We start from the raw sequence: 72,089 nt of genomic DNA, 5'->3' as shown, positions 1-72,089 counted from the left end.
GACACCTGTGACCTGAGCCTTCCCTGCTGCCCTTGTTCTAGAAATGTCCTCTCCTGACAGTGGCAACAACAAAACAAAAGCCCATCCAGCAAGAAGCTGGGAAAAACATAAAACTTAGCTTAAGGATGAGGCTCCAGATCCTCACTGGAAACCAGGAGTTATTTTGGTAACAGTTTTGCCAGGGGAAAAACATGCAAAGATTGTTGTTTTCCCCATAAACACATGCACTATTATCCTGACAACGGTATAAGCCACAAGCAGCCTCCACTGGACTCCCAGAGCTCTGTGGCAAATATAGGCATAGCAACGGCCGATTGTGGAGTAATTCAGCTTCTTCCTTTATTTAAACTCTTTATGTTCCACACATTCATTAACATTTCCCTGCATGTCTCATTATTATCTCATCAAACATTTATTATTACTTGAAGATAGATAATTAAAATTTTATACAGTTATTTCTCTGTCTGACAATCCAATAGATTTGCAATCTCCCAGCTCTTCCCACCCCTCATCGGCACCCTCACTAGCGGGTCGTAAAACTCATGAACTTTCAATTCAATGTGCAGAAAGCATAGGAACAAAATCTAAAATTCATTTTGAATGGGAGTTTAGTTTCCTGAATAATGACAGTTATTGCTATTGTTAAAAAAGCAGAGAAAGGTCTCAGAGGACAATCCTTATTCTTCACCAGATAAATAACCAGACTCATCGATAGCATTCTGTGATAGATAGACAAACAATGTACATGGGTGGTTTTAAAGTCCAAATGGATTTGTTAGAATGAGCACTCCCAGACAGAAAATGCAATAACCTCAGAAAGATTAGCAAAGAATTGCTTTCTTTCCAGGATGCATATTCCATTTAGGATTATAAGTCTTGATATGGATTACATATCACACATATTGCACAGGGCTCAGAAGTATCAAATTTATTGCAACCAGGGTCAAATATTTTTCTTCTGGAACTTAAGAATGTAGGTTGCTTTCTGACTACTCACAGCTTGGAGGAATTTTGGGGTGGGAAGAACATGGAACCCTAAGGAGACCATGCTTTCTTGTTTTTTCCTGTGCTTTTTCTGGACTTTCAGTGCTTGTAGGGGAAAAAAATCACTGATGACTAAATCCAGCCCCGAGGAGCCTGATATGCAATTTCTTAAATTGCTTGAAATGGTTTTGGAGATGTAAATCTTACAATTTTACCAGAAAGTAATCAGTGCCAACCACCAGGGCATTTAGAGTTGCACATTTCTTCTGTAAATAGGCAAACCAGAAAGATGCCCATTCAGTCTAATTAATTAGTCAGATTGATGCCACTTAATTTGGGTAAATTTTAATGTGATCCTTTAATTTGTAGAATCCAGTTTCTTACCCTGATCCAGAGGAGAAAGAGGCTACATATTTTGGATTTACATTTCTTTCAATATTTTTTTTTAAACATGGTTTGAAAACCATCACTTGGCAAGCAATCATTTCCCTTTCTTTGGGGCTTTGAACACATAGCTGGTTCAGATTTCAACCTTATTCACTAGGAGAATGTTTGCTCTGACACTTTTGGCTAGGCAGTCAGGGACTCAGCAGATGGGGTAGACACAGCCTTGCTGAATCTGAGATGTCAAAGGAGCCAGAGGGCTCATCTTTCTCCTAAGCACTCAGGCTTTTTAGCCATGGTGGGTAAATCCTGGGCCCACTGGGACCCTGTAGCCCATGCCACTTCTGACCTTGGCTGTCAATTTACTGAGATTAAGTGTCCACCTCCCAGGCTGTCCACATACTCTTAGACCAGGGCACCCACTCTCCTTGGTGACAAGAATTTATTAATGTGTAAAATGGGTCTGGCACTCTATAAAAGACATAGTTCTTGCCCTCTAGAAACTTCAGTTCATTAGTTTTTATTGTGATCCTTCTATATGCCAAACAAACAAAACATGGAGCGACTGATATAGAGTATCTTTTTTTTTTTTTTCGTGTTTGGTGATTATAGGAAATATAGAATGTTTAGGGAAATATTCAGGGATAGCTTCATCTTTTCATGGCTTATCTTTCTAATTTTCACTTGGCTGCCTAGTGCATTGGAAACACTCAAAAATTTTATGTGTAGACAAAAGGGACCTTACCCCAGGGGGGTAAGGGTGGAGGTACAGGATCCATGCTGGGAATAGGAGCGGAGGTAGGTAAACACTGGTGGTGGGAATTGCCCTAATTCACTGTTACTATGTACATTAAATATAACTGTGAAAGACTTGTAATGCACATTGGTCTCAATAAAAATGGTAAAAAATATTCTATGTGTAGAGACTAGAGAGATAGCTCCATGGGTTGAGTGCATGCTTTGCATACAGAAGGGTGGGGTTTCATTACCAGCACCTTATGATCGATCTCAAGCACAATCAGAAGTGACCCCTGAGCAAAGGCATGGCTCCAAAATCCAAAAACAGAAACTCCCCCAATTTATGTGCCATTGTATTAAAATTCATAATGTTCCTCTGGATATTCTTTGTAAAAGTCCATGGACTCCTCCCTCCTATATTCATTCCCTTCTGCTTTTAGTTAATTTTAGGACCTTTCTCTTTTGTTCTAAGGACTTTATAGTCTTTGTTTTAAGATGCTCAGATCTAGGGGCCGGGCGGTGGCGCTAAAGGTAAGGTGCCTGCCTTGCCTGCGCTAGCCTTGGACGGACCACGGTTCGATCCCCCGGTGTCCCATATGGTCCCCCAAGCCAGGAGCAACTTCTGAGCACATAGCCAGGAGTAACCCCTGAGCGTTACCGGGTGTGGCCCAAAAACCAAAAAAAAAAAAAAAAAAAAAAAAAAAGATGCTCAGATCTAGGGCTGGAGCAATAGTATAGTGAGTAGGGTGTTTGCCTTGCATGTGCTTACCAGATTCATTCCCAGGAATCATATGATTCCTTGAGCACTGCCATAAATAATCCCAAGTATAGAGCCATGAGAAACCCCTGAGCATCCTTAGGTATTGTCTTCAAACAAAACAATCAAGCAAACAAACAAAGAAGATGCCCGATCTTAGATCTTAATGCCCTTCTTTATAGCCTAAAACATGACTATTTTTGGAGTTCTATCAACATTCTGAGTTTCATTGAAATGCGGTGGCAGACAGGAAAGTATCATATACTCAAAATTTCACTTTGGATGAAGAAAACAAGAATAAAAAAATTAGGTGTCTCATGAGGTAATTCTTGCAATGACTGTGTGGTAGGTAGTGTGTTGTCACCATTGTGGAGAGAGGAAAATGCAGTCCCAGTTTGTTATTTTCTTGGGTGGGGAGAGAGGACTCCAAGTAGTTCCTAGACTCAGAGACCATGCCCATTGATACTTGACCAAGATATTATAGTCTGATGGCACAGGTTCCCCAAGATGCAGTGCTATTTATGTTCTGTGGAGCAAAGGACCATGTGGTACTAGGGATTTAGCTGAGAGCTGGTCTCAGACCTTGCAGTTCTTGAGCTTTGTTCCCAGAGTCATACAACAGTGGCCAATGATTCACTTCTCTTATTCAGACTTTTAGAGGCGCACTCAGAACATACCATCTATCTGCCTGCCTGCGAGTCTAATTTTGGGTAAGGAGAAAGTTCAATTTATCTGCTGTATATACCTGAAACAATGTGAAAAATGATCAGATCCAAGAATGGTTTTCTGAGGGAATTTGGGTCTTGGGAGAGTAGATTCCAGATGGCCACTTGTTACAACAACAGACCAGCAAACTGCAGGCTGTTTTCACACAAGGGATATATGCACTTTTCAGTTTGCTTTTATTTTTAAGTCTTCCTCTCTGGGGTGGTATTGACCAGTCAGTTAGAAATGCATTACTTTGCAAGCTCAGACACAGCCCAACATTGAGCAAATCTGAGCTCACCCTCACCCCTAGCCCCGTTAAATTGGTTTGATCAGCCTGGTGGCCTGGAATGTCTGAAGTCTTGCAAAAGACACAGGCACATTTGTTGGTGGGTCTCACATATATTCCCAAATTCGACATGGCTCCACAGTTGCAAGGTTTTCTCCGTCTGTCTGCTTTAACCTCTCTCTTATCCCCTGCCCAGCCCCCTGCCATTCTTGCAACCAAAACAACAGAATAAATATATCTGGTTGATCCCTTTAAACATTAGCTAATTTACAAATTAGCTAATTTACAAAAAACTAATATTTCATTTGGGGTAGTAGTGCCCTATGGTGGGTAATTATTTTAAATTTTATTCCTGGTTGTTACTTTTATTTAATATACATTCACTATAGTTTTCTTGACTAAGAATGTTTTAGTACATCCCTTATTTGCTAGGTCTTGAAATACTTTAACATTGTTTTCCAGGTCTGGAATGGTGGTCAGGGATCAGACAAGTATTTCCAATAAGCGAAGAAGCCTGATCAGGATGCAACAAAAACTGGTAAGGTCTGAGGAAAATGAGTGATTATGCCTTGTCTCATGGAGCTCAGTGCTAGTCAATGCCTGATTGAAATGTGGGTCTAAAGTGGGCTCAGCTATTTGGAAGAAATCCAGACATTTAGTATTGAGTTTTCTAGTGTGAAACGAGTTGGTTGCTATTTATTCACTTTGAAAAGATACTGGTTAAGTCAACTTTGTGTGGGCCTTATCTGTGAGCCAGGTATCAATCTCCAGTGTGTAACCTCTTGCCCAGAGGCATTTTCTTTTTATGGACAGGTAGGAGGCAAGGTGGAGTCAGAAAGGTGCTAAAAGAGCCTGGTGGAAGCTTCTTATAGAAAGGAACAACAACAACAACAACAACAACAACAAAAACAAACAAAAAAACAAACAAAAAGAAAACTGGAGGTCTCTGCTAGTTCTTACAAAAATATAGGCATGCTTAGGTGACTATCTAGAACAGTGCCTGGTACTCAATGTTATTATTTATTTATTTAGTTTTTGGGCCACACCCAGCAGTGCTCAGGGGTTACTCCTGGCTGTCTGCTCAAAAATAGCTCCTGGCAGGCATGGGGGACCATATGGGACACCGGGATTTGAACCAACCACCTTTGGTCCTGGATCGGCTGGGTGCAAGGCAAACACCGCTGTGCTATCTCTCCGGACCCATGCTCAATGTTATTGATCTATATACTATTGTGAATATTTTGAATATAGTGACAATACTGACAATATCTACAGTAGCAATATCTTCATGTGAGGACTATTGTAGAAACCAACACATAAAGAGTTGCTATGGTAGAACTTCCATCCCACTGGGAAGAGAGAAACAATAAAGATAATACATCATCAAACAGCATGGAATGCTAGGGAGTGGAGAAAAATAAAGTGCCAGAGAGACAGGGACTAAAAGCCATTCTTCTCATATCCATTTTATTTTTAGTTCCATTAGGGAATTAAGATCATTTAGGGGCATCATTACCATATTGGGCACAATACACTTCACTAAATTTTTTGCATTATTATTAATATAATTATGCTTCAGAAATTTCAAGATGCTTCTTTAGAATTTAAATTACTAAATGTGTCTTTAGAAAGAACCCACTGATTTCCCTATTTCCTAAAAAGTAGGACTGATGTATTAGAAAAGTGAAATGACTTCCTCAAGGTCCTACAACTAAGCTGCATGGATTTCTGCTTTAGTGTGGTTGAACTTGAGCTTGTTATTCTGTCTTTGATTAATCCAGGGCCAGGATCAATGTTTGTCTGACAGGGGCCAGCTGGGAATTCTCACACTCTCTGAGTCTAGAGACTGGTGGGTCATTCATGATGCTAACGTGAATAACAAAAACTGTCATGGAGAAGAGATTAGGAACTGAGGCCAAAGGTGAGGATCAAAGGTAGGGGTACTGATTGGGAGCCTGGCAGAAGGGAACTACTATCCTGGGAAGAATAGCTCCTAGTCCTTCCTTGTCTCTCTGGCACTCTTATTATTATTATTATTATTATTATTATTATTATTATTATTATTATTATTATTATTTTATTTTTTAAAATTACTTTGTTTGGGGCCAGAGAGATAGCACAGCAGTAGGGCATTTACCTTGCAAGCAGCCGACCCAGGACCAACGGTGGTTCGATTCCTGGCATCCCATATGGTCCCCCATGTCCGCCAGGGGCGATTTCTGAGAGCAGAGCCAGGAGTAACCCCTGAGCGCCACCAGGTATGGCCCAAAAAACCAAAAAAAAAATTACTTTGTTTACAAGGTTGTTCATAATTGTTTTTTCATAATTACTAATTTGTTCATTTCAGTAATATAGTGCACAACACCCTTTATTAGAACACATTTTCTGCCACTAATGTTCCCAGTTTTCCTCTTGTTCTTCTCCTCCAACTCCCTGCTTGTTTTTATGGCAGGCATCTCTCTCTCTCTCTCTCTCTCTCTCTCTCTTACTTTTGTCCTCTTAGGCATTGTGGTTTGCAATATGATGCTAAAGTGGTATCATGCATATCACTTTATCTCCTTTCAGCACCCAGTTTTTGTCCACAGTGATCATTTCCAACTATCATTGTCATAATGCTTTGGTCTCTTTTCTTCCCTAACTACACTCTCCTATTATTTGTGGCAAGCTTCCTACCATGGCCTAGTCTTCCTGGACCTCATCTCCAATTTTCTCAATATTATTTCCATACTATTTTTTAATATTCCACAAATAATTCTCTGGCTTTTCATTTTTTTCTGCAGGAGTGGGGTCACACCTGGCAGTGCTCTAGGTTACTCCTAGTTCTATACTCAAAAATCACTCCTTGGAGGACCATATGATATGCCAGGAATCAAACTTGGGTCAGCTATATACAAGGCAAATGCCCTACTAGCTGTGTATCACTCCTGCCTCTCTGGCGTTCTTTTATTTCTTTTTACCCCCTAGCATCCTACACTGTTTCATGATGCATTATCTTCATTGTTTTTCTTTCCCCAGTGGGATGGAAATTCCACCATGGCAGTGTTTTGTTTGTTGATTTGTAACAGTCTTCATGCTCAACACAGTGCCAGGGCAGGGCAGGCCACCCAACGTCTTTTGTGTGACGTAGAAGTTGTATGAATACATGAAAGAATGGTTACATTTGTCTCCATCCTTCTGGCATGGCATGGAAGGGGCCAATCCTAGTACCATGCTCTAGATGCTTTTGTTAACTTGCCCAGATGACACTGTTTAGGTTACTGGTGAGCTTGACCCAGAAAGCAGTCTTTTTATTCTTACCATGGGGCTCCATCTCCTCATGACTTCCCATACAAATCCTGCAATCTATAATGATTGTAGCTTTAGTGTGTGGCTGAAAAAAATAAGCTTTGCACTCAAAGTTTGCAGTTTTAAAAAAAAAGCTAACAGTTTCGTGGATAGAATATCATATAGCTGTGGGTTGGAATGGTTTGCACCATGGCAGAGCTTGTTGTCTGAAATGTTTGTTGAAATGAAAATGATCCCACTTTTATCCCTCCAAATCTTGTTTGAGGTCACACTCCAGATGGAAAGCAGGAAGTGTTTCTGGAGTTGAGGATATAAGGTGAAAGTCTCAATCTGAGCTGGCCACCAGACTTGGAGAGTTTTTAGGGAGGGGAAAGTCAAATTATGCAAAGAATCATACAAACCATAGCACACAGAGCTGGATGGACCTTAAAAATGCCATCTGGCTCTCTGTTTTCCAAAGAATGGTACAGATACTTCCGCTAACAAGAAGATTAAACATGTTATGTTTTGTTAGTTACATATTTTTTATAATGGGGTAGAAAATAAAAACAACTATTGCAACCATCCTGTGATTTTAGACCATTATTAGATAGGCTGACTTGTTAAAAAAAAAACGTAAGTTATTTAAGAGAAATTTTAGATTTATTAGAAGATAAGAATGCAAAAGTGATAAAAACTCTATTGACATAGAAATAACTGAAATTACAGAGATAATTATCTTAAGGAAGAAAAAAAGACCAAGGTCACTAAAAATGTTTGTGCAAATCTATGAGTTGAGCCTTCAGCTCCTTGGCAAGCAGGATCCCAAGGAGAGAGCTGTATTTGTCCAGCCTCCCTAAACTGTGTTCACCCTTTCCAGTCTACAAATTCAACAAATAGTTGTGGAGCAGCAAAGGCAAAATGTTAACTGGGATAGAGAATTCTGTCATTTTTGTTGGCACCATTGTTCCTCCAATCTATTGGTGATAGTGGTTCTACACATGTAAACATTCTCCTATGTAAAAAACTGTCAAACTGCTCATTTCATTTTATTATTTTTAAAGAAACATTATTATAAATAATTATACACATAACTGAACATAAATAATATAAATAACTAACACATAATTATAATTATAAATAATTACAAACATTTTATAAGTTTCAGGTGTGTGTCAACATAGATCAGTGTTTGTATATTAAGTGTATTATGTGCCATTCTTCATCATATTATTGATTCTTATTGCCTAAGTGGTCCATCTTCTTTCCTCTGATAACCACTTAGTCATATATTCTGGAAGCTTAGGTTTGATTTATTTAGATAATTTATTTGTTTTTGTTTTTGGGTTACACCTGGTGATGCTCAGGGGTTACTTCTGGCTATGTACTCAGAAATCACTCCTGGCTTGGGGGGCCATGTGGGATGCCAGGGGATTGAATTGTGGTCTGTCCTAGGTTAGTGTGTGAAAGGCAAATACCCTACCACTTGTGCCACCACTCTGGCCCCTGTTTTGGTTTTTAATTAGAAATTTTTAACCACACCTGGTGACACTCAGGGCTTACTCCTGGATCTATGCTCAGGAGTTACTTTGGGTGGTGCTTTGCAGATTGTAAGTGGTGCACAGAATTGAATCAGGGTCAACCACATGTAAGGCAAGAGCCAATACCTGTACCGTTTATCCATGGCCCTATTTTGGTTTTTTACCTTTTACATAAGATCAGGAACATATGTGGTTTTTCTTTCTTCATCTGACTTATACCATTAAAATCATATTCTTTAGGTTCAACTGTATTGCTGCAATTGGCAGGATTTCATAAAGTTGGGCAATATTTCATTGCTTGTACATAGCACATCACCTTTATTTATTTATATCTCTTTGGGCCCTTAGGTTATTCCAGATTTTGGCTACTGTGATAACTTGCAGTTTTGAGCCTATATTGCCATAATTCTCCACTAACATCTGTATTTCTTTCTGTGCTAGTGCTATACTTAATGTAAAACATATATAGATTAATAAATAAATATACATTTGTTATATTTTAAATGCCTATATATTTTATTTATCAATAGGCCAAAAGGGACTAAATATGAAAATAAAAATAAAATACTATATAGATAAAAGAATTGATCAAGGCATATTATGTAATATTTTTATCAAAACTATTTGTTTTGTTTTTGTTATACACTCAGGTCAATGCTCAGGGCATACTTGATGCTTCTGGGTCAGACCTTTGCTATGGTGTTGTGACTTGAACCCAGATTTCTTGTACATAAAGTATGTACTACAGTCTGTCAAGCTATCTCTTCAGCTTTTTTTTTTTTTTTTGGTGTTTGGGTCACACCCAGCAGCGCTCAGGGGGTTACTCATGGCTCCACGCTCAGAAATAGCTCCTGGCAGGCTCGGGGGACCATATGGGATGCCAGGATTCGAACAAATGACCTTCTGCATGAAAGACAAATGCCTTGCCTCCATGCTATCTCTCCAGCCCCTCTCTCCAGCTTTTTAAAACTACTTAGATTTGTTAGAGGCAAAGATGATTTTTTTCACTCAAACATTATCATTGGTTTTAGAAAAAATTATTTAAAAAATTAAAAAATATTAAAAGAATGTTCATTACAGTGAATACAGAATTTCATAATTATTCATTATTAAGTTTCAGGCAGATAATGTTCCAACCCCAATTTCCACCAATGTCCACTTCCCTCAATTAATGTTCTTTTTTTTCCCCCCCTCCATTAATGTTCTCAGTTTTCCACCTGCATCTAGAGCAAATGCTTTATCCCTCCACTATTGTCCTAGTGTTCCCTTCCCTCACCTCTAATCCAATATGAACCTTCCTCTTGACAATAGGTTTTGTTATTCCCTTTGAAATTTCTTTACATCTCACATGTAAGAGGGAAAATTCTGTGTTTGTCCCTCTCCCTCTGAACTTTGTAAAAAGTGCTGCAATGGACACAGGAGTGCGGATGCATTTTCTGAATTGTGCTTTTGGACATTTGAGATAAATTCTTAGGAGTGAGATTGTTTGGAAGCTTACTTGCTACTGTTTTCAGTAATGATCATATTGACTCCCAAAAAATTGTTGACATTTCTACCAATAAAAATGAGGGTCCATCATTTTTGTGATGAGTGACAGTCTCACTGGTATGGGGTGGTATCTCATTGTTGTTTTGATTTGTATTTCTCTAATTTATAATGTTGTTTTTATTTGCATTTCTCTAATTTATTAATGATATAAGACTTTTTGATATGTCCTTTGGCCATTTTTATTTTTTGAAGAAATTTTTGCTAATATTTTGTTGGGGTTTAATTTTTTCTTGTAGATTTCTACCAGTGCTTTATATATTTTAAGTATTAAACATTTTTTAGTGGCCAAAACGTTTTTCTCAGTTTGCAGGCTGTCTCTGTACTCTGGTAATCATTTCTTTTGAGGTGCAGAAACTTCTTTATTTAATGTAATACCATTTGTTTATTATTGCTTACATTTGCTTGATCATGATGTTTCATCCTTAAAGATGCCTCTAGTTTCAATATCTTGGAGAGTTCTGCCAATATGTGTAATGGATTTTATGTGCTTAATAGATTCTAATATAATAATGAGATCTTTAGTCCATTCTGATTTGTCAGGGTTGGAGAGATAGCATGGAGGTAAGGCGTTTGCCTTTCATGCAGAAGGACAGTGGTTCGAATCCCGGCATCCCATATGGTCCCCTATGCCTGCCAGGGTCAATTTCTGAGCATAGAGCCAGGAGGAATCCCTGAGTGCTGTTGGGTGTGACCCAAAAACCAAACAAACCATTCTGATTTATCTTTGTGTATATTATTAGAAAAAGGTCTGTTTATAGTTTTTCTTTTTTCATGTGGCAGACCAGTTTTCCATTTGTTGAAGAGAGAAATTTATTTAAATTGCAGTCCTGGGAATTGAAGCCAGGTCTTCATGAAGAGCATGAAGGTCAGTGCTTAAGTGTGTTAAGTTTTACTTTTTCAGGAGGAAATTATTTTTGTGGGGGGCTCCCAGGGCTATTCTTAGATCTGTGCTCAGGGGCCAGGCCTGGTGGTGCTTGGGTTACTATATGAGGTGTTGGGATTTGAACCAGCATTACAGTCACAGCCAAATGATAAGCAAGCACCTTCACCAAGCACTTTACTATTCTCCCAGTCTTTAAATATGTTTTAATATTGGTTTAATACTTTGTAATGGGCCAATGAATTCAAAATTATGGTTGTAAGTTTATTTAAAAATACTTAGTTTTAATAGCTGTCAGTGCTGAAAAAAGAACCTTTAGTACGACACAGGGATCCAAATAATAGAAATGCAATGCTGGCTGTGCTTACTAAATCAAGATGCTCATTAAAAAAAATACCATCCAGCAATTACGCAAAGGTTTTTATTGAAATTCATCTAGTCAGCCAGTCAGTTTCTATCTTCCTTAATGTCATTTCTTGTAAACTAATCAAAAGTTGTATTTTTTAACAAATGGCTTCAAGACTTACTAAAGCTCTTACTTTGGAAAAAAGTTAAATAGGTTAGAAATTGTTTCCAAGTTCTTAAAGTGTGCAAATATTAGATCTTTTAAAGGAAAAGATATTACATATATCATCTCAGAGAATAAAATCACCCAATGATGGAAAGAGTTCCAAATATCCATGCTAAAATAATTTTCATTTGTTTATAGCATCTGTTAATGTTAGCAAAAGTTTTTTTCTCACTCATTATTTAAATATTACTTTACTTGGAAAAAATTTAATTCTTAAAATGAATTAAAATATTTGTGGCCAGGGATATGGTTCAGTGGTAGAACGCATACTTCACATGTAAACTCTTGATTTTGTTCCCTGGCACTGCAAACAAAAAGACAGAGAAAAAATTTGATCTGTTAGACTTATAACCATTTTTATTACATATATTATATATGAATATATCATATATTAATATATATTTGATACACACATATGTGGGTTTGTGCGTTAGGGCATACTCGGTGGTACTCAGGGCCTATTCCTGGCTCTGTGCTCACCCTGGTGGTGCTCAGGAGAACATATGTGGTTCTGCAGATAGAATCAGGGTTTGCTAAAGTAGCACCATGCAAGGAAAGTGTCCTATTTTGTAAAACAAAATATTACTCATCTAAGAATTTTTTTTATCATTTATAAAGTATTTTGCCAGGGACACTATGACTTGTCACACCATCCTATAAAGGTGCTATTAACATTTATGGATATGTTATGTCTCACTACAAAGTACTCTTCAGGTGATATCATACATAGTCCCCTCCATGTCACAAGATTCTGAAATCATTGAGAAGATTTTGATCATTCCCTCTTGTGTATCCATCACTGTCCCTTTTGAACTTTTTATCTATCAAGTATCTCAAGAGATTATGACTTAATGACCCAATGAATGTCCTGAATTAGATATTTGTAATTTTTGTATTACTATTTTCCAGGCTGTTAATAAGCACAAGTAAAATTTATTTATTTTTCTATACATCTGACTCTGGAGGCTATTGATCAAGTGAAAGAACTGGAGTGACTGGCATTGCAGAATTATTATGTAAAGAATTTAAGAAAAGTGGGCTAGGGTGCCAAGAAGACTTCATGGAAGAGGTAGGTATAGAAGGGCCAATGGATGAATAAATTGTTTGGAGAGTGAGAGGACCCATCTACATAGAAGCTGATCAGAAAAGTTGCAGGACTCCTGCATGGTCTCTGGGAAAGCATTGATTTCTCTGTGATCTTTCTTCTATGACAAAGTTGAAGCTTCTGAGGGTGCCTCCCCTGAAAATGGTTCAGATGCAGTAGACGATGAGAGAGAGGTGGAATAGGGGGTTGATATATCTGTGAGTCCTGGCAGAGACATATCTAACCCTACCTGGTGTGTTCTGTTTCCATCATCATCCTCCTCTATTTTAGTTTGGCTATTGCTGTGTCTTGCTTCCCTGGTTACTTGTCAGCTACCCTGACCAAACCAGTGCATGCTTCCCTCAGTGGTCATTGAGCCAAGATATATATATATTCTCTCTCTCTCTCTCTCTCTCTCTCTCTCTCTCTCTCTCTCTCTCTCTCTCTCTCTTTTGTCTCTTTGGTGTTTGGCAGTTACTCCTGGCTATGCGCTCCTGGCTTGGGGACCATATGGAATGCCGGGGATTAAACCGCGGTTCATCCTAGGGTAGCACGAGCAAGGCATATGCCTTAACACTTATGCCACCACTCTGGCCTGAGCCAAGATTCTTGTATGTCTTCAGACTAGTCAACCCTGAATGCAGCAGCCATAATGAGTCTTCAACCTTCAAAGTGAAGACCAGAAACTGTACATATAGTACAGGTATTCCCTGCCATTCTTCACCAAAACCAAGGACAAATCCTCCAATATTAGAGAAACCCTTGCTAGGGTCTCTGCATATGGGTGGCTGTGCTGGACTACAGAGTCCTATATCTTGTCCTGTATCCTGAGATCTGCATCCTCTTGAGTTCTACTGATACTTTCCACTACTACCACATAGGAGTAACTAGAAGGAAATATTGTCTTTTTTTAAAATTAAATTCTTTCCCAAGACTTGATGGAAAATCCCTTTTGTTTCCCTCCTGATTTTATATTAAGGTTGAAAGTTTGGGGTTTAACACTCCCAACTTTCCATTTGGCTAAGTTAAATGCACCCACTCTTGACAAGCCTGAATTTGGGTCAAAACTAATTCTTTTGCTTGCTTGTTTTGGGCATGCAAGACAAAAACTGTTGTACCATCTCTCTAGCCCCCAAATCTAAGCATTTTTAATATGACATTTTATAGCTGTTTCAGAGTTTATGTAACAGGGTAGTTACTGACAGAGTGACCTGTGTGAGTAGAGACAACCTATGTGGCTAAAGACTGACAGGAGGAGCCTTCCAGAGGAAAAGTGCTTATATGGATGCCATTAACCAAGGAGTGGAAGTCTCTTCCAAGAACCCTTGACACATAAGCCCTTCTTCAAAGGCTGATTTAGAACACCCTCACCCACAGAAGACAGGCAAGGCAAAGGAAAATATAATGAGAAGCCTTTCAATCAAAGATAAAGTGAAATAAGCTGAGTTTCTTTGAGTTTATCCATTTTTTATTTCTAATTTAACAACTGGTAAATGAAAGTACATATAGTGAAACTATGTCCTCAAATTGTGGGTTTGATCACTATAATCAAGAGTTTTTTCTTCATCAACATTATAATGAAATGATCTTGAACAAAATATTACATAAGAAACTGCTACACTAAAGCTGATTATTGGTAGCTACAAGTGAAGCATAACATTTATCCTAAACAAATTTTAATTCATTGCTATAATATTTTAAAAAATCTTGGGGATAAACCGGCATCAAGAAAGCTTTAATGATAAGTTTGAACCAGTTATTAATATTACCTCCCTAAAGCCCATGCCCAGAATATATATCTAGAATTATTAATTTCTCAAAGTGCAAATTCAAGCCAGGGAAGCCTCAGATGTGGAGAAGGTGGCATGGTCAGCCTTTAGAGTTATATATTTCTTTCTCAGTTCAATTTTCTCTTCAAAATTTCTCTTCTTTGCTAATTGGAAATCTATAAAGAGCTTATTTCTCTCTTTGAACACTAACCAACTAATTCAATATAGAAATGTTCATCTGTTTTTTTTTATTTGAGCTTGATTCTATGCTGAACATTGAATACTCAATGGTTTGCAAGATTGTTATGGCCTTTAGTCTCCATGAGTTTACAGTTCAATAGGGGAAGACCACATTAAACAAAGGACTATAGAAATGCACGTATATTACAGATTTTACATTGTAAGCTAAAAATCTAGGTTATATTAGGTAATAATAGTAGTGAAGGGTGGCCACTAGAGGGTCTCTAACAAATACGCTTTTGGGCTGAGGCCTGATGAATGAAGTCTCATAAGATGACATTGAAGAAGAGCATGACAGATAGAAGGGAAAGCAGGTATAAGACAAGACAAGGGTGTTTCTCATAAAGGCACAAAAGCTGGTAATGTGGCTAAGTGAGTGGTCCCAATGACAACTGGCCTTGTGAGCAGTGGGAAGGAGTTTGAACTACATCAATATAAAAATAAAAAACCCACTAAAAATATTAAACCCTGGGAATAAATGGACTACATTGTGTATTAAGAATATTTCTTTGGTTGGTTGAAGATACCAGAGAAAGATTTTTGAAGAGCAGATGAGAGGCCTTTGAAACAGCTGACACCATTCATAATAGGTGGCCAAGGGTAAGAGAACAGAAGCTCTCAAGGTAATTTGAATAATATAAGACAAAGAGGGAGCTAAAAGCTAAAAATACTACTCAGGGCTTGACCAGAAAGACACCTAAATTCTTGATGCATAGAGGTATGAGGGAGCTAGATTTTACCTGCTCACAAAAAGTTTATTAACATTTCCTCAGTTTTCAGTACAGTCATTGAGTATCTTGAAATCAGTTAAAACAAATATGTTTCATTCCAAAGTCTGAATAAAATTAACAAATGCTAGAGAATAATATTTTTCCTCTGGAAAGCTGGTCTTTGAACCTTGAACTACAGTTTACTTAGGACTTCTTCTTTGGATGGTTTAGAACTCTATTCTAGAGTAAGTCAAAATATGGCTAGGAACCTACTCAGCAGGTACTCCTTGGCCATGGTTCAACCCTAAGTTCTCATCAAATCTAAACTTGTCTGGTTAGGCAGAGAGCATACATTATGATTCAAGTTCAGCAACACAAATTATCTGTCATTATTTGCCTGAAAGAATACTTGGGATAATGGCAGAAGGGTGGTGGAAGCACAGAGATGAACGTTTCCACATCTTCTCTTCCTCAACCGGGGAAGATGAATCTGTTCACAAAGGAATAGAGTACCTTATCCACATGGTAAATTATGAGGAGGGTTTTCTGAAAGGATTGAGGGAAGAATGATCTATTCCCAATGAGTAGATCAAGCAATGTTCCCTAAAAGAGAGGTATCAAGGATGGAAGATGTACTAAGGAAGGAGAAGATTGCAAAAGAAAAAAAAAATAAGGAAGTGAATCCTACCTGGGGAAAAAGCACAAGCAAAACCTCAGAAGCAGGCAATCAGTAAGTATATTTACGAACCTGAAAACGAACCAAAGAAGCAAACATGGGGCCATTACATGTATAGAGGCAGCAGAGAAGGTTCTGGGCATGATTCTGGGGAACAAAAACATGACTGGAAGATGGACTTCTATCAGGGCGACTGTTCAGTAATGCCATTTGGTCTCTGCATTTCCACCTGTGCTCCAGTATCATAGTTATCTCTAAGCCGAGGGGACACTCAAGCCTAGGAGACTTGCTGGTCAGTCTCATACCATTCTGCCTTCTTGAATGGCAGTGGCATACATACCTCTCACTCAGACGCACCTTGGTGACCTCAGTCAACGCTGCACTATCCAAGTTGTGCACATCTGACCTTTGGTCCTTAGCCGAGGGCTCTTTCTAGGGTCACAATCTTAGGACTCCCAGAAGGTGGCGCTGTGCAAACCTGCTGGTGCCTGGGAAAATCAAGACACAGTGCGAAGACTTGGAGCCTGAGTGTTCTTTTTTTTTTTCTCGGAATGTTGATAACTGAATGTCTCTTCTTCCCTGATTATAGGCCATCAGAGGGCTCATGTTAATAAGTTTCAGGGGGAAAAGCAAGCTTATGCTATGGAATATTGGTTCTGTCTGCTCAGAAATTCTTTCAGCTCAATGAGCCTCAGTGTGGTCGTTAATGAAAAGAAGAATGGAAAGCCTCATGGTAGAGTATCTGCTTTGCAGTATGAAGTTATGAGACAGTAAGTTTGATCTTTGGCACCAACCCTCATGTTATAATGCCATCCTAGCAACGCTGTTTTTCAGGATCTCTGGCACCACAACAACATTGTGCAATCTCACAACTTCAATAAGAGCATGTAGGTACTACAACCACAGGCTCTAAAACCCCAGAGTGCATACAATCCAGATTGCTGTGTATGTAAACATTTCCATGGGATTATTATGTTACTGATCCTACCCTGATCAGTGATTGTGCCCTACCCTAGGTTGTGACCTGACATTCTGCTCCCACCGTAGGGTGGTACCTGATTCTGATGTATAAAAGCAAGGGTCTGTGGAAGGCAAGGGCTTTTTTGGGGAGGACTTATTCTGGGGCTTTTGACTTCAGCCATGTCCACGGATATCTTCTGAAGCTGTCTGACTCCTGTTAGCTTTATACCTGCCACATTCACCTAAGAACCACTGGCTGAACGGGGTGACAAACGAGTGCTCCGAGCTGGAGGAGAAAGACCTCATCCTCCATTCCTCCATCAGTCCACCCCATCAAGGGCTGATTTGAAACACCAGATCATTGCAAAAACAACAACAAACGCTAAGGGAAAGGAAAATTAATTAATTGATTAAAAAAGGAAATAATATAAAGGTTTTTTTTTTTAAAGGCAGTAATACCACCTTGGAGGTTTGATGATCAAGGATTTGCCATTGGTAAAAGAGGCTGAAGATTTAGAGTTGGACTGACTTGGGGTTGAATCCAGTGAGTGATTAGGCTTACCTATAAATCCCAGCATTCTCAAATAACAAGGAATCTGTATCTTATCAGGCATTTGTCAAGATCCAAAGTGATATGATTGTCAAGTGCTGGACACACAGTCAGTAGTTGGTCCTGGGTGCTTCTCAGGAAGTGGGAGTATTCAATAAATGGGGTTTACCAGTATGCTCTAACCTGGCTGATATCTTTTGACTCAATAATTGGACAAGTCACTGCACTTAGTCTCAGTGGGTTATATGGGTTTGGATGGCATGATCTCAAAGACTCTTCTGATGCCTTTTCATATCAGTTCTCCAGGACCCACACCCCTTACTTAATGCTCAACCACTTCCTGCTCCAGCTCCTCTATAGCTCATGACCTGGAGAAATGGCAGCAGACTTAAGGACATGCTATGTTGCAGGTGTTGCTTCCAAGTTATTTAGTTCCTCTGAGGCATTCAGAAGGCTTGAGAAGGGGATGTGAAGGCTGGCTTGGTTCTTCTGAGGCTGGATGGAACTTTGATAGCACTGATACTCATTGCAAAATAAAGAGCAGTGCTTGGCATGGAGAAGCCCCAATTATTCTGGACTAAGCATTGATTGAAAAATGCTTTTTGGGATTTTGGCCAAACCTCACAAAACCTCCATATCCTGGCTGGGTCATGCAGATTGCCAATGAAACCCTACTATAAGCAGCTTCTTGGCCTCTTGTAACCAGCACTGACATATGGAACCAGTCTTCTAATGCTGCAACTCCAGATATTCAAAGATCCAGCCTCTGCTCACCACTTATCTCTCATCAAGTCACAGCTCCATAGCCTCATTGGCCCGTCCTTGATGAAATACCCTGTGTAACCCTCTATGCTGGGTTATCATTTCTTCCAATTTCTTGAATTGTTCATCCTTCTCTTTGCTCGATTAAACTTTACTTGCTTTAAAAAGCCTTTAACTGGGCATTTCCTCTCTTAAGTCTTCATGTTCTTTTTGCCTGCTTAGGCTGACACAGGGGCACATTTACATATCTCCAGACTCAGGTATCTCTATTGAGGTGTTCATATGCTCCTCTATACTCACTTTTATCTCTCATACTTGCTGTTCTGCTATATTATGGAGCCCCAGGTCCACCCACAAATGCTTCAGAGTGACTCATCCTGACTTAGCAGTAAAGATGGAGGTGGGGGGGGGGAGCAAGTCTCACTTCTTGGTTCTTTAGCGGCTATGTCCAGGCTTATTTGGCAGATTCTATCCTTTATTTATTTATTTATTTATTTATTTATTTATTTATTTATTTATTTATTTATTTATTTATTTATTTATTTATTTATGTTTTTTGGGCCACAGGGGTTACTCCTAGCAATGTGCTCAGAAATCACTCCTGGCTTGGGGACCATATGGGACACCAGGGGATCGAACCGAGGTCTGTCCTAGGTTAGCACTTGCAAGGCAGATGCCTTACCTCTAGAGCCACCACTCTAGCCCTTCTATTCTTCTTTTAAATAAGGATGATGACTTCTCATTATCTTCTTGAAATAGTCACTTGAACATAAATTCAAACAACTCTTGTCTTCCTCAATCCTTCTAGTAAATCTATTTTCTCTAATGCCAAACTCCTTACCAACTCTCCCAGGACCTGCCAATCTGTCTTCACATATCTCTCTCAATCATTGCTCATATCCTATAAGATTGTAACTTTATTTTCATGTTTTTTGGGGTTGGGCATATAGTATCCCATTCATAAGAAAGTTCCTCCTCCACTTACTTTCCTGAACGACCTTTCTGCCCAGCTACCACCTCTAGACCCCATGCAATAAGCCTTCCCATTCTTTGGTTTGCCACAGAACCTCAGAACTTGAAGTTATGACCCTGTTTATTGAATTTTTCTTTAGCTGCTTCACCAATTTTATTCTCACTAGGGAAGATGATGATGTCCAAGAACCATGAATTTCCTTTTACTCTTCCAACCTTGCTGACTGTTGAGGAGTGTCTAGTATGTGGTGGGTCCTTAAGAAACATGTGGTCTAAGCACATCTTCTTTCAGGCATTTTATCACCTTAATGCCTTGCTCTACCACTTTTAGAAGGTAGACCAACAACCTTAGCAGCATATCTGGATCCAAGTTTGCATTTAGTAAGATTCTCTGTGAAGTCATGCACACACTAAACGTGAAGCACTGGCTTAACAGTCAAAGGGTTCCTATGTTTGAACAAACTCAAGCCTGCTTTTAGCTTAGTGCTGGAATAAAATGCCACTGCACTGGCTCTTCATCTCCCCAGCAGCTTGGGAATGTTTCATAGCACCTTTGCATGTCCTCAGCCAGAATAAATGAGCGCAGTATTCTTAATGTGCCAACCAGCAGGTTCTCCTCTTCTAATTAAATCCATATGCTTTCTTTGACTCCCTTTCTAAAATGTAAAAATAACCCTATTACCAACTCCTCCTCCTAGTAGCCCTTTCTCTGTAGCTAAGTTAATTCCAAATAGAACATCTGGAAATTCTATTTTGTTGCCTAATTTAAACCAGACTAAAACCAATCTGCATAAAAGTTTATGAACTTTCAGGGGCCTCACACCTTATATTTTCCCATCTGCAGAAGCCTGTAACTTGGATGCCAGGAATAAGAAGGACTTGGTCATCTCTTTTAAGATTCGGGAGTATGTCTGTGGCTTTGAGTCTTAGGATATGAAACCTCAGACCTGGGTGGAGGATAGGAAAATAGAAAAATGGTTAGAGCTTCCTTGTGCAAAAATAAATCAGCCTGTTGATTTAGAGGATTTTTGATTTGATATTAAGGTGGTTGGTGGCAAAAGGGGCTTGAGAAATGGGAAGGGATCCCAGGTGAGTGAAGAAAAATGGAGCGTCAGGCAGTAGGGGGACTGAGGAATGCATTAGCAAGAATAAACTGAGATGTATATTTCAGCTGCTCATTGCCTTCCGTGGCTCAGGACTTGGGCCAAGGTGACATTTTTGTTTTTTGGCAACACCTGGTGGTGCTCAGAGCTGAGTCCTGACTCTGCATTCAGGATCACTCCTAGTGAGCTCAGGGGACCATATAGGGTCTTGGGGAATTGAACCTTGTTTGGTCATGTGTGCAAGTCAAGTGCCCTACCCATTGTGCTATCACTCTGGCCCATAGACTAGAAATTTTGTCTTTATAAATGATTTGCCTGGGAAGCACAGGGTAACTGGATGGAGGAGAGAACCCAGACATGATGGCCATGAAGGAATTTTTTGATTTGGATATAAAGCAAGGACAGAGAGTCAACTAAAGAATGTTTAAGAAAGTATCAAACAAAATTTCAGCGAGAACCCTCTGCAGATTGTTTTGGGGGTGGAAGTTGACAATTTGATTTTTAGATCTAAGTATAATAGGGTAACTCCTATACTTGACAATTATTAGCAAAACTTGAATTATATTTTTCATTGGTTGATTACTAGTTTGTAATATCCTGAAATTCAAGGACTTAACTTTTCATCATTATGCATTTTGCAATTGTTAAAATTCCCATCACAAAAGTGCAAGTGATTTCCCACTACCACTGAGCCCTCTACTTCTCATACCCCTATCCTCTTTGCTTTCAGAAATATCCATACTTTCCATGGCATATAGGAGGCAGTTTTGTTACTTTAACAGTTCTTTTATTTTGGTTCATGTTCACTTATGAATGAAGTTTTACACATCATTACTTATTTACTTATTTTATTTATCAAAATCATTTCAATATTCATCCATTTTGTCTCAAATGGCATAGTTTTACCTTTTAAAATAGAAAAATAAAATAAAATTTCATTAAATATGTATTTCATAGGTTTTTAACACAGAATCTGTCAATGAGTATTAAAATTTATCTAGAAGTTAAGATTTTGTGAATACAGCTGCTAGAAATTGGGAAGCTAAAAAGTGTATTTTTGAATTAGTGTTCTCATATCCTATAGTTATATGTCTTGGAAAGGCATTGCTGAATCATATAAAAACATTTCAGTAATCTTTGAAGGGACTGAATCGGTAATATATCTGAGTTCTTTCTCTTACATCCTCTCACCAAGGCATGTCATTTTCATCATTGTGAGGTAATGTCTTATTGTGGCTTAGAGTTATAATCTTCTAATAATAAGTAATGCTAAGCAATTCTTCATGTCTTGATGTTCTTTTTGTCATTGGAGAAGTGTCTTTTCAGGCCCTTTATTCACTTTGTTATTGGGTTGCTTATTTTTTTTTGTTTTGTTTTTTTGGGCCACACCGGGTGACACTAGGGGTTACTCCTTGCTGTGTGCTCAGAAATTGCTTCTGGTTTCAGGGACCATATGGGATGCTGGGGGATCAAACCACAGTTTGTCCTAGGTCAATGCCTTACTGCTTGTGCCACCACTCTGATCCTAAGAGTTGCTCATTGTTTTTTTCAGTCTATTAAATAGTGCCTCTTGCTAGCAATATGTTGTGTAAATATATTTTTCAAATTTCTGGATTACATTTATATTTTGTGGTAATTTCTTTTCATAAGTAAGAGCTTTTTAATTTGATTTCATTTTATCTCATTATTCTTATTCTTGTTTCCCTTACTAATAGAATTGATTCTTTAAAATATATCTCTAATGCTAAGATCCTGGAGTATGTTTTTTTTTGTATATATTGTGTCATTTGAACTCACAAAAATGGCCTATTTTTGAAAGGAGGAATGAAGCTAGAGGATGCATAGAACAAATATTAAGGTTACTTTTATAAAGCTACAAATAAGCTAGTTGGTGGGATATTAGTGGAAGAATAAACATATTGATAATTTGAGCTGAAATTGAAATGAAGTTAGATTTTTACAAAAATATTGAAGAAGGAAGTGTAGGGTCCATGAAGGGCCTCTAAAGTTTGTCCCAGAACATTGCACTACAAAAGCCATCTAGGAATTACCAGTAGTCAATGAATACAGATTTTTAGATTCTGCCTACAGAACTGAGTCTGCTAAAGTAGGAGAGGGTGGGGACAGAAAGAACAAAGGGACAATGTTTAAGAGATACAGGCATTCTGATGGTGCTGTGGTGCAAAACATCATATGACTAAAACATTAATGTTAATACTATTGTAAATTGTGATACCTCAATTTTAAAAAAAGAACCAGACCAAAACCAAAATGAAAATACTTATGCTAAGCATCCTGTCTCAAACTGACATTTAATTAGTTTCAGCTCTCCCAGAAATGGAATCTTAGCTCAGTCAATCTCAATAACGTGATCTGCATTAGTGAGGTAATCTGACTGATAGACCCTTTCTATACCCCAAAATGTGATCTTCTAAGAACAATTCATATTTTGGATAATGTCAGTACTGTGTTTCTCTTTCTTTCTTCCCATAAAAATCATTCTTTCAGAGCCGAATATTTTGCACGTGGCTGACCTAAATTTAATACCTGGCATTCCATATGGCCCACTGTGCTCAGAGATTCCTGAATTTAGAGCCAGGTTATGCTTTGAGCATATGTCCCCTCCAGCAAAAACAAAAAGTCTTTCTTTTCATGTAGCTACTTGGAGTCTATATGCTAGAAGTGATGCTATTAAATTTACAAATTATTGAATCAAGTCAATAAAATCCTCAGTTATTTGTGCAGTAGAGAAACAAAACAAGAAGATAGACAGTATTGAACAATGACAACCCTTGGCCTTGGATTAAAAATGTGAGATTACAAACAATGTGGGAATGAGAGAAGGATGTGGACTAGAGCTGACATATGAACAATAATGGTACGTTGGTGGTGGTGAATGTACAATTAACCATAAATACCTTGAACACTATTGTAAGTATGTTACCTAAACTACAATGATTAAAAACTGTATTAAACCAAATAAAAAGTATTAGTTCAATTTTGTTCTTTTCAACAGTATTGAAGTTAGTAAGTGGCTGAGACTGTGATGAGGTAAAATATACTTCCAATTTGCTTCCTTACTGGCTTTATGAAGAGACGGTTATGTGCTAAAAACCAGGATGTCATAATTTAGTCAACAGAGTATGTTTAAATGAAAAGAAATTTTGTGTTCATAAATTAAAACCAATTAACTAATTTTTAAATTAAAATTCTTTACTTTAGACCAGTGGTCTTCAAACTATGGCCCGCGGGCCACATATTGTATTTGTATCTGTTTTATTTCTTCATTGCAAAATAAGATATATGCAGTGTGCATAAGAATTCATTCATAAGTTTTGTTTTTACTATAGTCAGACCTTCCAATGGTCTGAGGGACAGTGAACTGGCTCCCTATTTAAAAAGTTTGAGGACCCCTGCTTAGACACTGGTTTGTACAGTTGTTCAAAGTAATTTCTAGTATTAAATATTCTAACGTCAGTCCCACCACCAATGTAACATTCCTCCACCCTGCTCATCAAATTCTCAGCCTCTCTGAAGCCTGCCCCTTGGCAGGTATGAATAATTTACTTAATATTGCTTGGTACAACCTAATGGTAATGAGATTATGGAAAATAATAAAACTGCATTAAAAGAATATTTGTGACAATTTTCATATCTCACAGTGGGGTCTTATGTTAATGTCTGAAGGTCTACCAAGCTGTATATTGTCAACTGAGCATTTTGTGTTGATTTTGTTGTTGAAGTTATGTGGCTTCTGTGACAATTTCACATCTAGTCTAGTGTATTCCTACTTGGAAATCAGTATTCAAATTACGGGGTCCTGATGTGGCTCTTGTAAGCAGCTGAGTAGTCCAAGAATTTGAAGATCTGAGTCTGTAGTGCTGGACTGATGAGCTTGTATGGAGACATCAGTGGTTCGTTGAAGCCCTCAAAAGAGCCCCAATACTATCAGATGTGGAGTCAGTATGTCCATGAGTTATTGTTATGAGTTTTTCCTGTTAGTTACACCTCTCTTTTTAGAGTTAGATGAACCTAGGGTCATTTGCCACTTGCCCAGACATTGCGGAAGGCTCTGGGTTGTGGGAGTGGCTATTAGGACTTCTTGAAGTACAGAGGCACAGCAGGAGGCATTCTGACTTATTCTGTAGGTCCATGTAAGATGTCAGCCACAAACTAGCATACTTGGAATATTTGGAGGTTAAGTGTCTCTGCTGAGATGAGTAGAGAAGTGTTCGTGAAGCTGGGCTACTGCAATAGTGACAGTTGTAGAATGGATTTGTATGTGCAGATGCCAGAGCTTCTGCAGGGCCATGTGAGTGTGTGTGTGGGGGAGTGAGACAGAAAGCAGTGTTATAAGGTGTGAGTTGAAGCTGGTATACCCATAAGTTATGCCCGCTAGTTGGCCTTCTCTTTTGAGAATGACATGAGACTATGACATTGGTCAAAACAATTAATTTATTTTATTTTTATTAAAATCTGTTATTTTATTAAAACATTGTGATTTACAAAGTTATTCCTAGTTGAGTTTTAGACTCACAAAGTTCTAGCACCAATCTCACTATCATTGTCAATTTTTTCCTACTAATATTCCCAAGCTCCTTCCCAAACACTCCCCACCAGCGCCCCCATCATGTTAGGCACTCTTTTAAGATTTGGATCTAGTGATTTCAGTGATTCGGTGGTTTGTATATTTAGGTCTATCATTCCTTGATACTACTAATATACCTGTCTCCCTTTGATACCTAATCCCTGCTCTTTCACACCTATCTCTTTCCTTTTCTCCTCCACTATATTTCTTTCCTCATCCCTATATTTTGGAGCCAAGGGTGATCTAGCTATAATCCACTATAAACCATTGTATTCCTTCATCCAGTTATTTTAAATACAACATATAAGAGATACCATCTCATTTTATCTTTCTGGCTTAACTTCATTCAACATGATAACTTTCAGTTCCATCCATGTTGCAGTAAAGTAGATGATTTTCTTATTCCTTAGAGTTTTCCTTTGTGTATATATACCATATTTTCACGATCGACTTATCTGTCATTGGGCATCTAGGTTGAAAGAAAATTTGTGTTCACAATTCAGGAATAATTAACTGAGTTTTAAAACATCAGTGGATGCAAAGTTTATAAAAAGTAGAAACATATAAATTGCATTAAAATAGAAAACAACTAAAATTCATTAAATTTTAAAAGCATTCCTACTACATCCTGGAATAAATTCCACTTGAGTATAGCATGTGATGTTTTAAAATATTGAATTTAGTTCTCTAAGATTTTGTCTATGCTCTATGAATCTAGGTTCATCAGAGATTAGGTCTGTAATTTTCTTTTTTTAGCATAATTTGGCTTTTGGGGGGGTCACGGTAATGTTGGCATCATAGAAAATGAAATAATTCTTATTTCCTTGACCTTCCAGGGAAACTTAAGGAGGACAGGAAGTAGGGCCTATTTTAGGTTTGAACAACATTTTTTGGTATAAAAAACCTTTCAGATTCAGTTGATTTATTCTTCTTAAACTTAGGGTTCATTTTGGGTATTGTGACCTTAATTTAAAAATATTGAGCTTTCATCTTTCATTAAAAAATTTTCCCTACGGGTGGGGTGGGGAGGAGGGAGAATTGGGACATTGATGATGGGAATGCTGTACTGGTGATGGGAGGGATGGTGTTCTTTACATGACAGAAACCCAACTGCAATCATGTTTGTAATCAAGGTGTTTAAATAAAATTTATTTAAAAAAATTTTCCCTCTATCTGTGAACTTTCCCCCAAATTTCTCTTTCTAATACAAGTCCTATATTTTTTAGGAACCATGAAGAAGAGAGGAAAACATTAGTTTTGGAGTTAAAACAATTGTGGTTTTAAATTCTAACTCTACTGTGAGACCTTGGGGGTAAGTTGTTTTAACTTCTCTGATTTTTGTTTTCCTCCTTTATAAAACTAAGAACCAAATAGTATAGGTAGGTAAGCTTGTATGTCTTTCATCATTTCCAGTAAATAGTTTTTCTCATCCCTTTTATGTATCCTTCAAGACAAAAGTCAAACTCTTTTCTCAGAAACTTTCTGAAAGAATAGTAGCTTTTTGAGGAAAAGTAAACTGAATTCCTCTCCTTGCATACATTATAGTTATTCTCACCAGTTAAATAACTAATGATGCCTGACTAAAGATCTCACTTAACATCACCACTGTAGTTTCTTAAAAAACTGCTATGTTAAATAAATGTTCTAGCCAGTTTTTACCACAGATTAATTAATATAAATGAGCACTAAGTTCCTACAGCGCATTTTCTGATCATAAAATTTCTAAGAAAAAGCCTCAACATTCTTCTAATGTTTAACGGTCCTTTTCATTACTTTATTTATTTTTGCCCCACTAATTCCAGTTCAAGACAGAGCTGGAGTCTATTTCTGCTGCATGGGGCACAAGACAGGACCTTACATTGCATAACAGCCACATCCATCCATCCAGTTCAGACACACCAGTTGTAGCAGTGAATCAGGCTTGTCTGGACTTATAATTTTAGGTGTAGGGACTAAGCTGGTAGTCATATATTTCACTCATAGTTGGTGATGGGATAAGTTTTAGTGAGTTAGTGGTTTAAAAAAAAATTAGGGAGATAATACAGTTTAGCCCATTTAAACATCTGATTTCTAACCACCTGCATCTTTGTCTTAGTCATTTTCTTTATAATTTAAATGTGTTTTGTTGTCTTTCATAGTTAATATTTTCAATTGCAAAATGTTTTACTGTGTGTTTTAATGTACTTAGCCTGTTTTTAAAATGTATGTTAAGCATTTATGCTGTAGTACTTGTGTATAGGAAAGGTATAGGAACAAAACGTTCCCCCAATATAGTTTAAAAGTATAGGAACATGAAAGTTCCGGAATAGTGCTTGGTAAAAAAGCATTAATAAAATTTTAGGTTACAGGTGTATAGTATATTTTGCAAAAATATTATGTTTTTAAAAAGGGCTGGTATATTTATTATGTTGGTGCATGAAAATATTAAGAAAAGGGGGAAATGTAGTGTACCTGAGACCCACCCATTTCTGGGAGGGGTCTTGGGAACTGAATATTAGGTGTAACCTTACCTGCAAGACCCTTCCATTCCTGGGAGGGGTCTTGGAAAAGTTAGATAAGGCTGGGACTGAGGGAATTCGGCACTTTTGGCCGTTTCCTTTGGCCCTGAAGATGGCTGAAGTGAGTTAAGGCGCAGGGCTAGCCTAGAATGGCTGAATGCTTAAAAGGTTATGCGATAGGCCACACACATGTGGTGAATAGGGCATGAAAAAAGTTAATGCTTCCTGAAGCCTGCCTGTGAGTGAGTCTTGATTATGCCGATCACCTGGGCTTGGGACCCGCAGGCTGCATGGGGGATGAAGCCACGTGGCTGGGGCCTAAGCACAAAGGCCTCCATCCATCGCCATCCAGCCCCATCGTTATTTATTTGACACAACAAGGCTAACTTCAGGTTCTTATGGAGAGTAAAAAACATACTATGATCATCAGGCTTCTTCAGTGTTGCAGTTCTTTATTTATAGTGCATATAGGACATAGGTACATCTTTACAAGCAAACACTTCAATTGACCTTCAGCAGCAACAGTAATAGATTCAAATGGAGTCCAATACTAGTAACCCCTTCACCAAGGTAGCACATTCACTCTAGTGACTTGAGTTTATATAGATTCTTCATTTCCTTAGGATTTTTGCTACCTGATTGGTTATACCCTATGAAAATTAGGGTTTGTGGGATGACCAAACAGATCATGCATATAAATAAGGGGTGAATCTAAATTCTTGCTTATCAGTTCTTTCCCCTCATTTTCTTTGTAACAACGAACCTCAAGTATGCACTGTAGGAATGTGGGAAGAAATTGGAGAACCAGGAAACACCTATGCAGAAATCAGAAGAATGTGTACTTGGATCATGGACCCAGCCACAAAACGTTTTTCTTATTAACATTTTAATTAAATGATGGTGAAGAAAATGACTTTACTCAAGACTTTATTTGAGTAGCTCATGTATTCAGGTCCACAAACCTACCCTGTACTTCATTCCCTGGGGTGAGAAATGTGCAGTTTTCTGTCTTCTCTCTGTGTGGGTTTCATTGGCACTTAGCTTGGGTTAATCACATAGAAGGGAACACATGGAACTGTCACCCTGAATAGATAATGGGGACCCTCTATAGTCATGAGGAAGGTGTATATTTACTACCTTGAGCCCCTTTCCTGAAAGTGACCATGTCAGCTTTTGGGAGGGATGCCTTAGAGAAACAGAAAATATTGCCTCTAAATGAAGTAGAAGCTCATTAGTTCTTACTTCTCTTGCTTGCAAACACAATAATTTTTTTTTAAGGAAAAAGAAAAACCTGTCACTTTTGCCCCATTTCTTAGTGGTTTCTGCACAGCCTTACTGAAGGGGAGTCTCATTACGAAGACTTTATTAAGCTTGCAAAACAGATGAGGAAGTGCAGCGAGAAGCATACAGAGCTAAACTTGCCAAAATAAATGAACAAAGCACATCCTGATGCCTGGGCCCTTCGGGAAGGGAGGCCCAGGAGACCTCGCAGATGATTAGGATGCAACTTTATTAACTTCATTCGGGAAGGCTGTTAGCCTGCGGCAGCGCCAACAGTTCCTGACCACAGTGCTGACACCAAGTGCCTTTTCTCCTTCTGACCCATTGGCTGCCTTTTTAGAAAGTGGACAATTGCCCACTGTTGCTCCATTTGCTGCCAAGTCCAGGGTCAGAGGCTCTGCTTGGGAATGACCTTTACAAAGATAAACTCTAGTTCCTATAGAATATTAAAGAGAAGAAATCAGGGAGTGGGATAAAGAGGATATAAATCTGTTGGGTTGGAACTTTTGGCTTACATAGGGTTAGAGTATTCTAGTCCTCATCCTTGCAAATAGATGATCAGACTTTATTACTCTGAAACCCATTTTTCCTGACTTTGGGGGGAATTCTTAGGGAAGGTACTTTACTTTTTTTTTTTTTTGTTTTGTTTTTTGTTTTTTGTTTTTGGGCCACACCCGGTGACGCTCAGGGGTTACTCCTGGCTATGCGCTCAGAAGTCGCTCCTGGCTTGGGGGACCATATGGGACGCCGGGGGATCGAACCGCGGTCCGTCCTAGGCTAGCGCAGGTAAGGCAGGCACCTTACCTTTAGCGCCACCGCCCGGCCCCGAAGGTACTTTACTTTGAAGCCTCAGTGTTTTCATCTGCAAAATGGGCTTGAACAAGAGAAGTTCCTGACTTTGTGGGTCTTTATTTGAAGGATTTTGTGAACTGCTACCACACACCTGGTGTATAGTAGGCACCTGAGTGGCATTGCTTCTGCTGTGCGAACAACAAAATGCTCTTCAGGGTGCTAGTCTGGGTAATGGGGAGACTTTTCCTCTGCTAGCAGCCCAGCCAGTCTTAAATTTGTCAGATCTATTCTTAAAGTATCTGCGTTTTGTTTCTTGAGGAGGCTGCATCATCTGGGTTGACCAGGGTCTTGCTAATTTTCATCAACACCTCCTTTGTTTGTGGAAGATGCACAAAGAAGTGCTTGAAAGTTCCAATCTCTGGAAATTTTCCTGTGCTTCTTACTTGTGTGGGCTTCAACGGGCTATAGGCAATTCTACAAGAACCCTGATTCCTCTCAACATTCATCAGGCTACATAGGTCTGGGAAGAGAGAGAAGACGGAGAAGGCAACACAATCATCTATCTGTTCAGAGGCCACACTTAAGTATATTGAGCAGTGGTAGCTTGTAGAATGACACCCACCTATTAGCCCAAGACAAAGTCATTCCCCCAACTTTTTCCTTAAACCTCTTCCTTTGTTATATAAAAGTTCAGTGGATGGCTACTTTTGTCTCTTGACCTTTCCCCTCCTGGTATTGGGAATTGTTTGTTTGTTTGTTTGTTTGTTTATTTTTGGGTCACACCCAGCAACCCTCAGGGGTTATTCCTGGCTCTACGCTCAGAAATCGCCCCGGCAGGCTCAGGGGACCATATGGGATGCTGGGATTTGAACCAACGTCCTTCCGCATACAAGGCAAACACCTTGCCGCTGTGCTATCTCTCCAGCCCCAGGAATTGTTTATTTATTTGTTTATTTATTTATTTATTTTGGTTTTTGGGCCACACCTGGCGGTGCTCAGGGGTTACTCCTGGCTGTCTGCTCAGAAATAGCTCCTGGCAGGCACAGGGGACCATATGGGACACCGGGATTTGAACCAACCACCTTTGGTCCTGGATCGGCTGCTTGCAAGGCAAACGCTGCTGTGCTATCTCTCCGGGCCCGGAATTGTTTATTTTTAATAAAGAAAGAGTTCTGGCCTTGTGTCTCAGGCAGAGAACATGAGGCAAAGGGCCATGGATGCCATGATCATCCTTTCCTAACTGGCTTGGTTTATTATTTCTTCCTCACTACCCTGCTTCTTCAGGCCTGGGTTTAGAAATCTGCATGTGGAGTGTTCTCACAAACTCATGTGTTTCATTTTACAGTTGTTGTTCTACTAGTATCGAGAACTTCTGGTCTCACTGTTAGGATCAGTGGCCTGTTGGAATACTTCTTTGTTAGGAGACATTTGGCAAGATGCTGATCTCTCTGCGTTGCTCCATTTTACAAATGGAAATACAGTCATGAGCAGTCATTGGGATAGTGCCTAGCAATCTCTCTGGACAACTATTTATCTTTCACCTCATTTTGAATTTGGGTTGATTTTTATTATATTTTAAAATTAAAAAATGTTACTTGATTAAACACTGTGATTTACAAAGTTATTCATAATAGAGTTGTTTCTGGCATTCAATGTTTCAACACCCATTCCACCACCAGAGCAGCATTTTCTCCACCATTGTTCCTGGTTTCTCACTCTTCCTTAAGCTTTCCCCCTTGACAGGCACAAAATACTTCAATTTATATTGCTATTACAACTAAAAATGTTAAATTATCAAAAAATACTTTACTAAAAGAAAATTTGTAAAAAATACTATATCACTTAATAGGGTCATTAAATCATTATCTGAAGATTTACTAAGCTTTTTATTGCTAGTTGAGCATTTTATGTTATTGGATTTATTTGTTGAGCTTAGTGTCTTCTATACTACTTTGGTTTGTTCTTACTGGAGTGTACTCAATTGAACACTCCAGGAATTCCAGTATCTGTGGAGGTGGGCCGATGAGGTAACATGGGTGTAACTGTTGTAAATTCTAAACATACAGAGGGTCATAGAGAGGCTGCCTTCCCTTACTCCAAGAAGAATCCAGAGTTTTCAGCCCACATACCTAGAGATTTTGTTAGTTTTGTGTCTCTGCTGAAATTTAGTCATGAAGTGGTGAAGTTGGACCTTTGGCATGATGGTGATTGTAAGGTATGGATGTAGGGCAGAGACTTAGCACTCTCTTCTCCCAAATATGCCCCAGAGTTTTTAGCTTCAAGATATATGAACCCATAAATTTTTTCAGCTTGCATCTCTTTAAGAATAAAATAACTATATAGAGGGGCTGGAAAGATAGCATGGAGTTAAGGTGTTTGCCTTTCATGCAGAAGGTCGGTGGTTCGAATCCCGGCATCCCACCTGGTCCCCTGAGCCTGCCAGGAGCGATTTCTGAGCATAGAGCCAGGAATAACCCCTGAGCACTGCAGGGTGTGACCTAAAAACCAAAAGAAGAAAAATAACTATATAGAACTAGCCAATGAGCTGACATGTGGTAGCTGTGGGTCATGGGTCTAGTTGCTGTGCTCTTTTGGTTGATTTTTAGTCTTATGTGAAAACTGAGGTTTGAAGATGTCACAGTGGCACTGGGGACAGTGGACAGTAAACACAAATAAGAAATGTTTCTGAAAATGCAGACTTATAGGACTGGAGAAATAGTACTGGGTTTGAGGCACTTTCTTGAGTGTGTTGGACACTGTTATATTTCAGAACCTCATGGTTCCCCATGCATTGTTGGTACATCCCTGGAGGGATGCTGAGCACTTCTAGGTGTGTCAACAAAATATTGTTTCATAGCATGAGCAAGTGAGGCAGCATCAATGTATCTTTAGTGTTGTTGGCTGGTGATCACTGGAACAGTCCTCTAGGCCTCCTAAGTAGCACTGGGGAGCCCTCCATTCACAATTTCCCCAACTCTACCAACAAAAAAATATAGACTAGTTGGGAAGTGAACTAGGTATAACAGTGTTATGTATAAGTGCAGGTGAGAGTGTACACCTTTGCAGATGAGGATTTATAGATGACTTGCTGGAGGGGATGGTGGATGCTCTGATGAAGAACCCCGTGTCTACATGCTTTTCATATCAGCTTGTTGCAGTTTATAACTCATAGCACCATCATTCAGGTTGGAAAAGCAACCCTTCTCTAAGAAGAAGAAGGCAAGGCAGGGCTGGAGTTGGGACATCATGGAGGTGCAAAGCTTCTGGCCTCAGCTGGTATCTAATAACCTGATTCTAGTCCTAGAATCTGGAAACGGCTTTTGTTTACTTAGTGTAGAAGAACTTAAGATCTATTCAGTTTTGTGGTTTAAAATATAGGACATTTGGGGCTGGAGAGATAGCACAGCGGTAAGGCATTTGCCTTTCATGCAGAAGGGCGGTGATACGAATCCCGGCATCTCATATGGTCCCCTGAGCCTGCCAGGGGCGATTTCTGAGCATGGAGCCAGGAGTAAGCCCTGAGCGCTGCCGGGTGTGACCCAAAAACAAAAACAAAACAAAACAAAACAAAAAGATATAGGGCATTTATTTCCTGGAAAAAGTTCTGGGGACTGTTTATCATCTCAGAACAGTAACCGCTAGTGAGCAGGCAAGGACATCATCCACCATGGACAGAAAAGTGATGATTTGTATGTCTTCAGTGAGACAAACTGAAGCCAGTGAGACTTTAGGATACTGGAAAGCCTGGGACTACAGCCCCAAACTCCTGATTCAACGGCTCATTTCTTTATAGGCACACATTCATTCCCTTTAGTCACATGGCAGAGCTTTATAAACTCAGTAGTCAGTTATGAAAAAAATTGAACTCTAATTGTTCTTTTTGGTGAGTGTCATCTCATACTATGGCTATAAATAGGGTGAGATTACAACTGAGGGGGGGGAAGTGTGTTAATCAGGGAAGTACTGAGGAAGACATTTTAGAGTATTCAATTTAGAGGGGGTTGCTGTCAGTCAAAGTTAGAATGACTGGATTGGTTTAGAAAAAAAAGATTAGGAGAATTCAGAGATTCCTCTCTGGGCTCTGATGAGTCTATCAAGGCTTCACAGAACCCCACTACAGGGAATGGAATCCCAGGAGACTCTAAACCATCATGATCATCTCAAGAATAGATAATCCAATCATGGAGTAACTATTTGTACCCATGGCAGGCATTACTAATCAATCACAGCATTATTTTTTTATTGAGCCAGAGTGCTGCCTCAGAATTCCTATAAGTGTAGCAACCAAGCAGCCACTGTCAATCAACTGGAGGGTTCATTCAAGGAAAACTCTGTCCTCATTGGTCTAGTCCAATTTTCCTTCTTTGAACTTTAAGAATTTAAGCCGAAGGAAGAATTGCTGTATTAAGTCAGTTGATGACCTGGTATGAGAACTTCTTCTCCTAGCACAGAATCCCTTGCTTTGCATACAAAATCATGCTGCTTTGTCTACTTCACCCCATAAACAGAAGTGCAAAGAGATGCAATAGTATCTCATCACCTGCCAGCTGTCATCTGGCAGAGAGCCCGTGCTTTGTATTCTTGCCCGTGTCGATGGATCTTGTTGTGCCTAATGGAAAGTTGGCTTCACTGATAACTTCCCAAGTCCCCTTAAGTCCAACTTCAGTGAATCTACTTTTATTCTCATAATTTCTGTTCCTACATCTGTGGGAGAAAGGAGGGCTCAAAAAGGCTTTTTAGGACTGATAGGAGAAGGGGAAGGGCATTTCCTAGTTCTACTTCCACCATCTGGAGATCAAAAACTAGAAATGGTTCTGTGGGGAAATTTTCATAAACATTCATCATAATAAATAATATTAACCTCCAACACAGCTGCACATCCTTATGAGAAAGTGATTTTTCTGACTCCCTGGAAGTTGGGTCATACTTCTGCTTGTTGTTACTTCTGTCCCAGATCCCTCCACAAATCATTTTCTGTGAAAAGGGATCAACTGATAGCTAAACAGGATGGTCTTTAAATACATCTTTGCCTAATACAACATGTGTCAGAATGTGAATATGTGTGTATGAAAGAGAAGTTAGAAAATTCAAGGACTAACCCTGGCCTTTGCTTGAGCTGTGACCAAAAGCTGCTTTCAGGAACCACTGACTTAGTCCAGTTCAGCTCCAATCATCAGCTTCTTTTCAAGCAGAAGGTTCCTTTGGGAAAACTCACTTTAACAATAATGACTGCATATATTGCTGTAGGGCTCTGTTATTTTTCATATCCCAGCCCAACTTACAACAGTTCTGATTGGCAGTTCATTTCAAAAAGAGTAATATTTGCTGTGTCAGAGGAATTGTGAGGTATGTCTGGGTCAAATACAGACTAGGATATGAGTCCCTTGCCAGGGAGTAGAATATATCCCACCATTTAAGATTGTCCATGACACAGGTATAAGCAGATTCACATCAAGTTGGACAACTCCTGCTGCTTCTTGGTTTACCTGTTCTATTTAGTGAGAGAACATCAGGGTAGTATATACTAACCTTGATTTTCTGAAGCTTGTTCCTAAAGAGACTTATTTTGACGGTGGCAGTTATTGATAATTCTAGACCCATTTCATCCTCAAGCACCATTGAAGGGAAAAGCATGCTCCGAGGCATGAGCAGTAATTTGCTAAATGTGTGATAGGTTTTCGTGAACAGTTTACCTCTCCATGATATGTATAAAATAAGGACATGAGATTTCAAAGGTGATCTGCCTGCACCCTGGGCTATGAGCCACCTTCCCCTAAGTTGTTCATGACAGAAGTGTCTTTTTCATTCATTTTGCTTTTCACATTTTGCTTCTCAAGGAGTGTCAACAAAGGAGAGTCTAACATCTGTGGGTCAGCCACTTTAGCATAAAGCTGACCTCCTGGTCAGGAAATGAATGCTGACATTTAACCTAAATTCTTCATGTTACCTATTTTGTCTATTTGGGTACTCAGCAGAGAATAGCTGCTCACCACTCTTTCTCTTCCCTACCTGCTCATAGATAAAAATTTCCATATCACTCTTTATCCCTTCCTTAAGATTCAAGAGTAACAATTCATTCGATGGTTTTTCCTTCTTCACATGTCCTATTTGCAAACTTATTAAAATCTTTTTCATATTTCCTACATTATTCTTAAATTGTGATAGTTCAAAGCATGTTTTAAAAATTAAGAGGATCTGTTGTATCCCAGATAATGCACACTGTACACCTTTCTCTCTATTTCTATGCATTTCCTTCTACCATAAACAGTCACTAGTCAATAATCCCAGTTCTATCTAAGTGACCCCTGTTCTCTAGTTTAAGCTTTTGGTCCTTATAGTACTCTTTCTTTCTCTTTGGTTTCGCTTAGTGTATGTTTTATATTTTTTCTATTTCTTAATCTAAGTATGAATAATTTTGTTTATTTCAAAGAATCCTGCTTTACTAATTTTCTTGTTAATTCTAATATTGATTATGTCTGGCATATGGCCCACTATGATTGAAATGACAGGATTCTCCCATATTTTCTGATATTTGTAGATGACTTGCTTTTGAAATTATTAAAAAAAATAAAGCCAGTTAAGTAGCTAAGTCTTTACCCATAGAGGTAAGGATCTAAGTATTTCTTTATACATTAAGATTTATAATAATAAAAATGTTTATACATGACATTTTTAGAGTATAATTTAAGATAGAATATAAATGTATGAAAACTACATGCCCATATCTATGACTATTGTGATACCACTAGTAATGATATTTGCTGGAGCCACTTTTATATCAAGCATATTCTAAAAACATAGTTGAAATTATTTGACAACAGTCATATATAAAATAAAAATGATAAAAAATTACAGATTAGGGAGAAAATCAGAAGAATGTTCTGGGAGAATAGAGTTTGAGTTATTTGTAGTCTTGTGTAGATTAGCTGGCTCCTACCACATTGTCTTTGCAGAGTTTTTGATGCTGATATAATATTATTAGTAGTATTAGTATTATTGCAATGTAACATTGTCAGAGACAGAAAAATTGATAGGCTTGTTTATTTTCTTCTCTGTTTTATTTTGGGGGGTATGCCTGGCAGAGTTCAGGGGTTACTCCTGGCTCTATGCTTAGAAATTGCTCCTGGCAGGCTAGAGAGACCATATAGATGCCGGGTTTCGAACCACAGTCCTTCTACATGCAAAGAAAATTTCCTTAACTCCATGCTATCTCTCCGGCCCTCTTCTCTGGTTTTTGGGCCACACCTTACTGTGTTCAGAACTTATTTTTGATTCTTTGCTCAGAAAACACCTCTGGTGGTGCTTGGAATACCATATGGAATTCTATGGATTGAGCCCAGATCACCTCATGCAGGGCAAATTCCTATTGCTGTACTACCACTCCAATGCAAATTGTTTCCATTAATACTGTAGTTTTGGGGCAATGTATGGTTTAATAAGGGTGTTTGCTAGGTTTAACAAAATCATTTGCCATTTATTAGAAGTTAACAGGCAGGATCAAGTAGATAAAAGTCTCTGTTCAAGAACTTAAATTCCTGATCATTCATTGTGCACTCCCAGGCAACTTAAAAACAAGAATGTCTGCATTTTGCTACAAATTAGAAAACAGCATTTGAGGAAATCAAATGCCAGCCTTTCAACTTTAACTTCTGAGAAGAATTGGAGCAAAACCCTTCTGTCTAATTCACTGGAAAATGAAGACTAAATATGGCTTTGGGGGCCATACGGAATGCTGGGGGATAGAACCACTGTCCGTCCTAGGCTAGTGCTTGCAAGGCAGATGCCCTACCTCTAGCGCCACCTCTCTGGCCACTGTTGTTGTTATTTTTGTGTTCAGAGATTACTCCTGAAGTGTTTGGGACACCATATGCAGTGCCACAGATACAACCAGTCCTGGCTGTGTGCAAGGCAAGTGCTTCAACTTTTGTATTATCCCTCCAGTCCATTATTTAACTATCTTAAGTGATCCATGCAATGTTTGATATCCTAAGTCATTGGGGGAAATATAAATTAAAATAACCCTGGAATACTGCTGCACATCTATGAGGATGATTCAAAACCCAAACATTGCCAACCAGTGTTGGTGAGGATATGGAACAATAGAAATTCTTACTCATAGCTAGTAAAAATAAAAAACATTTTAAAAATAATATAGATATTGTTATTGTATATTTTCTTGTTTTTAGGCCACATCCGGTGATGCTCATAGGTTATTCTTGATTCTGAACTCAGAAATCACTCTTACTAGTGCTCATGGGAACATATGGAATGACAGAGATCATATACAGGTGAGCTGTGTGCAAAGAAAGTATGCTATTTACTATTCTTTTGCTTTGACCCTTGACTGTCTAGAAGTTTTCTAAAAATTTAAATATATGATTACCATAGGACTCATTAAGTTTGTTATTTTGTATTTACCCAAGTGAATTGAAAACATAACTTTTATAATAAAACTTGCCCATAAATGTTTTTCTGTTAGTCTCTATGGATGTTTATAATTTATTAAAATCATCACTCAAAAAAACTAAAATGTTCTGCAGTAGAGGAAGGGACACTGAATTTCATAATTTAAATAGATACTTGAAGATTAGTGGGCAGTAGAGAAGAAATAGCTTTCCTTTCAAATGACAATAAGACATGAAGGACCTTACATGGTTAAATTATACAAAAGAGTGAAAGAAGCAATAAAGAAAAAGCTACTTACTATATGGTGCTGGATATATTTCATTCTGGAAAAGTTATGAATTTAGATAAAAGTGCAATGACAACCTGAAGGATTGGTGGACCAAAGGGAATTTGGAGTCAGGATTATTTCTGTGTGATACTTAGATGGCAGATTCTTGTCACATATTTATTACAGCCCACAGAATAAACAGTACAAATAAAGAGCTCTACTGAAGATGATAAATTTTAATTAATTATTTTCTTTTAATGTGAGGTCATCAATTATGGCACATGTACTACATAATACCAGATACTAAAGATAGGGGAAATTTATAAGAAAACATGTACTTTTCATTCAATATTTTGCCTATAAACCTAAAGCTGTTCAAGAAAAGGCCCATCAAAAAAGATGCTTGTGTTGGTGCTACTAAATGAAAGACACACAGGCATGGATCTGCGGCCACAAGTGGTACCCAAATTTTCAGAGAGCCAAGAATCTTTCAGAGAGCCAGAGAAAAGCCTTCCTGTTCTACTTGCATGCAAAGTCAATTTTGGGAGCTCCTCTGTACTTTAGCTCCTCCCACACAATCATGATCTCAGCAGCTTCCTCAACAGCTTTTTCTCTTGGCTTAGACATTGCTCAGTCAACACATTTCCTGAAAAGTGTTGCAAAGAATCCCCTTGAGAGAACTACTTATGGCAAATTCCTCTTATACTATCTCAGTATTTGTTATAAGTTCCAATTTTGTAGCATAGTGGGATAAGAAATAGACACCATCTCCTACCAAATGACAGGGGAGGGGTCAGCCAAGTGCTCAGAATATGCCCTCAACATCACCCTGTTCTGCTACTGAAATTTAGAGGGATTGCCCTCTACCTTCTTTCTGTGTCCTAGCTCCAGGATACAGAAAATCCTCAGCCATCAGCCCTAACTGTATACCTGGCCCTATCCTGGCTCCTCCCTGGACTTTCTTACCTTCCTATGCTAAGCTCCAAGCTCAAGTAATGTAAGTTCACTGTTAAGAACATTAAAAAATTTTTTTCTTCCTAGATGTTAAGAAAACAAATTTAAAGACCCACCTCCAGGGAAAGAGAGATAGAGAGATCATACAGGGATTAAAGCCCTTGTCTGGCATATAACTAACCTGAGTTTAATCCCTGGGACCACTTTTGATCACTCTGTGAGTGATCCTTGATCACAAAGCCAGGAGTAAGCTCTGAACACTGCTGGGTGTGGCCTCAATCACCCTTCCCCACAAATAAAATTAAGATCCAACTCCAAAAGTGTATATACAACAATAGCAGATGTTAACAGGCTTGTAGGACATTGCCATAAAGTTATAAACATATCTTTCAGAGATTACTTAAGAGAAACATACAATTCACATATTTTTTGGTACAAGAGACAACTTGTTGTTTGGAAGCCAAATAAAGATTACTGAACATCAGATACACCTGAAAAAGATTAGGAGATCATGTCAAGGATACCAAACTTGGGCCAAACCAAACATGTTTTCCTTGGGCTTGTCTATGTCTCAGCAAAATAGGCTCCTTATTAACGTAAGGGGATTGGGGCATCACATGTGTCTGCTCCAAGGCCAAGCACTCGTTCACCCACTTTGGCTGAGTGTTTTCTCAGTGTTTGTTGGCCTCTGACCAAGCCTATAGAACTGAGATGATGAACACTGCCTAACACAATGTGTAATTGTGTGGGCTCATGGAATCAGCCCACCACAGTTCATGATCTAGCTCCGACACTAGCTCTGTATCCTTGGGCAAGTTGGCTGAACTCTCTGTGCTTGAGTTTTACCACCTATAAAATGGTGGTGATAAGAATACCTACCTGTCCATCTAATTTTTGATAAAGGAGCAGGAAATCCTAAATGGAGCAGGGAAAGCCTCTTCAACAAGTGGTGTTGGCACAATTGGATAGCCACTTGCAAAAAATTAAACTTAGACCCCCAGCTAACATCATGTACAAAGGTAAAATCCAAATGGATTAAAGACCTCGATATCAGCCCCAAAACCATAAGATATATAGAACAGCACATAGGCAAAACACTACAGGACATTACAGGCATCTTCAAGGAGGAAACTGCACTCTCCAAGCAAGTGAAAGCAGAGATTAACAGATGGGAATATATTAAGCTGAGAAGCTTCTGCACCTCAAAGGAAATAGTGCCCAGGATACAAGAGCCACCCACTGAGTGGGAGAAACTATTCACCCAATACCCATCAGATAAGGGGCTAATCTCCAAAATATACAAGGCACTGACAGAACTTTACAAGAAAAAAACATCTAACCCCATCAAAAAATGGGGAGAAGAAATGAACAGACACTTTGACAAAGAAGAAATACGCATGGCCAAAAGACACATGAAAAAATGTTCCACATCACTAATCATCAGGGAGATGCAAATCAAAACAACGATGAGATACCACCTCACACCCCAGAGAATGGCACACATCACAAAGAATGAGAATAAACAGTGTTGGCGGGGATGTGGAGAGAAAGGAACTCTTATCCACTGCTGGTGGGAATGCTGTCTAGTTCAACCTTTATGGAAAGCGATATGGAGATTCCTCCAAAAACTGGAAATCGAGCTCCCATACGATCCAGCTATACCACTCCTAGGAATATACCCTAGGAACACAAAAATACAATACAAAAACCCCTTCCTTACACCTATATTCATTGCAGCTCTATTTACCATAGCAAGACTCTGGAAACAACCAAGATGCCCTTCAACAGATGAATGGCTAAAGAAACTGTGGTACATATACACAATGGAATATTATGCAGCTGTCAGGAGAGATGAAGTCATGAAATTTTCCTATACATGGATGTACATGGAATCTATTATGCTGAGTGAAATAAGTCAGAGAGAGAGAGAAAAACGCAGAATGGTCTCACTCATCTATGGGTTTTAAGAAAAATGAAAGACACCCTTGTAATAATAATTTTCAGACACAAAAGAGAAAAGAGCTGGAAGTTCCAGCTCACCTCAGGAAGCTCACCACAAAGAGTGATGAGTTTAGTTAGAGAAATAACTACATTTTGAACTGTCCTAATATTGAGAATGTATGAGGGAAATGTAGAGCCTGTTTAGGGTACAGGCGGGGGTTGGGTGGGGAGGAGGGTGATTTGGGACTTGGGTGATGGGAATGTTGCACTGGTGATGGGTGGTGTTCCTTTTATGACTGAAACCCAAACACAATCATGTATGTAATCAAGGTGTTTAAATAAAAAAAAAAAAAAAAAAAAAAGAAAAAAAAAAAAAAGAATACCTACCTGTATGAGTTATCACCATTTATAAAAATTTTTGTACAACATCTTGTATAAAAATTAGATGGAGGGGCCAGAGCAGTGGCACAGGGCATTTGCCTTGCACATGGTTGAACAGACCGCCATTTGATTCCCTGGTGTCCCATATGGCCTCTCAAGCCAGGAACAATTTTTGAGCTTATAGCTAGGAATAACTCCTGAGTGTCACTGGGTGTGGCCCAAAAGACCAACAACAACAACAACAAAATTAGATGGAGAGAGAGCACATAAGGGTTAAGACATTTACCTTGCATTTAACTGGCCCCTATTTGATCCCGGTTACCACTATGATCCCTTTTGCACTAGAGTGAGTGTCCCCTGAATAGAGAGCTAGGAGTAGCCTCTGAGCACACTGGTTGTTGCCATTCTCCCACCTCTCTCCCATTAACCCATACCTAGTGGTTTTATTTATTTATTATTTATTTATTTATTTATGTTTTGGGGCTACCCATGTGGCACTCAGGGGCATTGGAATAAGGGGGGGTGTCCTTTTTATAACTGAAACCAACTACAAACATGATTGTAATCATGGTGCTTAAATAAATATATTAAATAAAAAAATAAAGAAGTTACTCTTGGCAAGTTTGGGGCACCATATGGGATGCTAGGGAACAAACCCAGGTAGGTTATGTGCAAGGCAAATGCTCTACCCACTGTGATATTGCTCTGGCCCCATACCTAGTGCTTTTTAAATAGCAAGACTTTCTAGTGTTAACAGAAAAAAACACAGGCATATTGTTGAAAAACATTAATTATGGAGTTCTACATGGTGGTGAGATGGATGGAAGGAAGGGCCTTTCTCTGCAGGCCCAGGCCAAGCGCCTGCAACCCCTACCAGCAACCCCTACCAGCCGTTGGGTCTCAGAGTTTAGGGTAGCCACGAGGAAATGATCCACAGGCAGTCAGGTTTCAGGAGACATCAACTTTATTCAGGCCCTAGCCACCATGTGTGGCTCCTAGGCTTTCTACACCTTTTAAGAAGGCTCTTTTCAGCTGCCCTGACATCTTGTTTCTTCCAGCCACCTCTCTTCCTGAATCCCCTGTCAAACCTCCTGCTCAATCTTCCCCAAACTATCCTCTCTTGCCCCTCAGACAAGATTTTTCCCCCTTTTGCCTCTCTAGGTCAGCAAAACAGGAAGCCAAAGACCCCTCTCAGATGTGGGCTGATCTGCCTCTCAAGGTGAGCAAGACAGGAAATTGCGGGAGGGGAGTAACAGCATATGAGTATTGCTGAGAGGTACACTACTGTGAAGCTATCACAGGAAGAGAAAAATATTTTGTGCTGGGACCAGTTGCTTTAGTTCCCATGGTCAGCATCTTGTGAACATACTCACAGGCTGTTGGTGGTTTCAGATGCTTGCTAAAATGTGGCCTGCAGTTTGCTTCTGTTAGAGTGAGGGGGAGATGGCAGGAGAGAGGCAGTAGCTAGTCTTATTACTTAATTACCAATGCAACAGCCCATAACTTGAATCATAGACACTATATATAGAGAAACACTATTCAACAGGGACAGCTCACATCAAAGAGGAGAGAATTCTGTAAGGAGGTGATTAATTGCAGGTGGGGGTCATAGGGGTCCATCTGTAGTACCCTTCCTCATAGGGTTTTTGAGAGGATTAGCTTAGCTCAAAGCTGAGTTCTCTTTCTTACTCTAAGGTTTTTAAACTGACAGGAATTTGGACATCTTCCTCCACTTCACATACACAAGATTGCATGCACATTGATATGCCCGATACGCTGAGCCTCTTTTTCTTGTTTTCCTTTCTCTCTGCACTAGTATGTAAGCGTCATATAGTATAGATTTCTGTCTGTTGCCTCATGCCTGGTAACAGTGACAGGCACTTATGTCTGTTTTAACTATGAACAATCAAACCCTGATTGATGAACAGAATTGCACTGAACCTCTGCAAGAGAGTATTTCAGTCAGAGGATCCACCATTGCATTGACTGCCCAATGCTTGAATTGGTCTTTCTGCTTTGTGTGTAAGACATACACTATTCTTTGTAGGAAGTCATTTGTAGACGTTTGCAGTCATCTGCAGTCATTGGCACCCCCAAGAGATCCAAGCTACATCTTAGAATTCATGACAACATTTTGTGTTATAACATTTCTCTCATTGTCTAGCTCAACTTCTCCTATAGCAGCAGAGTAGGAATGTGTGGCTGGCTTGAAGCAGGGGGCTGACCTTGCAGAGTGGTAACTTGCTGAAACTGTGATTATATAATGGAGAAGCTGAGGAGTCAGAAGAAGAGATTAGTGGTGACATAGGGAAGAGCCAGGCTTTGCCTTGCAATTCCTGAACTTGGTCATGACCTCTCAAACTTTACAGGGCAACTATTTACTTGGGAGATAACGTAAGATGCAAATTTGGATTTAGTATCAATGGTTGAGGTCTAAGACATTCTCTGCCGTTCACTGCCCAGGCAGCTTTCAAGTGGCTTGTCTGTGGATCATTCTATGGTTAATATCAAGAAAAAGGTAGCAGATTTTTCTTTTGTAATTTTCACTACCCAGACCTGAAAAAGCTGGGATTTCCAGTCTTGTAACTACAACTGTATGGTGAATCCGCAAGCAAATAAAAAAGCAAGCAAACAAACAAAATTCACCAACCAGTCTTAAGAAACAAAATAAAATATAATTGGGAAGGGTAATGTGGGAAGAAAGGAATAAAGTTTAATTAATTTAAATGAGTCTATAGGTGCCAGAGAGATAATACAGTGAGTAGAGCATTTACCTTGCACCAGATTGACCCAGGTTCTATGCTTGGCACCCCAAATGGTCCTGAGTCCACTAAAGTGATCCCTGAGTGCAGAGCCAAGTCAGCCCTGAGCAAAGTTGGGTGTGGCTCCCAAATCAAAGCAAGCAAATAAACAAAATAAAATGAGTGTATAGGCTGAACAACAGGAGGGGAGAACAGAGTCTTTAGGTAGAGTAAAGTTATGGTTCAGATTAAAAAGGGCTTGGAATGCAGGTTGAAGTGCTTGGGTATTTCTGAAATCTGGGATTGTTAAACTTCCAAGTCTTCATTGAGGCCAATGTGATGAGGAAAAGTGTGAGGGACTCTGCTCTCAGAGCACCCCTTTATCATAAAGGGAAGCTCCTACTTGGCTCCCCTGATCATCACCGTATGGGATTTGAGTCACATATTATGATTTTGGAGGGGGGGTTGGGCCACACACAGTGACGCTCAGGGGTTACTCCCAGCTGTGCTCTCAGGAATAGCTCCTGGTTTGGGGGGACCATATGGAACGCCGGGGGAACAAACTATGGTCTGTCCTAGGCTAGCTGGACAAGGCAGACCACCTTACCACTTGCTCCACCGCTCAGGCCCCAGATATTATGATTTTTTTTAAGCAGAATCATTTATTAGAAATCTCCTTCCTTCCTTCCTTCCTTCCTTCCTTCCTTCCTTCCTTCCTTCCTTCCTTCCTTCCTTCCTTCCTTCCTTCCTTCCTTCCTTCCTTCCTTCCTTCCTTCCTTCCTTCCTTCCTTCCTTCCTTCCTTTCTTCCTTCCTTCCTTCCTTCCTTTTGGTTTTTGGGCCACACCCGGCAGCGCTCAGGGGTTACTACTAGCTCTATGCTCAGAAATCGCTCCTGGCAGGTTCAGGGGACCATATGGGATGCTGAGATTTGAACCACCGACCTTCTGCATGCAAGACAGACACCTTACCTCCATGCTATCTCTCCGACCCTTCTTTCTTTCTTTTCTTTCTTTCCTTGTCACACCCAGTGATGCTATTTCTGAGTACAGAACCAGGGTGCTCCTGGCAGGCTCAGGGGACCATATGGAATGTCGGCATACAAACCACCAACCTTCTGTATGTAAGGCAAACACCTTGCCTCCATGCTATCTAGTCTAGCCCCTCATTCTTTCTTTCTTGTCACACCCGGGGATGCTATTTCTGAGCACAGAGCCAGGGTGCTCCTGGTATGTTCAGGGGACCATATAGGATTCCAGGAATTGAACCTATGTCATCCTAGGTCCATGGCATGCAAAACGAATGCCTTCCTGCTGTGCTATTGCTCTGGCCCCTAGTTTTTCCTATTTCTAAAATAGACATGGATACTTATATTTACTCCACTGGGCTGAGAATCAGGAGATTAATTAGGAGTAATACCCTAGTGCCTTACACAAGTGCAGAGCTCAGTTAATTTTTTTATTTACAAAAGTTTATTCTTAAATGTACAATATGTTACAAAACACATCATTCTAGCTACTGTTGGCAATAGAAGCTACTCAGAGAATCCAGTATTTAACCAGAAATAGAATTAAAAATCATCATTACCACCAGCACAGTGAAGAGCTTACTTCTTACTAGATTTCTTTTTTTTTTTTTTGTTTTGTTTTTTGGCCACACCCATTTGATGCTCAGGGGTTACTCCTGGCTAAGCGCTCAGAAATTGCCCCTGGCTTGGGGGGACCATATGGGACGCTGGGGGATCGAACCGTGGTCCTGATCCTTGGCTAGCGCTTGCAAGGCAGACACCTTACCTCTAGCGCCACCTCGCCAGCCCCCTTACTAGATTTCTTAATCCCACCAGTGGTTGGGGGTCCTTCCCTGTGACCTAGGCTTTTTGTTCCTCGAGCTTCTTCGGCTCCTCCTTCTGCTTCTGCTTGAATGCCTTGTCTTCCTCATCCAGTTCCTTGGTCTACTTCTTGGTCTGCTTGAAGGGCTTTTTCCTGCCACCTTCACTGCTGGACATGGTGCCTGCCACCCTGGCCATCAGTTAATAATTTTTATTATTACTGTCTTGTTCCTTTTAATAAGCATTCAGATTGGAGCGTCGAAAGGGTCATTATTAACCATTCAATATTTGAACTTTAAAGAGGGGGAAATCAAGTCTTGCAAGTAGGTAGGTCTCTGGTGATGTAGAGTTAGTAAAGAAACACCAGTTCCCACTGCAATGCCACATTTCTTCCTAGCAATGAACACTGAGTCTGGGATGTGGTTTGCAATAAATGAAGAAATGGACCTGTTATTGAACAGCTATTTCTTCCATTCTTTTTCATCTATATAACATTGCATCCTTGACTCATTTTAAAGTAAGTAAGATATATGTATGATTCAAGGAGTTTGGGATTTATGAATTCTACTTTTGGATTTGGTTATTATTTGTGTTCCAACCAGCCAACCATGCTTTCCTCCCTCTCTCTCTCCCTAATTCCAAATTCCTTTTCTCTCTTTTTCCATCTCTTTACTATTTCTCTCCTTATTTCTCCTGTCCCATAACATGCCAATTATATTTTAATTCAATACATTTTTTTTCTATGCTGCAGATAAAATACTGGGCCTCACTTGTGTAAGCAAGTTCCCTGCCACTGAGCCACACATCTGACCTTCAATTAATTTAAATTTTTGTTTTGTTTTGTTTTCTTTAGACCATACCTACTCATAGTCAGGTTTTACTTCTGGCTCTGTGCTCAGTGACTTTTCCTAGTGCTATTTGGTGGATCACATGCAGTGCTATGGATCAAACCTTATGCCATCAGCAAAGCAAGAACCTTACCTGCAGTACTGTCTCTCTGGCTCTCAATGTACCATCAACCCATCTTTTTCTTTCTTTCTTTCTTTCTTTCTTTCTTTCTTTCTTTCTTTCTTTCTTTCTTTCTTTCTTTCTTTCTTTCTTTCTTTCTTTCTTTCTTTCTTTCTTTCTTTCTTTCTTTCTTTCTTTCTTTCTTTCTTTCTTTCTTTCTTTCTTTCTTTCTTTCTTTCTTTCTTTCTTTCTTTCTTTCTTTCTTTCTTTCTTTCTTTCTTTCTTTCTTTTTTTTTTTTTTTTTCAGATCCTGAGAATTCTGTTTTTTTTTTTTTTTATTTAAACACCTTGATTACATACATGATTGTGTTTGGGTTTCAGTCATAAAAGGAACACCACCCATCACCAGTGCAACATTCCCATCACCCAAGTCCCAAATCACCCTCCTCCCTACCCAACCCCCGCCTGTACCCTAAACAGGCTCTACATTTCCCTCATACATTCTCAATATTAGGACAGTTCAAAATGTAGTTATTTCTCTAACTAAACTCATCACTCTTTGTGGTGAGCTTCCTGAGGTGAGCTGGAACTTCCAGCTCTTTTCTCTTTTGTGTCTGAAAATTATTATTACAAGGGTGTCTTTCATTTTTCTTAAAACCCATAGATGAGTGAGACCATTCTGCGTTTTTCTCTCTCTCTCTGACTTATTTCACTCAGCATAATAGATTCCATGTACATCCATGTATAGGAAAATTTCATGACTTCATCTCTCCTGACAGCTGCATAATATTCCATTGTGTATATGTACCACAGTTTCTTTAGCCATTCATCTGTTGAAGGGCATCTTGGTTGTTTCCAGAGTCTTGCTATGGTAAATAGAGCTGCAATGAATATAGGTGTAAGGAAGGGGTTTTTGTATTGTATTTTTGTGTTCCTAGGGTATATTCCTAGGAGTGGTATAGCTGGATCGTATGGGAGCTCGATTTCCAGTTTTTGGAGGAATCTCCATATCGCTTTCCATAAAGGTTGAACTAGACAGCATTCCCACCAGCAGTGGATAAGAGTTCCTTTCTCTCCACATCCCCGCCAACACTGTTTATTCTCATTCTTTGTGATGTGTGCCATTCTCTGGGGTGTGAGGTGGTATCTCATCGTTGTTTTGATTTGCATCTCCCTGATGATTAGTGATGTGGAACATTTTTTCATGTGTCTTTTGGCCATGCGTATTTCTTCTTTGTCAAAGTGTCTGTTCATTTCTTCTCCCCATTTTTTGATGGGGTTAGATGTTTTTTTCTTGTAAAGTTCTGTCAGTGCCTTGTATATTTTGGAGATTAGCCCCTTATCTGATGGGTATTGGGTGAATAGTTTCTCCCACTCAGTGGGTGGCTCTTGTATCCTGGGCACTATTTCCTTTGAGGTGCAGAAGCTTCTCAGCTTAATATATTCCCATCTGTTAATCTCTGCTTTCACATGCTTGGAGAGTGCAGTTTCCTCCTTGAAGATGCCTGTAATGTCCTGTAGTGTTTTGCCTATGTGCTGTTCTATATATCTTATGGTTTTGGGGCTGATATCGAGGTCTTTAATCCATTTGGATTTTACCTTTGTACATGATGTTAGCTGGGGGTCTAAGTTTAATTTTTTGCAAGTGGCTATCCAATTGTGCCAACACCACTTGTTGAAGAGGCTTTCCCTGCTCCATTTAGGATTTCCTGCTCCTTTATCAAAAATTAGATGGTTGTATCTCTGGGGAACATTTTCTGAGTATTCAAGCCTATTCCACTGATCTGAGGACCTATCCTTATTCCAATACCATGCTGTTTTGATAACTGTTGCTTTGTAGTACAGTTTAAAGTTGGGAAAAGTAATTCCTCCCATATTCTTTTTCCCAATGATTGCTTTAGCTATTCGAGGGTGTTTATTGTTCCAAATGAATTTCAAAAGTGTCTGATCCACTTCTTTGAAGAATGTCATGGGTATCTTTAGAGGGATGGCATTAAATCTGTATAATGCCTTGGGGAGTATTGACATTTTGATGATGTTAATCCTGCCAATCCATGAGCAGGGTATGTGTTTCCATTTCCGTGTGTCCTCTCTTATTTCTTGGAGCAGAGTTTTATAGTTTTCTTTGTATAGGTCCTTCACATATTTAGTCAAGTTGATTCCAAGATATTTGAGTTTGTGTGGTACTATTGTGAATGGGGTTGTTTTCTTAATGTCCATTTCTTCTTTATTACTGTTGGTGTATAGAAAGGCCATTGATTTTTGTGTGTTAATTTTGTAGCCTGCCACCTTGCTATATGAGTCTATTGTTTCTAGAAGCTTTTTGATAGAGTCTTTAGGGTTTTCTAAGTAGAGTATCATGTCATCTGCAAACAGTGAGAGCTTGACTTCTTCCTTTCCTATCTGGATTCCCTTGATATCCTTTTCTTGCCTAATCGCTATAGCAAGTACTTCCAGTGCTATGTTGAATAGGAGTGGTGAGAGAGGACAGCCTTGTCTTGTGCCAGAATTTAGAGGGAAGGCTTTCAGTTTTTCTCCATTGAGGATAATATTTGCCACTGGCTTGTGGTAGATGGCCTTCACTATATTGAGAAAGGTTCCCTCCATTCCCATCTTGCTGAGAGTTTTGATCAAGAATGGGTGTTGGACCTTATCAAATGCTTTCTCTGCATCTATTGATATGATCATGTGGTTTTTATTTTTCTTGTTATTGATGTTGTGTATTATGTTGATAGATTTACGGATGTTAAACCAGCCTTGCATTCCTGGGATGAAACCTACTTGATCGTAGTGGATGATCTTCTTAATGAGGCATTGAATCCTATTTGCCAGGATTTTGTTGAGGATCTTTGCATCTGCATTCATCAGTGATATTGGTCTGTAATTTTCTTTTTTGGTAGCGTCTCTGTCTGGTTTAGGTATCAAGGTGATGTTGGCTTCATAAAAGCTATTTGGAAGTGTTTCTGTTTGTTCAATTTCATGAAAGAGTCTTGCCAAGATTGGCAGTAGTTCCTCTTGGAAAGTTTGATAGAATTCATTAGTGAATCCATCTGGACCTGGGCTTTTGTTTTTCGGCAGACATTTGATTACTGTTTTAATTTCATCAATGGTGATGGGGGTGTTTAGATATGCTACATCCTCTTCCTTCAACCGTGGAAGATTATAAGAGTCCAAGAATTTATCCATTTCTTCCAGGTTCTCATTTTTAGTGGCGTAGAGTTTTTCAAAGTAGTTTCTGATTACCCTTTGAATCTCTGTCATATCAGTAGTGATCTCTCCTTTTTCATTCCTGATACGAGTTATCAAGTTTCTCTCTCTCTCTTTCTTTGTTAGGTTTGCCAGTGGTCTATCAATCTTGTTTATTTTTTCAAAGAACCAACTTCTGCTTTCGTTGATCTTTCGGATTGTTTTTTGAGTTTCCACTTCGTTGATTTCTGCTCTCAGCTTTGTTATTTCCTTCTGTCTTCCTGTTCTTGGGTCCTTTTGTTGAGCATTTTCTAGTTCTATTAGCTGTGTCATTAAGCTACTCAGGTAAGCTCCTTCTTCCTTCCTGATGTGTGCTTGCAAAGCTATAAATTTTCCTCTCAGTACTGCTTTTGCTGTGTCCCATAAGTTCTGAGAGTTTGTGTCTTTATTGTCATTTGTTTCCAGGAACCTTTTTATTTCCTCCTTGATTTCATCTCGGACCCACTGGTTATTGAGCATGAGGCTGTTTAACTTCCAGGTGTTAAAGTGTTTCTTCTGAGTCCCTTTGGAGTTCACAAATAATTTCAGAGCCTTGTGGTCAGCGAAGGTAGTCTGCAAAATTTCTATCCTCTTGATCTTATGGAGGTATGTTTTATGTGCCAGCATGTAGTCTATTCTGGAGAATGTACCATGTACATTGGAGAAGAATGTGTATCCAGGTTTCTGGGGATGGAGTGTCCTATATATATCCACTAGGCCTCTTTCTTCCATTTCTCTCCTCAGGTCTAGTATATTCTTGTTGGGTTTCAGTCTGGTTGACCTGTCCAGTGTTGACAAAGCCGTGTTTAGGTCCCCCACAATTATTGTGTTGTTGTTGATATTATTTTTCAGATTTGTCAGCAGTTGTATTAAATATTTTGCTGGCCCCTCATTCGGTGCATATATGTTTAGGAGAGTGAATTCTTCCTGCTCTACGTACCCCTTGATTAATATAAAATGTCCGTCTTTGTCCCTTACAACCTTCCTGAGTATAAAGTTTGCATTATCTGATATTAGTATGGCCACTCCAGCTTTTTTATGGGTGTTGTTTGCTTGGATAACTTTTCTCCAGCCTTTTATTTTGAGTCTATGTTTGTTCTGACTATTCAGGTGCGTTTCTTGTAGGCAGCAGAAGGTTGGATTGAGTTTTTTGATCCATTTAGCCACTCTGTGTCTCTTAACTGGTGCATTTAGTCCATTGACGTTGAGAGAAAGAATTGTCCTGGGATTTAACGCCATCTTTATTTCAAAATTTGGTGTGTCTTTTGGGTAGTCTTGTCTTAGATTAGGTCTTTCAGTTTTTCTCTTAAGACTGGTTTTGTGTCTGTGAAGTTTCTGAGCTGTTTTTTGTCTGTGAAACCATGTATTCTTCCATCAAACCGGAAAGTGAGTTTTGCTGGGTATAGTATTCTGGGTGAAGCATTCATTTCATTCAGTCTTGTCACAATATCCCACCACTGCTTTCTGGCATTGAGCGTTTCTGGTGACAGGTCTGCTGTAAATCTCAGGGAAGCTTGCTTGAACATGATTTCCCCTTTTGATCTTGCTGTTTTCAGAATTCTGTCTCTATCTGTGGGATTTGTCATTGTGACTAGGATGTGTCTTGGGGTGGTTTTTCTGGGGTCTCTTTTGGTTGGTACTCTTCGGGCATGCAGGATTTGATCACATATATTCTTTAGCTCTGGAAGTTTCTCTTTAATGATGTTCTTGACCATTGATTCTTCCTGGAAATTTTCTTCCTGGGTCTCTGGGACTCCAATGATTCTTAAGTTGTTTCTGTTGATCTTATCATAGACTTCTATTTTCGTCTGTTCCCATTCTTTGACTAATTTTTCCATTGTCTGCTCATTTGCTTTAAGTTTTTTGTCCAATCTCTCCTGCTGTATGGAATTGTTATGTATCTCATCTTCCACAGCACCAAGTCTATTCTCAGCTTCTGATAGCCTGTCCCAGAGCTTATCCATTTTGTCATTCACTTCGTTTACTGAGTTTTTCAGGCCTGTTAGTTGACATGTTATTTCAGTTTGGAGTTTTGTCATTTCTGCCTTCAAATTTTCTTGGTTCTTATTAGTGTTCTGTTCAACTCGATCCATGGTTTCTTGGAGTCTGTTGAGCACCTTCCATATTGCTAGTCTAAAGTCCTTATCTGAGAGGTTGATTAGTTGTTCAGTCATTATCTGGTCCTCAGAATTGTCATCTTCATTCTCTATGTCTGATGCTGGCCTGCGCTGTTTCCCCATTGTCACATTTGTATTGTGGGTTTTTCTACGTGTTGTAGTGGTATTCATTGTCTATATGATGTAGGCAGCACACTCCTCTGGCTCCTCCCTTTCTGGATGGGCTGACTTGCCTCTAAGGGAGGGGAGTCCTCCGTGGATGAAGCCTCACACTGGGTCAAATCTTAGGCCCGAGCATGTAACAGAGAAGACAGTCCAGAGAGAAATGTTTGCTTCTGTGATATAGCACCGTTCTTAGTGTGATTTTTCCTTCTTGTTGCAATGGAGTTCTTTCCTTAGAAAGAGTGCACGGCCGCGTAGCGAAGCGGAGCGGCCGTGCTCCTCTGAGCCTCTTTTTGCCCCACTCGCAAGAGTTTCACGCAAGAGGACAGTAGACAGACATAGACAGGTCACACTCACAGTCTTTCACAGCTGAGCCCCACTGGGCCGGTGTACTTTCGCGGATTTTCCTTGCCTGGTGTCACACACAGGGAGCCAGCTTTTGCAAAGGATAGCCGGTTTTTATGCTCTGAAGTCCCTCCCTGAAAATGGCGTCTGGGCGAGCGAGGTTTCTGGAGGCTCTTTTTGCCCCACTCGCAAGAGTTTCACGCAAGAGGACAGTAGACAGACATAGACAGGTCACACTCACAGTCTTTCACAGCTGAGCCCCACTGGGCCGGTGTACTTTCGCGGATTTTCCCCGCCTGGTGTCACACACAGGGAGCCAGCTTTTGCAAAGGATAGCCGGTTTTTATGCTCTGAAGTCCCTCCCTGAAAATGGCGTCTGGGCGAGCGAGGTTTCTGGAGGCTCTTTTTGCCCCACTCGCAAGAGTTTCACGCAAGAGGAAAGTAGACAGACATAGACAGGTCACACTCACAGTCTTTCACAGCTGAGCCCCACTGGGCCGGTGTACTTTCGCGGATTTTCCTTGCCTGGTGTCACACACAGGGAGCCAGCTTTTGCAAAGGATAGCCGGTTTTTATGCTCTGAAGTCCCTCCCTGAAAATGGCGTCTGGGCGAGCGAGGTTTCTGGAGGCTCTTTTTGCCCCACTCGCAAGAGTTTCACGCAAGAGGACAGTAGACAGACATAGACAGGTCACACTCACAGTCTTTCACAGCTGAGCCCCACTGGGCCGGTGTACTTTCGCGGATTTTCCCCGCCTGGTGTCACACACAGGGAGCCAGCTTTTGCAAAGGATAGCCGGTTTTTATGCTCTGAAGTCCCTCCCTGAAAATGGCGTCTGGGCGAGCGAGGTTTCTGGAGGCTCTTTTTGCCCCACTCGCAAGAGTTTCACGCAAGAGGAAAGTAGACAGACATAGACAGGTCACACTCACAGTCTTTCACAGCTGAGCCCCACTGGGCCGGTGTACTTTCGCGGATTTTCCCCGCCTTTTTTTTTTTTTTTTCCTTCAGTGTATCTCAAAGTGGTGTGTGATCCATATAATCTGCTCCTATTTAGAAAGTCCTCTTTCTTTCTTTCTTTCTTTCTTTCTTTCTTTCTTTCTTTCTTTCTTTCTTTCTTTCTTTCTTTCTTTCTTTCTTTCTTTCTTTCTTTCTTTCTTTCTTTCTTTCTTTCTTTCTTTCTTTCTTTCTTTCCTTTCTTTCTTTTTCTTTCTTTCTTTCTTTCTTTCTTTCTTTCTTTCTTTCTTTCTTTCTTTCTTTCTTTCTTTCTTTCTTTCTTTCTTTCTTTCTTTCTTTCTTTCTTTCTTTCTTCTTTCTTCTTTGTTTCTCTTTTTAATTTCTCCTTCCTTCCTTCCTTCCTTCCTTCCTTCCTTCCTTCCTTCCTTCCTTCCTTCCTTCCTTCCTTCCTTCCTTCCTTCCTTCCTTCCTTCCTTCCTTCCTTCCTTCCTTCCTTCCTTCCTTCCTTCCTTCCTTCCTTCCTTCCTTCCTTCCTTCCTTCCTGTATCAAATAATTAAGGATGGGGCTGGATGGCGGTGGATGGCGATGAATTTCTCTCTGCCATCCCAGGCCACGTGGCTCCGCAATCCCATCCAGCCGGCGGGTCCCAACCCCAGGTAAACAGCGAAATCACTCACTCACAATCAGGCATTAGGAAGCATCATCTTTATTCACGCCCTATTCACCACATGTGTGTGGCCTACTCATAACCTTTCAAGCACTAGTTATTCTTGGCCCTGCATCTAAACTTCTTTCAGCCATCTTCTCTTTGGGCTCCATGCTGGTCCAAGACCAGAACGCAGAGACCCAAAAGCCAGAACGCCCAGCAGCGCAGAAAAAGCCCCGAATCCCCTCGGTCCAAGGCTTTTCTAACTTTTCCAAGACCCCTCCCAGGAATGGGCAGGGTCTTGCAGGTAAGGTCACACCTAATATCTGGTTCCCAAGACCCCTCCCAGAAATGGGTGGGTCTTAGGTATCTACACCTAAGTCCAGGGTCTCAGATAGGTACACCAACACTTCCTTCCTTCCTTCCTTCCTTCCTTCCTTCCTTCCTTCCTTCCTTCCTTCCTTCCTTCCTTCCTTCCTTCCTTCCTTCCTTCCTTCCTTCCTTCCTTCCTTCCTTCCTTCCTTCCTTCCTTTCTTTCTTTCTTTCTTTCTTTCTTTCTTTCTTTCTTTCTTTCTTTCTTTCTTTCTTTTCTTTTCTTGGTTTCTGGGCCACACTTGGTGGCACACAGGGCTTGCTCCTGGCTCTGTGCTTAAGGATCACTCCTGGTGTAGCTCAGGGAACAATATAGGGCACCAGATATTGTAGCAAGGCCACACACACTGTACTATCTTTGCAATAACAACAATAATGAATGCAATTCATTATTATTAAGCAATTATTACATGTCAGTCTCTTTAGAGACTGTCTTTACAAAATATTTTTAGAACCAAGATTGGACAAAGTTGGTATTGGCCTTTCCTCATAGAGTCTAAAATGAAAACATTCAGTCAAATCCCTTTGTAGGGGCTGGAGAGATAGCATGGAGGTGGGGCATTTGCCTTGCATGCAGAAGGTTGGTTGTTCAAATTCCGGCATCCCATATGGTCCCCTGAACCTGCCAGGAGCAATTTCTGAGCATGGAGCCAGAAGTAACCCCTGAGCGCTGCCAGGTGTGACCCAAAAACCAAAAACCAAACCAAACCAAACCAAACCAAACCAAACCAAAACAAACAAAAAAAAAACCCACTTTGGAATTTTTCGGCTGCCTCTTTATACAAAGAGTTATGGAATGCTGCATTGTTAGCACCAGTATCTGATGAAGAGCAGAAAATATACTTTTTTTAATCACCATGAGATACACAGTTACAAAATTGGTGGTTGAGTTTCACTCATACAATGTTCCAACACCCTCCCTTCACCAACCTATACTCCTCCCCACTAACGTCCTCAGTATTACTCCTCCCCACTAATGTCCTCACCACCACCCCCTGCACAGTCTTGTCTATGGCAGACACTTTTTGTCTCTCTGTCTCTACTCCTTTTCCCTTTTAGACACTGTGGTTTACAATACTGTAACTGATAGGGTATCTTGCATATCACTTTATTTCCTTTCAGCACCCAGTTCTTGTTCACAGTGATCATTTGCAGACTGTATACTTCCTGATGTTTTTTCAAAGATCTCCAGACTACTGTGGCCATGAAAGTACTAGGGTTTTATGTGGATCAAGGAGGTTTTTAGGTTCTTCTGAAGTCTGAGATGAGTGTAGTCACTCACAATGCATAGGAAAAGCTAGGCTTTCATCAGAATGACATGGGCTTTTGCAGATTTTAGCCAGATGCCTTTATCAGAGACCTCTGATTTGTTTGCATGGCCATTCTGGACAATCGTGATGGTTTCTCAGGCTGTCAGTTGAGGCAGTAAGAAAGATGTTTTCTCCTTTGTTTTGCTGCAGGTATTTGGTTTGTTTGTTTTTGTTTTTGTGTTTTTGGGCCACACCCGTTTGATGCTCAGGGGTTACTCCTGGCTAAGTGCTCAGAAATCGTCCCTGGCTTGGGGGGACCATATGGGACGCTGGGGGATCGAACCGCGGTCCTTTTTTTGGCTAGCACTTGCAAGGCAGACACCGTACCTCTAGCGCCACCTCACCGGCCCCACTGCAGGTATTTGGGCTTTTATTAGAAAGCCTGTTTGTCCTCATTGGGTCCTGGGACCTCAGCTCTGGGGGTGATGACCAATAACTCCTCCAAATCTATGCAACCAAGCCTGGTTCTTTCCATCCCTGTTACAGGCCTGCCCAGTGGTTTCTGGCAAGTAAATGAAGAGAAAGCTGGATCAGGAAAGAGTCACTCCAATCATTTCCTATCAAACTGTCTGCCCTGTGAGTCTCCTTAACAAAGGTGAGCAGAAAAGAGGCAAATATACCTAAGATTTGCTGCTCTAACAATGATCTATTTGAAAATGACCTTTCATACTTTAAAAGACACTCCTGTGAGTTTGGGGGGTTGGGGAGAAATTTTGCTGCACACCCAATGTGCTGCTTCATGACTTGGTGCATGGGTTGCTCCTGGTAATGCTAGGTGGGAGCAATGATCATGCCATACCAAACATGGAGCTGAAATTCCAAAAAGCAGGTACTTTAATCCAGTTAGTCATTTCTTCAGCCCAGGTGCCACTCTTGACTTAATGTGTGTGTGTGTGTGTGTGTGTGTGTGTGTGTGTATGTTGTGGGACACTCCTGGCAGAGGTCAAGGAACTATGTGGTGCCAGGGATCTAATCTGGGCCCATATTCATGCAAACCAAGTGATCTAGCCTTATATCCTCAAATGGCATTCTCTCTCTCTCTCTCTCTCTCTCTCTCTTTAATTTTTGGGCCATACCAGTTATGCTCAGAGGTTTCTCCTGGATATGTACTTATGGATCTCTCCTTGCAGGGTTCAGAGGACCATAAGCAATGCAGGGGATCAAACTCAGACTGACTCATGCAAGGAAAGTGCCTCAGCTTCCTCTCTAGGTTCGAGAATATTCAATATAAAGCAAAAACTATGCCTGAAGTAATAGGACGTGATATAATTGGTGGAAGCACCAACAGAGAAAGAAAACAAAGTGTTTTCTCCTTGTTTTTAACAAAGAGCATTTCCCTACCCCTAAAACAAAACAAGATTCAATGTATAGATAACTATGAAGATTTTTAAAGTACTGATTTATAAAATCTTATAATTAGACTTTTAGAATATTTTAGGGCTATTTTCCTTCTGGGAAAATGTACTCTCTCTGTGTTGTTTAAATAATGTGGAGTAGCTGTGGGGTCATACTCTGCAATGATATCACTGTGGCCAAGTTCACAGATGTAGGGAAAAGATTTCTAAAAAAAAAAAACATCATCACCTGCAGTAACATTTTTGATTCAAGTTCTTCCCTGATTTTTGTAAGAAGAATTTTTTCTTTTGATTAGTACTGCTGGGATACTGGTCCCTATGCTACAAGAAAACATTTATCACTCACACTTTTAATATGTGGAGGAGATGGGAAAAAAACAAGTGACTCTTCTTTCTCTTATTTCTGTTCTGAGTGTGTAATTTTAAAGTATCGTCTCTCCAAGTTCCTTCACTGTTGAATCTGACATCCCACAAGACCAACAGAAGGGAATTCTTGATCACATGCCTCTTGCTATGAAGTTACAACAATGCAACCAAAGGCTTAGAGGGCAAAAATCCTTGCCTCAAATGCAGATGTAATTTTTTATGATAAATAGCTTGTATGAACACTAATCAAAATTACTTTCTGGTTCTACCTTATTCAGCAAGACGAATGCGTGGCATAGCCCCAGAGGCTGGGATTTGTTAATTTGCAGATGTCGTTGCTTAAGACTTCCTGAATACATTGGTAGCCCTTTCCTTTCTATGATGGGGTAGGGGTCCGGCCCCTCTGTCCTTGTGTCCAAAAGGCCACAATGGCCTTCTGACCTGCCACCTCCCTTACAGCCCAGGTACCATTTACAATGGTCAAGGGAGGCAGCTCTGGTTCCATCATCTGTTGCAAATAAAGCAAACAGGCTCTCTAATTATTTGCAACCAATGATACTGACAATTTACACAATCATTCTTTTAGGGCCCCTCTCTTCCTGTAGGGTAGTGGACATATATAGTCAAAGGGAAAAGGAAGTAAAATGTCTCTCTCCTTCCTCCACCTCACAATCAAATATTTGGACCCTGAGATAAAATATCCTGTGGGAACAGCTTGAGACATTTTGATCCACATGGGCCAATGAAGTTCAGAATAACTCCACAAGGGCCAGCTGGGTCAGATGACGTCACTAAGGCTTTGGGACTCAGTTAATGACATCAGGGAACAGGAAAGGCTGATTTCAATGGCGTGAAATGGTGAACATGTGAACAGAGGTTTACAAGCTTAGACCACCACACGCTGGCTTCGGTGTTTGCTGACTTCTGTTTTCGTTGCTTTGTGAGAAGAACTAATTAAAACCACCTAACGGCCAAGTTTATGAGTGTCTATCTGATGGGACCGAGTTCCTCTGGCAGGATCTAGGCTGCTTTGACTGGGAATCATAGCCCCGGAGCGAGAGTGATTCCACAGCACTGAGGAGTTTCCTCCTCCAAGGTCTTAACCTTTCACAGCGAGACAGACAACCAGGAAAGTAGGAAATCGAAACAAGCTATGTTTAGCTGAATTTTACGTAGCATAATCTCTTTACCATGGTCAAGCAAGACAGGAATGCTCAGGCCAATCTGTTCTGGCACAAATCCATTCCAGAGGGGGCTGATTTACAACTTAGCACCATTCTTGACTCTTCCATGAGAGGGAAGTTAAATGACCCAAGAATAACAAGGATTCCGCACCAGGACTTGCCAGAACCTTCTTCTAAAGGGTGGTCTTGGGAATGGGTCCCCACCCACCCTCAGACACCACTCCCAAGGCCTGGTCAGGTCATGTCTCATTTCTATTTTAAGAAGTTGAGAGTGTAGTGAGGTCTGAAGGAGTAGTAGGGTTTTGGCCCAGGGGCCTTTTGTGGACTTCTTCCTAGTGAGTCTTCCATCCACTGAGGGCAGTGAGAAGAGGCTGGTTTCGTCCTTATCCCAAGGCCACGTTCTATTGGTGGTGACTGCTGCTAAGTGAAGGTACCTGGGTCTCCAGCTGGAAGAACCATAGTATCAACATTGTTGGAAACACTTTGAATAAGTGGACCTAGGCTGAGAAAAAGGGGGCCAAGATCTGAATCCTCACAAGTTCAAATAACTTGATGTGCAAATGAGCCCCGTACCAGAGTCTGAGAAATCCATCTGACAGAGCTTATAAATAGACAAGTGAGATGTTGAAATTATTTTAAGACAGATGCCTTTTTAAACTGTATTCAGAACACCTTTCAGGCTCCTTGTTGCACAGTTCCTCAAGCAGGAGGTATTTCATCTTCACAACATCTGGAACTGTCAAAGAGGCAGCGTGGCTGACCTCAACAGATGCAGGCACTTCTACATAAAAGTGCACTAACAAATCACTGCTGGAGTCGTGAACAACACAAGTGTTTCACAGGCAGTGAGTGAGGGGGAGAGCCAGGTTCTGGCAGGAGGAAAACTTACTGTAACCCCTACCCCCTTCACTGCTCCTGCTGAATCAACTCTTTTAAAGTGACTTTTCTGCAATTCTCCACATGCATGTTTATTTTTTTGGCTTGGAGGAGGTGATTGACAAAAAAGTCTTTTTTCCCCTCCCCTTTCCTTCCTTATTCCCCTTCAGGCTAAAATTTTCTCTGCCCCATAAATCCGCAGACCTGACAAAGGTGGGTAAATTTGGGCTGTTGCTCAAAGGAATCTCCGTGATTCCTAGTTTTGAGTGTTCTACCAGCCTCACTGGTAGGAGGGGACCTTGGAGTTGTCCCTTAAGGGTCGGAGTGGGGATATAGAGATAGCCCCTTGTTATTAAAGTCAAGTCAGACTTACTTGGGGGACAGAGTTGAACTCTGAGTTCAACCAAGAGGAACCCTGCACTAACAACTAAAACAAAATGGATGGTGGGGCTTAATTATGCTTTCAAAACATGTAGTTTAATTTTGGAGAGATACATAGTTCAGCTAGGTTTGATACCTGGTACCACATGGTTCCCTGAGCACCTCTGGATGCAGCCATGGAGGTCTTGAGCTTCTCCAGATGTGGTTATGGTGCTATTTGGGCCATTGACTTGGATTGCCAATCTGGTTTCTGAAGATTATTTGAGAATTCTTAGGGCCTCCTGGGCACTGTTTGGGAGGCTTCTCCCTACAAAAACAAACAAAATATTCAGGACACAAAAAATATGGCTTGATGCATCACTTTGATTTGTGTGTGTGTGTGTGTGTGTGTGTGTGTGTGTGTGTGTGTGCATGCCAGAGCACTGAAGAAGAACCCTATTAAAGACTGCATTGGAACTTCACACAACTGTTCTATAAATTATCTTGGTAAAGCTAATGCTGCCTGATAATCTTGATGATAACAATAAGTGCTGGAATTCATTTCACTGAAGCCTTTGGAACTTTGTGTAACAGCTGGAAAAAGGAAACTGATAGTGGGAAGCTGTGGGATTTATAAAAACCTATTTGGTCGGGCCCGGAGAGATAGCACAGCGGCGATTGCCTTGCAAGCAGCCAATGCAGGACCAAAGGTGGTTGGTTCGAATCCCGGTGTCCCATATGGTTCCCCGTGCCTGCCAGGAGCTATTTCTGAGCAGACAGCCAGGAGTAACCCTTGAGCAACACTGGGTGTGGCCCCAAAACCCAAACCCCCCCCCCAAAAAAAAAGAACCTATTTGGTCATTATCATCAGGGCAGAATCTTCCCAGGCAAAAGGGAAGCTCATGCTATAATGACATCTTTGTCATCATCATGATCTGGGCTCTGCTTTAGTAGCATCCTCCTCAGTTGACCAATAATACATCCTTGCAATTAATTTCCTGTAACTGGAGCTCCAGCAAATAAGGACCATTTTTTCCATGAACAAATCTAGTAGGGCATGTTTGTGGTTGGTGGTGATTTCAGGGGTCATATGTGTAAACATCTGGTGCTTCCACAACGCCAGCTTCAACTCAGACACCTCTGCTTAATCAGGAGGGAAGGATACTCCTGACTGCCCTTATTGCTTCTGTTCCAACCTCCTCTGCTTCTCCTGGAAGAATGCCAGTGTGAGAACAGGCAACTGCACAGCTTCTACCACCCTGTGGTAACTTCGTGCCATGACATACAGTCCTGAAACTGGGGCCTTCATTGCCATTCTTATGAAATACACATACCAAGGCATTGGTGTCCCCTTTAATTTTGCAGTCCACAAAATTTCTTCTAGGTGAGTCCTGGAAGGTGATGCCAGCATAACTTTTCAAATTTTGACATTTTTCAGGAGTGCTAGCCCTCGATGCTTCAAGTAATCAAATTATGATCACAAGGTAGATCTAGAACAAACTTCAGTCAGAGCCAAACCTTTCTTGTCCCTTCCCCCAGTCCTACCATTATGGAAAAGTTGGGAATACATAAAGGAAAGATATCTGCTCCCTGAAGCTGACCAAAGAATTGATAGTATTTATATCCCACTCCCACTCCAGCCTGCACATCTCCCAAATGTTCCTTCTCTACTGCATGCCCCCACCCCCAATTTTATATGTAGCAGATGGTCTTCAAACAAATCAAGGAGCAGAAGCTGCAAAAGACTTAAGGAAAAAAAGGAGAGAGAGAGAGTGAGCAAAACTCATATATTTCTTCAAACGATAAGATGAACTGCAGATGTTTGCTGAGGGGTGATGGTGCTGCTTATGATGTCAGGGTCCACTTAATAGAAGAGTCCACTTGTGTTTAGTGTTGAACAAGCCTGGTAGCAGTCAGGGTGTAATTTATGTCAGTTTGTGAGATTTTATGTCACTGGGGACAAGGCATTGAAAGGCTATGCCGTGCCATCTGCAAAGCAGCCTTCTTTATGGACCCAGGCTGGGGGTCTGTGATGTGCAAGCAGTGTCACTCTCTTCCAGGAGATTTGACATAGTTAAGCTGTGGACAACCTATTGTTTCTGGGACTTTGGGCATTCTCACCAGCATGCCTTTACTGCTGGGCCTCTTTGTATCCATTACTCCAGGGTTGTCTGTCCCTGTGAATGTCCTGTTCTTACCTGACACCTGCAGCTAAATTAATCTCAAATTAAGCTTGACAAAACTGCTCAAAGAGAAACAGTTGTCTATGCAGAGCCCAGCTGCTTATAGAAAACAGCTGTTCCCTAAGCATGTTTTTTAAAAAAAAGGAAGAATCACTGAAAAGCATGTTTTAAAAATGAACATAAAGCATAGATGGGAAAGGCCACCAGAGGCCTTTAATTAACACAATGTAAATATCAGTATTTCAATTAAAAAAACTGCTTTTTTTTTCAGTTGGAACTTGATCTGTTGGAACTTGATCATAAATATTAATTACAAGTTGAAATTAAAGATATAAGACCTTAGCTGAACGTACTCTCCTTGTGCCATGTCTGCTTTCTAAGGCAGGTTCTTAAGAGCTGGAAGATCCTATAGTATATTTGAAACACACACTCCTACTTTCAGGTACTAACTCACACTTGCCTCTGAGCAAAGGTATAGAGTTATGCCCTCTATGCAAAGGGCTAGGGGTTCCTCGCAAACAGCTGAGGGGCTGGGTTTGAGGTGAGCCAGAGGGTTCTCAGGCAGAAGCAATAGGAGGAGGCCCCAGCAGGCCTGGCCTCTGGCAACAGAAATGTGGGGAGCCTTTGAAGTTACTACAGCTCAGGTGGAAGTTCCTCCGAGCAGCTCTAAGAGGAAGTCATTTGTTTTCAAACAAAGGGGCAAATTCCTCAGGACCCTGGTGTATCCAGGAACAGAACCTCTGCCAAGTAATGCTCCTGGGGCTAGAGGCCCAGCTGTTCTTCATCTCTAAGAGGTGGTGAAGAGAGGAAATGGGCTGCATTGATGGCAGCATGAGAGATGAGAACTAGATGAGAGGAGGCTGTTGAGACAGGCAAGCAGTTGGTACGGGTACCCGCTGTAGAGACAGGGAGGCCTCAGATCCTAAGTGTTGTGTTCAGAAGCTGCACCAAGCTGGACGTGCAAGCTAGTCAGGGTCTAGTGTATATTCACTTTATGAAGAGCTGGCTATTGCCTCTTTATCCCATCACAGAGATGATTGGGAAGCACACCCAGGACTGGTAGAATGAAAGCTGTCCACCCTCCTGTTGTTGCTTATTTCAAGCAGGACTAATGACTGGGTAGTGGACAAATGTCTTTACAAGTTTTCTGTAGATAAACTCTCTCTGAACTTGTGTTTTTATATGGGAAACTTGCACACTGTGAATCAGAGTGTGGAGTAGCATCTTGCCATTGGTTTTGAGTCTTATCTTTCTCTCTGCAGGCCCACTGAGACCTCATGCTTGTGAAATTTGATCTAGTGGCAGTCAACGGAAGCCAAGGTGCAGGTGAAGGACATGGATTGTAGAGTTTGGTGGGCCATGCATTCAGCATGATTGGAGGAGGTAGTCAGGACAAGATGTTCAATCCCTGGCATTTCCACTCTCTTTCGAATCAAGGCATCCCATATGGTCCCCGAGCCTGCCAAGAGCAATTTCTGAGCATAGAGCCAGGAGTAACCCCTGAGCGCTGCCGGCTGTGAACCCCAAACCAAAAAACAACAAAAACAAAAACAAAAAATCATAATTTTGGGGCCGGTGAGGTGGCGCTAGAGGTAAGGTGTCTGCCTTGCAAGCGCCAGCCAAGGAAGGACCACGGTTCGATCCCCCGGTGTCCCATATGGTCCCCCCCAAGCCAGGGGCAATTTCTGAGTGCTTAGCCAGAAGTAACCCCTGAGCATCAAATGGATGTGGCCGAAAAAAAAGAAAGAACAAAAAAGGACAAGATGGATAGCTAGGTGGCATGAGTGCTTGTTTAGGAACAACTGATACTGTGTTAATGTCTGAGGGCTGAGCAGATTCCCTTCCAGATAATCATGGTTTGAACACAGCCTGTTAGGGAGCTGGTTCTGGTGGAGGGTGACAGGGCTGCACTTTCCCTGAAGCCTGAGTGTCTTATAACACAGAATTGCTTGTGTCAAAGTTGTGAGCTAGATTCAGATCTAGCTTAGTGGCTATAGACAAGACTGAGAGCCTTAGTCTCTTCATCTTCACATATGAAACTTTACAGGATTGGGGCCAGAGTGATGGTACAAGTAGTAAGGCATTGCCTTGCACGCACTGACCTAGTACGGACCATGGTTTAATCCCCTGGTGTCCCATATGGTCTCCCAAGCCAGGATTAATTTCTGAGTGCATAACCAGGAGTAACCCCTGAGCATCACTGGATGTGGCCTAAAAAACAAGAAAAAATAAAAAGAAACTTTAAAGGATTGTTGTGAAGAACAAGAGAAGCTTCGAGTTTGGCACATAGTACGTGCTTAATAAGTAGTAAGCTTTCTTCCACTTAGAAAGAAACAGAAAAAAGAGCTGACCTGACTTCCAGAATGTGAGGCTTAGGTCACTTACTACATTTGAATTTTATGTGTGATTATGACAACAGTCCTTCCGAGAAAATAAATGCACAGTAACAGATCTCTCTTCTGGCCTTGGTTGAGAGACTAGTGGAGAAGTTGTGTTTATTATTATCCATTCAGGATTCTTTCCCAGATCACTGCCCTTTCCTGATTTTTGCTTCAGTTAGAGCAATTGACCTTCATGCTTCATCTTTCTGGAGATTTCCAAACTTCTAAGTTCTGCTATATCAGTTCTGTCCATATTCAATTCTAGCTCTTCTCAGGCTTGAGAACACTATTACCTTCAAGCCAAGGGATTCCAGGAATTGCAGATCACTGGGGCTTTGATTTCCCATATAGTTCTTGAAGTACTATCTAGGCTTCTATAAATGGCCCCTTGATTGCATTCTCTTTAAAATTCCTCTGAAATAGAGTGAAACAAAATATGTATGGAGTCAATCTGGGAAGATTTCCTGAAAGAGTATGTCTATTGCCCTGGTTTTGGTAGGAGAAACACAGTAGTTTGATAAAGACATAGATAAGTAGTGGGAAATGTGCACCAGTGAAGGTTTTTGTGTCTTGTATGACTGCAATTTAATTATGAACAACTTTATCTGTGAAAAAAAAACTATTATGAACAATCTTGTAAACACAGTTTAATAAAAAAATTAATAAAATAAGACATAGATAAGAAAACTAGTGTTTCTGTTAGGAACACCAAGTCAACAAATGCATAGGAGTTGGCACAGGAAGTGCAAAGAAATGCATAGAAATTTGCATGGGCTTCTCATGAGGGATAGAGAACATATCTTGCAGAAACACATAACTGTATGCTAGGCATAACTATCAGAGTTTTATGGATGGGACAAGATACTGGCTAAAGATAAGAAACTTGCCAAGGTCAATTTCATGTTGGAATTGGGATATAAGATTTTAGGTTCACACCCAGTGGTGATTAGGAGCTATTCCTGGCTCTGTGCTTGGGGCGCACTCTTGGTTGTGCTTGGGGGAATAATATGTATTGCCAGGCTTGGTCACATATAAGTCAAGTTCCTTAGCCTCTATACAAGGGGTCCTCAAGCTTTTTAAACAAGGGGCCAATTTACTATTCCTGTTGGAAGGCTAAACTATAGTTAAAAAAATAAACAAATTCCCATGTATACTGCACATATCTTATTTTGAAGTATAAAAACAAAATGGGAATGAGTTCAATATTTAAAATAATGAAAAGGGGCTGAGAGATAGCATGGAGGTAAGGTGTTTGCCTTGCATGCAGAAGGACAGTGGTTCAAATCCCAGCATCCCATATGGTCCCCCAAGCCTGCCAGGAGCAATTTCTGAGTGTAGAGCCAGGAGTAACCCTTGAGCACCACCAGGTGTAACCCAAAAACCAAATAAATAAAAAATAAATAAAATAAAATAATGAAAAATAAGTTAAATAAACAAAGTTATCAGCATTTCAATGGGAACTATGGGTCTGCTTTTGGTGGATCCATGCCTGAGACTGAGCGGAAAAATCAAGAGACAGGAAGAATGGAAATCAGAGAGTGTGTCTCACATCCCACATGCTCATTGTGGGCCCAGAACAAGTTAGCTGCTTAGCAGGACAGGCAGTGGTGGCAAAAACACCTGGCAGGCTGGATAAATGTCCTCAGTAGGCTATTGTGGCCCATGGGCCATAGTTTGGGGACCCCTGCTAGTATTTAGAAGGTCTGTGTGATTTTTGAGATTTTGGTGACTTTTTGACCACCCCTTCAGCCCAAGCACATACAAGAACATTTCCGGGGAATGAGGATATTTTACTTAAATTGGTCCAGAGGGATGCCCAGCACTATTTTTTGAATGAGTAAGTGAAAGAAGTCAGAGATATGGCTGGGATATATTGAACTCTTTGCTTTGATCCACTAGATGGTGGCCCTCTTTTATCCTTGAAATTTCCTATTTGCTAAATTTTCCTGTACATACACCTGAGGATCATCTTTTAGACCCTTGTTTTAATGTGATTTTTGAGGCTCAGAGCAATATGAAGCACTTATTCTCAGTGTTCTGTAATTAACAACAGAAGAGTCACCACTATTTTTTTTTATAGAGAATGGTTGCCAGCTCATTTTTTCAATATCCTGAGTGTTCATTAAAGAGGCTAGCAGAGCTTAGACACAAGATGACCAGAAGGGGCGGAGCAGTGGTGCAAGCATGACCCAGGATGGACCGCAGTTCGCTTCCTTGGCATCCCATATGGTCCCCCAAGCCAGGAGCAATTTTGAGTGCTTATCCAGGAGTAACCCATGAGCATCACCGGATGTGACCCCAAAAAACAAAACAAAACAAAAAAGATGACCAGAGAAAGAATTTTTTCCTTAAGGAGGATCCAAGCACTCTAAATATATTACTCCCCAAATCTGTAAGGGATAATTGAGTTGTGCATCTCCTTTTGGCCCATACTATGTCATTTATTTGCTTGGGAGCAGTTGGCACCCCTGGTTCAAAACTGGAGTAGAAAAGGAGGGGTTCTGACATGCTCTGCCACTTAGGAACTGATTGGAATTGGATACAGATTGGCCTTTCTGACTGGAGACTCTGAGCTAGCACTAGTGACCACAATAGGTGATGACAATGATAGTAGCTGCTACTTGTGCTAAGAATAACCCCCTGTTTGCACCCTTCTTTAAATAATTGTTACCTAGATTGTTTTTTCCTATGTCAACCTACTTTCACAAAATAAATGAACATAATCTCATGATAGTAGTTAAAATCAGAGCTGAAATGGCATCTTTATTAAATACTATTGTACAACATATGTAAGACTCAGTGGATTCCCAATGTACAGAGTTTTTTTATTATCTTCTCTGAATCACAGACATCCCTTGGGGCCAATTCCAAATCTATGAAGAGTGTCCCTGGAAAAGGAGTCCTTGTTGGGGCCCTTTTGGTCAAGAACAGTTTCTTCTGCATTGTGTGAGTTATACTAGGTATTGGTTGGGCTTTATATCTTATTATTCTTTTTGGGTTTTGGGCCACACCTTGTGATGATAGGGGTTACTCCTGGCTATGCACTCAGAAATTGCTCCTGGCTTGGGGGACTATATGGTACACCAGAGATCAAACCCAGGTCAATTCTGGGTCAGCCTTGTGCAAGGCAAACACACTACTACTGTGCTATTGCTCCGGTTCCAAGTATTATTATATCTTGATCAGGAATGTTTTCTTCAGAAAATGCTGCTTGACGTGTTGGCAAAGTAAATGTGATTTAATTAATTAATAGGCATTAATGACTAGTAATTAAGGCATAATCATGAGTTGGAAAAATCTTCTCAAACAAAATGTTGTAATTTTGCCTATGTCTGAAATTATGACCTTGCTTCTGACTATACTTTATTTGTTACCAATAGGTTTATGGCAGAATCAGTTATCTTTTGCACGATGGGTTCTAAACAAAATACACAGAGCAATATATTATTCAGAACCCATTTATTGCAGCTTTGTACACTGGGAAAAATCTGAGCTTTGTCAGTGTGGAATTGTGTTTAATATCAGATTGGAAGGTCCTATATGGAGGAGAATACCTCTCCTTTTCTGGAGTTGGTATAGTAGTCTGCTTTATAGGTTTTACTATCTATGAATCTTGTGCTTTTAGTGCAGTCATTGTCTTTGATTATCAAAAACTTTTCTCTGCTGCTAACATACGGGAACACTGTAACAAGTAGCTTCCAATTAAAGTTTTCCATAAGTGGCAAAAATGGTAATGAATGAATAAGTAAAGACTACATAATGGAAGTCTATTAGCCAAGTGAATATATGCTTTTAAGTCAAATTTCTATACCACTTTTGTATTATCTCCCATCAGAAGGGAACGTGCAATTACCAATTTTATCTTATCTAGGGCTTATTATTAAAGAGTAGTAAAGGAAACTTCTATTCCAGGAGCCATAATGTGATTTTTGATTAATAGGGGAATTCTTATGTGACGAGAATATTTCTCCTAGGCACCATATACACAGGGATTTCTGCCTGAGCTGGCTTCTGACTAGAAACTACTTCTCAGATAGAATGTCTATTCAATGATTATGGATCTGGATTCCTAAGATATTCTGCAGTGGAGAAGGGCAGGGAGAAAACTCAAGTTGACTTTGTAGACACACAATGCTTGTTTAGTTTATTTCAATCATGTTCTAATCAAATCCCAACACTCATTTGTGTGTAAGAAGTGAGATGAGCAGCTCCACAGTTCATGATATCCAGTCATTCCTTTCATCTTGAAAGCACCTCTGGGTATACTCTAGTATCCTGAGTCGGTGACCCAAAACTCAATTCTCTTCCTTACTTCAGCCACATTTGGAATCAATCTGAATTTGAATTCTTATCTTTCAAGTCAGTATTTCTTGAAAATCTATTTGTAAGGAGTTATGTGGTGCCTTCCTTTGTTTCTGAGGAGCTGGTGTTTAGGCTAGGGACCTGTGGAGCATAGTGTTGGGGGCAAGGGTAGGGTTGCTTGTAGCCAAATCAAGGATTGACCTAGATGGCTTCCTGGGACCACTCACTTTCTCCTCTTCTCAACTATAAACCTCAAGCAGGCATCCTAACATGTATACATTTTAGTTTCCTCAGTTGAAAACAAGAACTCCTCTTCCTTGGTGGCTAAAACAGGGTAGTGAAATACCTGTGAGAGAGATGCTGTTGTTTTCAGCATGGTACTGCTCAGCTTTGGAATCCTAAGAGACAATTGGTGCAGAAAACATATACAGTAGGAAATGGTTCTGGTTCTGTCAAGAAGAAAACAGTTTACAATGCAAAATATGCCATGTGGTTCTTCTATTAAAAAAATTAAAGATTTTTTTTGGAGTAAGCACAGCACCTTCGCCATGTCTTTTCATACTTCTAAAAGGCTTGGCAGCCAAAACTATGCCCCATGAATGCAATCACCATTTGTCTGCATTTGTCCAGATCCATAGATCCAGTCTATTCTGAAAATATGTATACCAAGAAATTTCTTCATCCAGTCATCTGTTCTCAGACACTTGAGTTGTTTCCAGATTTTGGTTATTTTACTACAATGATCATAGGGTATAAATATATTTTCTAAATAATGTATTTAGGCCATTGGGTTTGATACCATGAAGTGGAATTGCTAGTAAGCTCAATTCTAAATTTATTGAGTGTCCATATTGTTTTTCAAAATATTGGCCCTTTCTATATTCTCACCAGTAGGAAATGAATGCTTCCTTTTCCCCACATCTATTCTAACATTGGTTGTATCATTCTTTTTATATGAGCTAATCTCTCTGGTTTGAGGTGATACCAAATTGTTTTGATTTGCCTTTGAGCCATTTGTATGACTTCTTTGGGGGAAATGTTTGTTAATATCTTCATTCCATTTTTATGAAGTTTGTTGTTTTTATTCTTTTCCAAATTGTTGGTTATGTTAGTATGTCCAGGGATTACACACAGTTGATTTTAGTGCATTAGTGTTTGCATTTGAGATTCTGAAGATCACCAAGAATGGTGCTTGCTGATATGGATTAGTACTGGAAACAGACTACAAATTCACAAGCATACAAGACAGGTGCTCTACCACTAGCCATCTGTAGGTCTTGTGTACTTATTAAATTGTGATCAGTTATTATTCTGTAATATCCTTTCTTTAAATTGTTATTAAGAACATAAAAATCATCAATAGCAGGTTAGATATGTTCTGGGAACAGGACCTGGCATGGATGGTGAGATTTTGGGTGGGGGGTGGGAGAAGTTCCTCGGGCTGTTTCTTGCTCCACTACTCCCTATTTTTGATCTCTCCCCTCAGCTCATGCTTTATTAACACACAAGTAACCTGCCCTTCATCAATTGTTGTGAGTAACAGGCCTGTGGGGGAGAGCAGGTCCCTCTTACAAATTAGAACCTTCCAGAAACAGTAGATGTCATAGATTGCTAGCGAATAAAGGCTGACCCAGCCTGCCCACTACAGATGGAAAGAGAAGCAATAAATAGCGCTGTCTCCCTAAGGCAGGGGTAATTGGCTTCTTCCTCAGTTTGTTTCCTTTTTAAGGCAGAATGCTATAACTGGAAGGCCACAAATATTGGCCTGTGAAGATAAAGCCACTGAAGACTGACTGTTTTTGGTCTTCAAATATTGAGCCTTGTCATTAGTCCCCTGGGCTGTGGTTTGGCTAGGTCCAGCTTCCTTAAACTGAGTTGAACACAGTATAGGACCCTGCCCAGCTCCAAATCTGCCTATAACTCCTAATTGTCTATGGGACAGACCCTGAACTGACCTCAGTTGATCTCTCCAGTCTCAACCCACATACCACAAAACATATATACCCTGATTTCCAGGAATTTACTTTCTTTGCTTCTTCTAATCAATGCTGAGACAATTCTCTTCACTTTTAAACAATGTGTAACTCCACCCTAGATTTAGATGTATCTGGAAATGGGAGGGTTCTAGCAGGTAAAGATAATGTAATATCCACCTCCCAAGACCCCTCCCAGAAATGGACGGGTCTCAGGTAGATACACCTAAATTCAGGGTGGAGTTACATCAATGTAATGCTTTTTTCCCTTTCCCATAAGTTGTTCCCTCTCCACAGATAGAATTTTAGTTCAATTTTCAAAAACCAATTGAATTTTTTTAAATCAGGAAGCTTCTCTGATTCACTTCTTCCTATGTGTTTCTTAAACACATAACTAGCCATATAAAGAAAAAGCTGAAGAAATAAATGTGTTGAGGAGGTATTGCTCCTCTGAGATTATAAACTGTGCCTGAATTCTAATTATGAACTGCAATTCTACAAATTTTTATTGAATATTTTATAATGATATTTTATTTTAAAATTTAATGTAGTAACATGGTTATAAAGTATAATTTTATATACTAATCAATTATAATCATAATATTTCTGGACAGTTAATCTTCCACTCTGTCCCCCAAAGTTATGCCATCAGTTCTTGCTTACACAGATATTTATCAGTTTCATGTGAATACTTTCAGAACATGAAAGAAAACACACACATAGAAACCCTACATAGGAATCCCCCCAATTCCTAGTTAAACAAGTTTATGCTATATGTCCTCCTTATGCTTATTTTTCTTTTTCAGTAAAATTATTTGCACTCCTCTCAAGGCCTGCTGGAAGTCTGGGAGCTCCAACAACTAGCAG

This window comes from Suncus etruscus, chromosome 5 (assembly GCF_024139225.1).
Source record: "Suncus etruscus isolate mSunEtr1 chromosome 5, mSunEtr1.pri.cur, whole genome shotgun sequence".
NCBI classification, from domain to species: domain Eukaryota; kingdom Metazoa; phylum Chordata; class Mammalia; order Eulipotyphla; family Soricidae; genus Suncus; species Suncus etruscus.
Note: the sequence above shows the minus strand (reverse complement) of the source record.